Genomic DNA, 72089 nt, shown 5'->3' with positions numbered 1-72089 from the left:
TACAAAAATTAACAACAAAATTATTTAAATCACTACCAGTTTTGTTTTTTTTCACATGCTAGCTAACTAGCTTATGCATTACTTAGAAAACAAACTGGTTGCTGGGACTGAATGACAATATAATCTTATCTATAGACAGAACAAGTAGAAAACAATGAATAATACCACATTTTTAGGATACAAGTGCAATAACATCAGTGGACATTACAATAAATATATACAAATGAGAAAATCTCAAGCTCTCATAAATTTGTATAAATATCTTTGTGATCCGTTGAAATGGGCTTCCTCCCAGCCCAATGAGTAGACATACTTTTATAAGCCTTTACTGATTTCGCTTATAGTATATAAAATCATTTTCTAAATTTTTGAATTTCGCGCAAAGCTACACTAGGGCTATCTGCGCTAGTCATCCATAATTTAGCAGTGTAAGACAGTCATCATCATCCACCACCAACTCTTCGGTTACTGTTTTACCAACAAGTAGTGGGAGTGACTGTCACATTCTAATGCCCCCACAGCTGAAAAGGCGAGCATGTTTGTTGTGACGGGGATTCACACCCTCGAGCCTAGGATTACGAGTCGAGCACCTTAACCACCTGGCCATGTCGGGCCCAGTTGTAGTAGAATTAAAAAGTGTAAAATGTCATTTGTTGGTTGACACAGGGACTTGATCTTTTTTGCTAACCGCCCTTCGCTAGAATAGCGGCAAGTCTAAGGATATACAACGCTAAAATCAGGGGTTTGATTCCCCTCGATGGGCTCAGCAGATAGCCTGATGTGGCTTTCCTATAAGAAAACACACACACACTTCCCTGCTAAATGTAAAATGTTTGTATACAAATCCGACATTATTGACTATTGTTTGGAAGGAAGTTTTAATGAGTATTTTAATTTCCATAACAGGACATCCTGTTAAGATGCTAGATAAATATAGTGTTCGAATGAGAACAAGAGAGTTAAAGATATTATAGGACAGAATTTCTTAAGGACTTATGACAATGAAATATCCCTTATTTCTGGTAAGGTTCGCATGGAAACGGAAATTTTAAGTTTAGACGCACTTGAACCTTCGAGATTATGTGCTGATACCTTTCCGCTGTCTAAATCTAACAGTCAGAGCCTAGTGCTGTTACTAGCAACTCTAACGATCAACCCTCAAAATGCAAAAGCACTAATTTTCTAAAGCGTTACGATACACGACAAGGTTGGGAGGTAAGAAGAGGTGTTCAAATACAAATCCATTGAATAAGAATGCATATAAGAAGTTGTAAGTCCAGCAGAAGTAATAGTTGTGATAGTAATAACAAGGTAAAGAGTAGAATAAGTGATAACAGAGTAAAGTAAAGTAAGATAGAAAACAGCACTTTAAAACAAGGAAATAATAGTTCAAGCCCCTCAGATGACTCGACAGAGAAATCAACTCAGTGTTGAAGCTAATGTTCAGTGAGGAAATTTAATAAAACCCATTGAGTTAGAAGAAGCAGAAATTTATTTCGCTACTTCTGTTAGTAAAGCATCCGAGAGAGAGAATGTCTATAAAAATGTTGAATGTAAATGAAGAAAAAGTAATATTTCCTAAGCATATAATAGTAGGCAAGGCCACTAATAGAAAAACATTAGCTGCGGTAGGACAGCATAATGTCAGGAAAATTATGAAACAGGCACAGCAAAGAATGATAGATTGGGATTCTGTCTTAGGAAATGTAATAAAAGAGCATATCAAACAAGGTTTGATAACGTTGTTAAAAGAATATAGAGATATATTTGTTGGAAAGGTGACCAAAATGGTCGTACAAATAAAGTTAAACACAGAGTTGTGTTAAATGACAATGAACTTTAGCACAGAGACCTTTTAGTGTGTCAGAGAAGCACAAGGTTGAATTAAAGTAGTGTGTAAAAAAGATGTTTTAACAAGGAGTAATAGAAGACAGTAGTAGTCTTTATGCATCACCAGTTGTAATAGTTCCTAAGAAGGACGGAAAATTAAGGTTCTGTGTGAATTTTAGGAAAGTTAATAGAGTAACAGTGAAAGACATCCATTGTCTAACACTCGAGAGACGTTAAATAGGTAAGTACATTTCATCTATACAAAGTGGATACTGGCAGGTAAAAATAAAAGAAGAGGATAAAGATAAAACTACTCTTGTTTTACCTTCAGATAAATATCAGTTTAATAGAATGCCCTTTGGTTTATGTAATGCTCCTTCAACATTCCAGAGATTAATGGATGTTGCATTATCAGGGTTACAAGATTCAGAATGTTTCTGTTACGTAGATGATGTTATAGTGTTCGCTGCAAGTTTTAAAAAACATCTAGAAAAGCATGTATTTAATAACTTACACGAAGCAACTTAAAGGTTAAACCAAGTAAATGTCTGTTTTTGAAAAAAAGAAGTAGAATATCTAGGTCATTTGGTGATCGCAGACGGTGTTAAACCTGACCCTAAAACGTTAGAGGTCTGTAAGAATTATCCAGTACCAACAATAGTAAAAGGTATTCGTTCATTTCTAGGATTTGCGATTCATGCATTGAATGTGAAAGATGAAAGAAAAGTCTGCACTTTAAGAATGCCCCCTTACAACGAATGCCAAGTTTAACCATGCCTTTTCAATTAATAACTGTGGATATCTGGGTTCATTGCCCACGTCCTATGCAGGAAATAGATATGTTCTAGTAGTTGTATACTACGTAACTAGATTTCCAGAGGCAGTATGCTTGCCTGATCGAGAAAGCAGAAATGATCATTAAAGTATCTGTAAATAACATAATAGCTAGACGGTCTACCCCAGTATTTACTAAGAGATAGAGGTAGTGACTTCAGTTCTGAGTTTATGAAGGACGTTTGTAAGTTGTTAGGTGTTAATACGATTGAAACCACTGCTCTTCATCCAGCTGCTAACGGATTAATAGAAATATGCAATAGAATTTTATTAAGAAAGATCATAAAACTTTGGATGAGCAGGAACCTTCACTGTTGTTAGCATATGGAAGTGCTGAAAATGAGTGTACTCGGAAAAATCCATTCTTTTTATTACACGAAAGAGATGTAAGAGGTATGAACTCTTTAGAAAAGTGAATTACACAATAGATTATGATTACAAGGCAGAAATATTACAGCGAATGCAGTTACCATTTGAGTCAACTAATGAACAATTAACAAAAGCTGCTGAGCATAGAAACTAAACCTAATGACATAAAACCAGGGGATAAGGTATTGTTATATACCCCTATTGTTAAGAAAGGAGATACTAAAAAATGGCAGAATTATGGAGAAGTCCTTTTAGAGTTCTTAAAGAGTCCAGTTAACTTCGAGATTCAAGAGATCTATGGAAAGAGTACACAGTTGGTACATGTTGATAGATTAAAAAAGTAACAGGATATAAACTTTACCAGTGTAAATGTGTAGCTAATGAAACCAAGACAAATGATAAAGATGAGAATCTAGAAGTAAAAACTGATTATTCAAGTGATCTTGATTTATATCGTGATGATGGAGAAATAACTGAGACAGAGATAGAAACCCTAGAGTCAGAGGACACTAGTAACATATTAGGTGACGAGGTTATAACAAATACCCAATTAGTAATTTTGATAGTGACGTCAGTATCCCAGTACTTGAAGATAATGTTTCAAGTATTCCTTTTACGATGCAAGCTAATACAGTGACCCATAACTATAACCTTAGATCACGTGGTCCTTTACTGAATCAACTAGAAGTGAACCCTACACCTACAAGAAAACGAGTAAAGTTCAGTCCTCAAGTGATTGTACATAGATACAAAAATAATGTTAACGTAGTTAGTGGTAACCCTAACAAAGAAACATATAGTGCATTAGGAGCTTTTAGTAATATGACAAACTATTTACGTAGTTGTAATTAAAATTAAGTTGGATAAGATATATATGGGTATCGTTGTGTGTATTATATACAGGGTGTCCCAAAAATGTAAACACTTTGAATGATGGATTATAAATAAAATGTTTATTAAATATATCTAGGTTGTATAATTAAATTTAAGAAGAGAAGTGTAAAATGTTTTGAGCTATCGCCGGTTTTCGAACTGATGACCGTTCTGATCCAGGCACTGCTGATAACGCGGACAGATAGAATTTCATTTGATATTTGGGTGCATTCTCTTTCAGTTGCTGCTCTCAGATCATTGATTATTGCAGGTTTTGTGCTATAAATTTTATCTTTGACGTATCCCCATAAAAAAAAAGTCCAGAGGTGTGAGGTCTGGTGAATGGGGATTCAGCGCTACATCTTCGCCCAGTTCATTTGTTCGGCAAATTTTCTCCAAGATAGGCCCTCACATTACAATGGTTGTGAGGAGATGCTCCATCTTGCTGGAAATAAAACTCCTCACCTCGAAATTGCTCTCGAATACATGGCACGACAGATTCTTGCAGCAAGTTCAGATAAACGAGACCAGTGACTGTTTTCGACAAAGAATGGTCCAATTATGCCCAACGCTGATAATCCACACCTCACTGTAACCCCTGGTAAATTTACGTGGTGTTCAACCGTAACATGCAGGTTCTGAGGTGCTCAGTAGGTGCAGTTGTGGCGATTAACTGAGCCATTTAACATAAATGTGGCCTCATCGCTCCAGACAATCTTGTTTGGAAACTGTGCATCCTCTGCAGATTTTGCTAGGTACCACTCACAAAATTCAACTGTCTAGTCAGGACCATCTTCATTGAGGGCATAGACTTATGCCGGAATAAACCTTTTCCAATGAACACGTTTCAACAAGCGATGGACGCTCGATTTTGGGATTTCTGTCTCACGGGCTGTTTGCCAAACAGATTTTCTTGGAGATCGGTGGAGACTTTCCAACAGCTCTGCTTCTCGTGTGGTACTGGTGGACGACTGCGGTCTTCCAGAACGCCCTTTATGGACGTCTTGAACAGTTCCATTTGTTTTAAACTTACCTCTGATACGAGTAATGATGAGTCGCGTGTGGTGGATCTGGTTGAAACTCCCTTCTAAACCGTCTTTGCACTTCAGCTATGTTCTCACATTTTCAGTAACACTTTGAGATAAATTTCCTTTTTTTTCAAAGCTTAGTCTTGCTTCTGCCATTACTTCAAGTCAGTTGCACCTGTAAAAAAAGAAAGTTTGAGTGAGTTATAATCATTCAAAGTGTATATACATTTTTTGGGACACCCTGTATATATATGAAAAAAAAAAGAAAGTTTGAGTGAGTTACAATCACTCAAAGTGTGTGTGCATGTTTTTCGGACACCCTGTATGTTTATTAGACATTTATTTTTATGAATATTACTAGTAGACATATCTATAGGTTTTCCAGGATCATTGTGCTCTCCATAGTTGGAAATATTGCTAAACAGAATAAAAGTATTGTTCCAGTAGAGAATAAGATGAATATGATTTTTGTTGAAAAAAGAAATTTTACATTATCTGGAGATAAGTGGATGATTGTTGAAGACATACCCGTTTCCGCAGTATATTCGGTTGTTAGTTCGGTTACGAAAGGAACTCGTAACATTCCAAAAAAATCATTTGACATAAATACTCGTGCTAGTTTCGATGACAGGTTTGGGAAATATGACATCATATCATACGACAAATCATGGAACAGCTATTTGACGTTTAGTGAGAACCTTGCAAGAAGAATTGATTAAAAATTATGACATTAGTTAGACATCTTGTTGAGATAGAGGATATGTTACTAGAGTTGAAAGATATTTAAGAAAAAGTTTCGAATTCAGATCGAACTCGACAAAAATATGGTTTAATAAATGCAGATGGAAGTGTTTTGAAAGTTTTTTTTTTCTTTTTCGGAAGTGCAACAACAGACGATTTACGTAAGTTAAACGAGAAGGTAGAACATCAGAGACAGATATCTTGAGAAATTGTAAACGGGCAATTATAATGAATTTGCTAAATCGGATTCTTGAATTATATTATCATCAGTAGATTAGAAAAGTATCTAGAGCACTAATAAATATTACTAATGTCTTGATACATACCAGAGTAAAACATACAGAGCTTCATAAGGCAGGAACTGAAATGTTAGTTTTCAATTCTGGGATTTAGAATAACTTGCAGCAGTTATCGTTCTCGGTTGGAAATAGTAGGACTGAATTAGCTAAGTTAGTACAAGCATTGTATGTAGCTGCAGATAGGAAGTTGAGTTCATACTTTATATCTCCAAGTAAATTAGAGAGATTATCAGGCGAAACTGAAAGAAGGCTACTCCCACACTTAGAGTTTTTAATTCCTACGGTGGCAAAAAGATTTACATGTATTATACATGGACGATATAAAGACAGCTGCAGTGAGGGATACACTAAGAATGCTTAATTGTACAAGATCATAATCTTACCCTTAACATTAAACCACTCGCTAACTTTAACCATGGAAAATGAAAACCTATAGATTGTTCTTTTAAATGATCAACATAGTTATATGGAAATGACAGAAGAAAATATGTTGAGATTCATAGAAGGTTCCTATTTGAGTATGTAACCCTAATTCAGCAATATATTCAGTACCCATTACGACTTGTAATTACGTAATGTTTGGAGGAAGGAATTAAGGATATAATAGCTGAGATATGTAAAAAGAGAGTAATTCGCTCTAAGCTATTTTACTTTTATAAAACAAAGACCCCGAAAATATAGTTGTTTAATCTAAAAGATGAACTTATGTTATCGGTTGTATGCCTTAAAACAAACGTAGATCAGTTTGATTACCAGTCTAAAGTACTTAAATTAATGAACAGTGGATACCTTAGAATGGCTAAAAATTGTTTTGCTCACGGTTAAGGAATACCACGTGCGTTATGTGTAGTTATGGCATGTTTACGTAATACACCTGCCCATGACCGTAAAAGAAACAATGAGATGTAATTTGTGTGGACAGAGGGGCATAATAATTTTAAGAGCTCTACTAAGCTCTGTAACAACCGTCTACTTTTAGAAGTAAGATTAAGTATAAAGAAATCCCCTTAAATAAAATAATACCTGACTGGCAATAACTTAACTATTGAAAAATTTCAGTTAATTCAGTATAAAAATATAGGTTCAGATGTTAAAGAGCTGACAGACATATTAGAGGAAATTCTAGACTTGCCTCGTACGAGAACATGGTTAAGTATCAGAGACAAAATATAGACCATTTAAGGGCTACAGCAGAAAAAATTAGGTTAGATAATTGGAAGGTGACTAATTATGTGATGATAACATTGTGTTTAATAGTGGTACTATTAATAGAACGTAGACTGATGGCAAAATTCGAGCTAGTTTAACCAATCGATGAGGCTAGCTGAATTATAGATCGAAATTATTAAGCAACATTAATAGGATTATAGAAAAAAAATGTTCGAGAATTAAGATGTGAAAAGCTCGAGAATTCAGAAATGACTAGAACAAAGTTAGTTAGCTGGAGGTGATATTATCACACAAGACTTAGTGTGTGTGTGTTTTATAGCAAAGCCACAAAGGGCTATCTGCTCAGCCCACCGAGGGGAATCGAACCCCTGATTTTAGCGTTGTAAATCCGGAGACATACCGCTGTACTAGCGGGGGGCAAGACTTAGTGAATGACGTTAGAGGACAGAGAGAGAGAGAACCAACACTTCATGCCAAGATGTCATAGAAAACTGTATGAGAACTTAGATCATTAATACAAGAAAGCTTATCTTTAACAGCCCTTTTACATAGATAACGATCATCAGTAGACATTATCCTACCACAACAGATATCAAACTTGAAATGATAACCATAAGATAATTATAAAGAGCATACTTTGTAAACAAATTTTATTGGCTTTCCTCGTATAAATATTTTACAGCTGTGGTGACCAAGATATTGGACCATACTTTCATCATATGAAAAATTCGCATGAAAAAACAAGAAACTGTTACAAGGATTATTTTTCTCATTTGAATAGTGGTCTCAGTTTTGAAAAATTATCTGTGGTGTTAAAGTTGTTATTACTTGATATGTACGAATAATATTTATTTCTAAACACACTATGTGATACAAATAAAATAACAACATCACCTGATTCTTCCCAGTGCAGTTCCTCTCTCATAAGCTTATGGTAACCCGTCAAAATTAATATGCCTGTAAAATTTAAGAAACTTGCGTCATTAAGTGTAAATTTATGGAATTCGCATTGTCATAAACTTACCTGACTGTTTCTTCTATTATTCGATTTTGAATATCTTCATTAAAAAGCTTTATAAACATTTCACCATGGTAAAGTGAGCTTAACTCTGGTTAGCACTCAGTCAGCGATCTAATACCATTATTTTGTGGAAAGTTTTCAGAATTTTTCTTTTTTTTATTGCACTTTCTCTTAGTACTTAGTTTTCATGAGGTAAACCTGGTGATTCGTTATCACCACAACCTTTATCCATGCCATGTTTACAGACATCAACTCATCTAGAAATATTATGCGACATAATGTACTAACCAGCTGCTACATTCTTACTGTTTTCAAGCACATTATTCGCAATATCTTCGTCTGTTAACCAGCTGGTCTTCTGGTCAGAGAATCTTGACGGTATTTGCTTCATCTCTTTGAACTAGATCAATAACTTCTTGGAGTGTTTAGAATTTTTTTTAATCTTCTGGAAACAGGTTCATGTTCATTCATTCACTATATATTCATAAAATCAATTTAAAAATCAAAAACCGAACTCTTCTGGGGTACATTTTATATAGTAGCATGAAAAATTGTACTAACCGTAATTTAGCGAATATTAGGAAGATTAAATAGTGTAAACGATCAAATCATTTATAATGGCGAGAACTAAAGGAATTTTGATCAACTGGTACTAAATCTTGTAACTGTTCCATTTAGAAAGCAAGTTTACTTAACATATTTCTAGATTATTCATCAGATATTCTTATGAAACGTAGTTAATGTAAACGAATAATTATATATCTCAAGTTTATGGCGATAATCAATACAATTTCAATAAAAGTACTTACCAAAACTAAGTTGAATGAGAAAGCGCTACAGTATGTGAGATTTCAACAATATGTGAGGAATAGTTTCGTTAGGAGTTAACTCGCTGATTGTAAGAATTATTTTTATTACAAGTTACAGGTTTTACAGTGAAAAATAACATTTTTAGAACAGGTACGATAGTTCGATCACTTATGCGATCATTTACAGTCACACAAGCTTTAACGATAAATGACCCCCTAATATTAAAATATAAAAAAAATGTTTACTTTTAAAACATTCTCTACCGTTAAAATCTGTGTACTTAAGAATACCTGATCTAAAGATATTCGTTCTTATTGTAAACGCTGTAAGTTGTAACAAAATAATAATAATAAGCACTGAATAATGTTGTAATCAGTTATATAAGTATCAAGATTACACTTCACGGGAAAATTTTAACAACATGTTATATTTTAATGTTTTAACAGGATTGCACTACTTGGGAATATTGTAACATGTTGTATTTCATTGCTTTAACAAGGTTTAACATCTTGAGAAAACTGTAACAGCATGTTATCTTTTAATGTTTTAACAAGATTGTAATTATCGGGAAAATTGTTGCAAGTATGTAACAACATGTATCTCAAGACGGCTAGTATGGGTATTAAAATAAAGTATAGAACAACGTTTTGACCTTCTTAGGTCATCTTCAGGTCAACAAAGAGAGTTCGCAACCATCCGTTGCCGAGCGCATGTCTTAGGGACGAGAGTGTAAATGAGTAAGGGATTGTAGGGGGTTTGTTTGTTTGTTTTTGAAATTCACACAAAGCTACTCGAGGGCTATCTGTGCTAGCCGTCCCTAATTTAGAAGTGTAAGACTAGAGGGAAGGCAGCTAGTCATCACCACCCACCGCCAACTCTTGGGCTACTCTTTTACCAACGAATAGTGGGATTGACCGCACATTATAACGCCCCCACGGCTGGGAGGGCGAGCATGTTTTGCGCGACTCGGGCGCGAACCCGCGACCCTCAGATTACGAAGCGCACGCCTTAACGCGCTAGGCCATGCCAGGCCCGATTGTAGGGGGTATTGCAGGTGGATGTTAGGTTATTAATTAGTTTAGGTACAAAGGTATTCCTTTATATTGGTTTAATTTCGGTTTGATTTGTATAAGTAGAGCTTCTTTGATTTTGCATTTGTTTACATTTGTTTTTTTACTTAATATCTGGGTGTTTTCTATGGTTATGTTGTATTTATTTGATTTGCAGTGTTCAAAAACATGTGAAGGTGTTTTTTGTGTTCTTTGAATCTTGTTTCCATTTTTCTGCTTGTTTTTCCAATATAGAAATCGTGGCAGTTGTTGCAATGTATTTTGTAAATAATGTTAGTGTTGTGTTTGTCCGTGTAGGGGCCTGGCAATTCCAAAAACCAAAACCAAACCAACCTTGTCAGTGTAGTTTTTACATAGTATGAACTTTAGTCTTGTAGTTGGTTTTTGAATAAATTTGGTGTTTACTGGAATGTTGTTTTGTTATATGTTTTTCCAAATGTTGGTTACTTTTTTGTTGATATTGGGAGAATATAGTATGCAGCAGTGTAAAGTTTTGTAGTTTGTTGTTTCTTGGGACTTGTTATTGTTTGTTGTTGAATATAATGTGTTTGTATGTGTTTAACATTTCATGCAAGGTATCACTTCTATGATATTTGCTAAGTGTGAAAGTATTTTCTTATAATTATGTTTATTACAAAATTTTGTTTCCAACTGTAGATTGTATGATGTAACTCATCTATATAGATATGCTCCCCCTTTTAGTTGTGGGTGTATTATAACGTGGTGGCCAATTCCACGATTCGTTCGTAAAGAGTAGCCCAAGAGTTAACGATGAGTGGTAATGACTAGCTAGCTGCCTTCCCTTTAGTCTCTTCCTCCGCTGGTACAGCGGTAAGTCTGCGGATTTACAACGCTAAAATCAGCGGTTCGATTTCCCTCGGTGGACTTAGCAGATAAGACCGATGTGGCTTTGATATAAAAAAACACCCACACATTCCCTGTAGTCTGTCATTTGGAAATTAAGAAAGACCAGTCACTTTCAAGTAACTTTGCTAAGTTCCAAAATGTTTATTTGAGTTAACAAGTTTTTAAACATTAAAGTTTGCCCTTTTATTACAAAAATCAGTAAGATTAAAACATGCATAAGTCATTTCGATATTATATATGTTTTCACATTTAACATTAATATATAAGTGCTTCATTAATTTGCATTCCAATCGTAATAATAACCATTCGAGTTCCGTTACTTCGCACGAAATAAGACGTACGCCAGTTTCTGAGACTGACGCAATACGTGTTCTGCGAGTTAAAAAAACAACCTTCTTCCAGGATTTTCCTACTGACTAGTTCTTGTTACTCGGCCCCTGTTAGCTAGAACTTAGGGCGGGTTTAGGTAGACGATTTGTCTGCTGTTACGTGTTACAGATATTACGGTGTTCTCATTAAATTAATTTAAATCATACATAGGTTAATTTAGTATTAATAAGAGTTATTAAACAAAAAGATGGCAACATTGATACGAATTTTCACAATAGTGTGAAAAAGCTTAAATTAAAGAATTAATTTTATTGGCACCGGAAATGAACGCATAACTCACAGGAAATGATACAACTTCCTGTCACGTGCTTTGTTAGATAAATATGTTGAACAGATAAATGTACTTTTCACTTTTATTAGTGTTCTTGTGTAGAGTTCGTGATGGCGTCCCGAAAGACGATGGGGCAGATGTTGAACTTCGGTGGTGTTAAAACAATCAACATGATTTTTTTGTTACACTATAAAGTAACTTTTCTGTTTCTGTTACTGTGTGGATTAAATGCGTTTTTAATTGCTACTACTTTGAGGCCTATGACATGTGTTGGACATAATGAATTTTCGTTAGAGCATTTATCACAGTACTGTAGTGTTGAAGGAGTCAAAGTTTTAGTAAACACTTCAGATCCTGAATCGTTAGTGCCATATCACGGTGACAAGTGGTACGTGGCTACCCTCCTCATTCAGGCTGTGTTATTTTTGGTTCCGTATTTTCTCTGGATCAGCTGGGAAGACAGACGGCTGGAACGATTGATGGATACTTATAATTACTCCGAGACTGATAGAAGCATCTCTGTGAAAAAACTTGGGGTCTATTTACGGGACATTTTGGGCTCCGGAGGATCTCACCATTTCTATTTTTATATATATTTTCTCTGTGAACTACTCAACCATGTTGTGTCATTGTCTCAGCTTATTGTTGTCAGTGATTTAATTGGGGGAATTACTTCAGCTATTCAAGATACCACTAGCTTTGTGACCGAAGAGGATGAGGAAAAAGACCCTATATCAGCATTAATAAGGTCAACACCTTTCCCTAGGGCAGGAAAATGTGTTATACATAAGTATAGCCCATCTGGTAGTGTGATGAGATATGATAACTTGTGTTTTTTACCGGCAAATGTCAGGATTCAAGAAATATTTATAGTTGTTTATGTGTGGTTTTTCATTCTAACAATATTGTCGTTCCTGGTTCTCCTCTACCGCCTCATGACTATACTTATACCACCTTTTCGGTTGGCAATTTTGCAGTTCAATGTTCCTAGACTACCGTGGTTTCAGGCTTCTGTTGTTAATCGTACTATAAGCGATTGGTACCTGATACGGAGATTGTTTCAAAACATGGCTGAAGATGATTTCAGAGACCTGCTCAAAAACTTAGCGCCAGAAACTGTAGAGGAAACTACGAGTTCTCTGAGTGAGCTGCACCAATATCCAGATCTTCGTAATGTTTGAAACGTGAGAAATATTCTTGGACTATATCAATATCCAAACCTGATAAAGTATGAAGCAGAAGGTACATATACTGAAAGTGTCAGAACCACACCATATCATCCATGTAACTTTAAAAATCTGTGGAACGTCTTAAGGGTAGATATAAATATGTGTGTGTATATATATATATATGCTTATATACTAGATATGTTGCTTCAGACTTGAGGTCTGTAAATGTGTTTATCCACTACTTTTATATAGTTTTTTATTTGAGGGATTGTGCCTGTAATTCTTTATTGAAATAAATTAATTTTACCGATAACACGAGCCTACAGTGGTTCTACTGTCTTAATTTTTACATGTTCTGCAATAATTTTCGTATGCTGAATCCAAAAATGATATCCATTTTTCTCCATGCACAGATTTTTCACAAAACGTATGTATTTTTACATAAGTGAATCATTTTCATTGAAATCGGGTCACATTTTATTATGTTTAAAATGTTTACAACCACTGGCTATAGATTTCTCTAGACGAGGGGTCATCAAACGTTTTTCACAGGGGGCCAGATTACTTGGGGAATGAGAAGCGCGGGCCGCATGATCATTATGTTCAATACTCATAAGCTAGAACGAAAGCTCTCTGTAAAAGACTTAACACTAAGTTTAGGATGCCACATTAGCCATGTGGGAGTAGCATGCAACACACACATATAATAAAACACAAACAGAAATACAACCAACATTTTTATTTACCAAAAGGTTATCAAAGAAGGTGACATTAGCAAAACAATTGTCACATCGCACATGCTGAGTACATATCTGAATTTCACTAAGCCGCAAAAAAGTTAATGAGATTTATGAAATTGGCATTTGGCTTTCAAAATATCTTCAATGTTTGGTTTTGAATTGCTGGATCCAATTATTAGAATTGCTTTCAAATGTTCATCAGTCAACCTTGATCGATGTACCGACTTCACATACTTTATTTTTGAAAAAAGCTTGTTCACAGACATAAGTTGTTCCGAACACTGATGCCATACCAAATGCGAACTGCTTCAGCTTTGGAAAATCATCTTCAGGTATGCAGCTGTAAAATTCAATAAGTTGCCCCTCTCTGTGTTTTGCTTTCAACAAGTCATTTCTTTGCAAAGCGATGACCTCCAGCTAAAGTTCCACTGGCACGTCATCAATTACACAATCAAAAGGATTCTGAAAAAGGAGAATGTCACTTTAGATTCTGTCGAGATCCAAAATTCTCTCTAAAAATGCTTATTTAAATCACCAATAATCTTTTTTTGAAACTCCAGGTTGACATCTTCTGTGATTCCAGCATGAAACTCATTGAAACACTGAAAATGAGAGGTTTCCTCCTTCCATTGCTTCAAACAATGACAGCTTTCTCCGAAATTCTTTAATGATTCTATAGAGATCACAGACAAGGTTATTCTTCCCCTGAAGTTTCAAGTTCAATTCATTCATGTGGGATGTGATGTCAACCAAAATTAACAACTTTGACAACCAGGTTGGATCCGACAGACGTGGATCGGCTCTATATTTCTCGATGAGAAATATATCTATTTCTCTTCTCAGCTTGTAAAAACGAGACAAGACTTTACCACAGCTGAGCCACCTCACCGCCGTGTGATAAGGCAAGTCACAGAAATCCGAATCAATTTCTTCAAGTGGCGATGATTAAGTGCATGACCCTGAATGAAGTTCACTGGAGAAATGACTGGTTTTAGTACACAAGAAATATCTAAGTCTTTTCCACAGAGTGCCTGCTGATGTATGATACAGTGTATGAACAGAGCGCTTGGGAGTTGAAGATCCTTCAACTGTTTTCTGATCAGCCCCACCAGACTCTTCTTTACTCCAGCCATGTTTTTTCCCCCATATACTGTTACACCTCTAAGCTGGCTCCACTGAAGGTTATAGTCTTGCAAAGTTTTATGCACTTCCATGAAAATGTCTTCAGGACACAGCTCATTTGCTGCTTCCATCATACACTCTTTGATGAAGTTGCCGTCAGTAAAAGGTTTTCCTCGCTTGTACGAGTGACAGATTCATTTTCAGCAAACATTCTGGTGAAGAGATTCTTTTGAGATTCAAAAACACGTTTCATGGATTCAAATTTCTCAGAACGGAACTTTCCTGAAAATTTCAAATATGTTGATAGATGTTTTGTTTCATAGTGACGCCGAAGATTGTACTCTTTCAAAACGGCAACACTTTCGGTGCATATCACACAAGCAGCTTTCTGGTTTTTTGTTTCCACAAAGAAGTACTTTTCTCCCCATTCTTCATTGAAAGCACAACACTTTTCTTCTTTTAAAAGCAGCCATAACGATGGATGAAAAAACAGGATCTGAAAATGAAAAACACAGAACGCTGTGAGAAAAGTGTTGTACTGGTCCAAGAACGCACAAACAAAATATATTGAAACGTACGTTTGCCACGACACTTACCTAAGAACGAGTTACGAAAAGCGCATAACCTGACTACTAAGAGAAATGTGCTTTCTGAAGCGGTAACCCTAGGCCGCTGAATTTGCAAGACGAGTCGATAGGACGAGGGTTAAATCTGTACTTGTTTTCGAAATCCTAATGCTTTCTCGTTATGAATAAACGGGCAGCAAGGACGAAAGAAGAATTTTCCTATTGATTAAAAATGCGCGTGACACCTTGTTTCATTTAATCATAACGTCTTGTGTTTACCAGCTTAAAGCGACCATCGGTGTGATTTATTTAGGTATGACAGTCGGACATTTGATGAAATGTCACTTTTTATTTTCAAGCGGCTAACTGCTGGCGGGCCGAATTAAATGACCTCGAGGGCCGTAGTTTGGTGAACCCTGCTCTAGACTAACCGCGACGTGAGAGTCTTATCGAAGAAGGTCGAAACGTTGTTCGCTCTTCTATGAAAAATATTTTCTCAACCCAAACGAGCCGTTTTTGCAAATATATTTCTCTACAAGTGGATTTTCTCGACATCACTGATTTCTGATTAATATTTGCTTGTGCGTGCATTTTGAGATTTTTTTCATTTTTTATTTTCAACATTATATATTCGTCATTATGGCAACAATAAGCTATGTAAGTTACCGAAACATATTTATTATATTTCTTGTAAAGCTGATCAACATTAAATGTTTTTTTTTAATTCCCGATGTGTGAAAAATTCATACTTGATAAAACAAAAGGAAATTATTTTCGAAATCTGTGTAGCAGAACTTGGAAATTTCCGTTATTAAAACCAAGATAGCTTTTATGAGGTTTAAATTCCCAGACTTGAGTAATTAGCCATTGCGTGCGTCAGACACCACGCTAGTACAGCGGTAAGTTTACGGATTTACAACGCTACAATCAGAGGTTTGATTCCCCTCGGTTGGCTTTGCTATAAGAAAACACACACGCTTGCGTCAATTTTAATTTCACAATGTTTCAGCAAACTAGAAGGATCCAATCAACAGGTGTTATCTTTTGGGCGGTTAAGTATTGGGGTAACTTCTAACCAAATACATTTTCTCAAAATCTTCTTATAACTGATAAAATTTCAATATATTTTCCTTGTTATAAAATATTTGCTAATCAATGTTATTACAGGTTATTGTAGCTGTGTGTAAATACTAAAGGTGTGGCGATACAGCTATACGATACAAATATCGTCTCGTGAAACTGTAACTGGATTGTATCGATACACGTCACGAAACGACACGCTACGATTTATGTATCTTTGCGAAATTTGGAAATCTTTCAGTAAACATTAAAAGTGTTTTGTAAGAAATAAACATCATAATATATAATAAAGTACTTTTTCTAAAAATTAAATATTCAATAATTTTTTTGTTCTTTTGAAGTTAAGCACAAAGCTGCAATTGGTTGTCTGTGCTCTGCCCAGAGTATAGAAACCTTACAAGTCCGCAGGTATTCAATAAAGAAAGATGATTTTGTTTGGGAATTTCGCACAAAGCTACTCGAGGGCTATCTGTGCTAGCCGTCCCTAATTTAGCAGTGTAAGACTAGAGGGAAGGCAGCTAGTCATCACCACCCACCGCCAACTCTTGGGCTACTCTTTTACCAACGAATAGTGGAATTGACCGTAAATTATACACCCCCACGGCTGGGAGGGCGAGCATGTTTGGTGTGACAGGAATTCCAACCCGCGACCCTCGGATTACGAGTCGCACGCCTTACGCGCTAGGCCATGCCGGGCCAAAGAAAGATGAGTATTGCGTACTACATGTCTTCATTCTTTTATCAAAGACATTAGATGCAAAGTAACAAAACAAATTAATCATAACAAAATAAATATACAGATGTTAACATCTTTTTCTAAATTTCTTTTCCCATCTGCCATTTAGTTAACTAAACGTGAAAATTTGTAAAAGCACTGTGAAGTGTGAAGTATGTAAATAAAAAAAAATATTAGTTATGAAGATAATAAATTACAGACAAGACTGTCAAACTTTGTAACAAATCGTTATTGGTTTGTTTGGAATTAAGCAAAAAGCTACAGAATGGGCTCTCTGTGCACTGCCCACCAAGCGATGCGAGTCCACAGACATACCGCTGTACCAGAGAGGGCGCAACAAATCGTTGGTGAAACCTTTATATCTGAATACGTATTGTATGAAATACTATGACGAGATACGCACCCACTAGTAAATACAGTTTATAATAGTAACTTACAACACAGGCCGTAATACTCTATTGGCAATTTTAATGCTTGAAATCTAAACACTAACATATAGTTTTTTACATTGTTTAGTGAGTGTTTATTTTACGCCGTTAATGTTGTTGTTGTTTTTGAATTAAGCACAAAGCTACACAATGGGCTATCTGTGCTCTACCTACCACGGGTATCGAAACCCGGGTTTTAGCGGTGTAAGTCCGCAGACATGCCGCTGAGCCACTGGGGGGGCACACCGTTAATATTATTGTATTATAGTAATCAATATATTATATTTATAAATCACGAAAAGTAAGTTAAGGTTGCCAAATATGCTAAAATAGCATATCGCCAAGCGATAATAAAAAATACAGCGTGATAGTATTTCCTGCGACATTTGAAATAAAGTTTCTGACTGTCTTTTCTTGGAATAATGAAGAACAGGAAAAAATGCGCTAGGAAGTAAATAGAGGTGTACTGACGCTTCTCTGTGCTGATGAAATTTAACACAATTTTTCAACTGGAATGCAACTTTGCTTCGAAAAATACATTAACTATTAACAAATCAAAATAATACCATTCCGTTTTCCGGTTCCATTTATTTTGTGCCTGGCATGACCAAGTGGTTAGATACTTGACTTGCAATCCGGGAGTTGCGAATTTCAATCCCCCTCCCACCAAACATGCTCGCCCTTTCAGCCTTGGAGGCGTTATAATGTGAGAGCCAATTGTACTATTCGTTAATAAAAGAGTAGCCTTTAGTCTTACGCCACTAAAGTAGGGACGGCTAGAGTAGACAGTCTTCGAGTAGCTTTGCGTTAAATTCCATACAAACCAGTATACTTACATTGTACATCTATGTTAGGGCAGTAACGTGTACAGACAGAGTAGATTTAACCTCATCTGTTACGCCCAAGAGATTCTTAGTGATAAAAAATTCAATAAGTGTTAAAAGATATACTTGACTCTTCATTTTAGTCTTTCGCTGCGAATTATTAAAAAAAACTAAGTAAATGGAACCCAGAGAGTTGTAGGGCTATAAATTTAAAAAAACATGTTTATAACAGTTTTTAGAACCAACTCTTTAGTTCTACATTTTAAACATGTTTCTAAGACCAACTAAGTAGGAATAAAAGAGGATCAGTTTCTTATGGCTTTTTTATCCTATGTGTAATAGAGACAACCTACAGTCTCAGTAATCTCCCATAACACCCCTCTCCCCGAAAAACCTGTCTTTCAATGCTTGAAAATTATCTCTCTTTTTTTTTTAATGATGTGTACAGTAGGTTTTCAGGCAAGACTTCTTTCTGCCAACTCTTAGTCCCAAACGGTCAGGATTGACAAACTTACTATGTATAAAAATTCTCTCTTATCACAAGCACTAAGCAGTGTTATACACAAAACTAACCCGTATGTGCCAGTGATTAATATTAAGAATGCTATTCAACCAGAAATACAACTTAGAGTAGTTGTTTTAATTGGAACATAAAAATCCAAAACAATTGACTACTGCAACTGTGGACGTAATGTTTACGGTTTCCGACATAGATATACCAAACTTGCTATAAAAACAGCATCAGTTTTACATTCCTAAGAGAAAAAATACACGAGCAGATCTTTGTCTAAAGATGCCCTCTGGTGATTCAACTACAAGCCTGAGGACTTATAACGATGTGAATAGGGTTTCGATACGTGTGGTGGAAAGAACAAGGTAATATTTTGTATAACTTAACAACTAACAAATTATCTGAATATTTAGACGAAGTGAAGTAATAGTGCTTTGAAAATTTAATCCTCTGATATGTATTTGTAGTTCACAAATAATTCTTTCGTTATGGAATGCATCTAAAGTGAGTGGTTTCTTTGCATTCTTTCTAAAAAGCTACAGCACTTTCAAATTTTCTTAGATAGTAACAATTTTTATCACTTTCATTTATTTATCATTAAATTATCACTACTAACAAAGGAAGAAGTTTAATCTATTTACAGACAGCTAGTGATTCACATATAAGCTTGACAGTTTAATACAGTAAAAATAAAGGTTCGTTCAATATCCACGTAGGGCGCAAACTGCATCCAAATTTCGTGAAATAACTGTATGTTATTTTAATGTCTTCTTCGGGATCATTTCTTATTTGTTTAGTAGGGGGTTATAATCCATCGACTGCTGCCCAAAATTCATCGAAATCATCTCCCTTTTTTTTGCAGAATAGTCACCATTTCATTTACTTTATTCACACAGCAGGATGTGTCAAATATCCTATTCTGTAAAACATCAAATATAACATTTGTATATGAAAAAATACTGGCAAATATATTCAACAAGAAATTGAACTCAAAATCTTTGAGATTGGATGAAAGTACTTGAGCACATGTAAAGGTTTCTATATACCAGTTGCCAAAATTCTCAACAATAGTTTAATATAAGTCAACGAGTTTTTCCTTGTATGCCAAGAGAGTTTCAACAAGACAGTGATTATAATTCCAACGAGTGGGGGCAATTTTCGGGAATTTTTCTTCAGTTCTGTATCTAAAAGGCGAACAAACTTTGTTGATTTTGCAAATAAACAAAGAAAACGATTTAAGTTTTGAAAATAATCTGCCACACTCCTTGATATTTTCATAGATTGCGACAACACCAAGTTCAATCTATGTGCCATATAATGAATGAAAAGAGCTTTTGGACACTTACTCCTAACTTTCTTTTGAAGCCCATTCAGTTCATTTGACATCGCACTTGCTCCGTCATAGGTTTGTGCAACAAATTTTGACCCAATATTTAATTCACTGACTAAATTATATACTATCTTGGATACACCTACAGCTGTTCGATTTAGAGTTACATTTATAAACCACAGAAATCCATCGCAAACCTCACCATCTTTAGTCACATATCACACAATAAAAAGTTGATAAATGGTTCTTGCATCAATAGTTTCATCTAAGATAAGAGTCACAAAGGGAGGATTTGTTATTTTGCTTTTAATTTTATTCAACAGTATTTCTCCTACACAATTAATGAGGTCATTCTGGATTCTATATGACAGGCCATTAAAAAAAACACTACTTCTCTAAATGGGATTTGGCCTGGCATGGCCAAGCGCGTAAGGCATGCGACTCGTAATCCGAGGGTCGCGGGTTCGCGCCCGCGTCGCGCTAAACATGCTCGCCCTCCCAGCCGTGGGGGGTGTATAATGTTATGGTCAATCCCACTATTCGTTGGTAAAATAGTAGCCCAAGAGTTGGCGGTGGGTGGTGATGACTAGCTGCCTTCCCTCTAGTCTTACACTGCTAAATTAGGGACGGCTAGCACAGATAGCCCTCGAGTAGCTTTGTGCGAAATTCCAAAACAATAAATGGGATTTCAGTAATGGAACATATTTCTTGCATAAATTTACCAATTCCACATAACTTCCTCGGTTAGCAAACTCTAGTTATTCATTATGACCTCTAAATGCTAATTCTTGTTCATCCCAATTGCATACTACGTCGATTAATTTTTTAAAACATCTCTATTCCTCTTCACCTTTTCATTGTGCACGTACACATTTATGTTGGCTATTTAGTTGGAGTTCAATCCGTGATTTTCGAAACCTATCTAGGCTTAGAGTTGAAAATATATTACTGGAGGAATCTTCATGTCTTTTAATTGTTTTATGCATATTATTTAAACAATCAAATCAACTTAAGTTCCATGTTCCAAATTCACTGCTAAATAATAAATATGGCCAGCAGAAAAGCTTTTGCTAGTTAGGATAAGCAGCTGAATGAGTTAACCAAGATGTGCTTTCATATTGGTTAACACTGAATTTTTTAATACACTGCTGTGTTCTTCCAGTCAGGCTTAGAGCACAGCCATTTCTGATTACGCTTTTTTATCACTAAAGTTCTTATGTATCAAACTTGTTCCCTAAAACAACTTTCAATAATACAGTCACAATTTTTTCTATTACCTTGAGAATTCATATTCAGATACGAAGGGTGACATTTTACAAAAATATGCATACAAAATATTGTAATATTGTTTAATACAATGCCAAAAGAACTTGCACATCTCGTGATATCAGTGGTAATAAATAGCCACAAGCGCGATATACAAGTCATGAAAAAAAAGCTTAATTTGTTTATTGCACATTTTAACTTATAAAATAGTAATTACGAAACGCTAACTTATTTATAAATTATTTATTTCTCATAAATTTTTAGTGATTCAAATAATTTAATATATAGATTATAAACTGTCAAAAAGTTCCATTTTGCAAGCATTTTGAAGTATGATAAACTGGTAATTGCTTCTTTTATGCCATAAAGAGGCCAGTATAACATTCAAGATGTTTTTTTTAATACAAGTATGAATTTGAAATTTTTTATTCAGAAAATTATTCATGTGAGAAGCATTTTATAGTTTAAAGAATATGTTATCTAACAAAAATGTTTTAGTTAGAAATAAAACTTTTTCTAGTAGGAACAAAAAACTAAAATAAACTCAAAAAACGAAGAATTTTACGAGTTGTAGCCCAGATATTTCCCTATAATGCTTTCGTCCGTACAAGGTGATTACTGATTATATACGGTATATTAGAGTACTTCCGTATTAATCAGTTGTAAATTCATAATGTCATATTTAGCTGATACTTAAAAATTAATTGTTTAAATATGTGGAAGCAAACAACATCAGAGTGTAGTTCTGATACACTTCTTGCCACCAAACAAATTATTTCGACCGTGAGTGGGTATCATGTGGTTTACTGATTTGAATATTCAAAATTGTTTAAATATAACGTGCTCAAAAATCTGATCATTTTTTTAAAAAACTTTTTACTAATATCTCATTTTAGACTATTGTTGTTATTAAACATTCGTATGTGAAAGGGAGTATAATCAGTATCAGAACTTTTGATCGAAACATACTAGCGACAAAGACTGAAATTTATCCAATAATATAATATACTTACTTCAAAGAGGATACCAAAACTACACTTCCAAGTGAGGCATAACCAGTGATTTGTCTGAAAACAATTCCACATTTTGACTTGTATTAAAAAGAAGTTTATAAAATTATCCTAAAATTGTATTAAGTTTACCACCTGGTAACAAGCTCTAACATCCCGTTTTTATTTCAAAAAGGCGTAAAACAATTTTAAAACTTGTAGTTATTATTATTTTACACTTTTAAACAAAACAATAAAGTCGGAACTAGTTTGTTTAGCTTTTGAAGTTATATCGATTTACTATTCTTATCGAGACATAATATAATATCTAAAGTAACTTTTCCGTCAACTAGCTGAGTGTGTCACGAACATTTATTTAATTGTTCTTTATTGAAAGTTACTAGAGGGCGAAAATAATTACAAACAAGCAAACCGAAACAGATACCATGGTAACAGAGCCACGATCGATAATCAGCATGATGCAAGCTCGCTGGAAAAGGTGCAAGTGTTAGAGCTGATGAAATGTATTTAACCGTTGTGTAATACAAAAAAAAAACAAAAAAAAAAACCGTCTCATAATGCACAAAATACACATTTTGGTTTATCCAATGAGATACTTTTGTCTTGTGCAATTCTGAGTTAACGTTATCAGATATGTAAAGCAAACTAAAACATTAAAAGACTCAGGAAGACAAGACTTGTTTTAACCACTGTTTTGTTATCACAACAAAAGTCTTTTTCTGGTTTTAAGCAGCTATGTGCCTACAAAACTTCGTTGTATTTCAAATAATCCGAAAGTCTTATATATTTTATAAGTTATCAAGCATAATGTCAGTAACGTAAGTTACAAATGTATATGTTAATTTATGGTACCTAAAATTATTTTAAAAGTAATAAATATATTTGTAACTTTGCAAATCAAAGTTGAATTTTTTAAAGGTTTATAAAGTTCTGTGGATCAAATTAATTCTTGAAATCTAAGGTAAGTGATCTTGTGTAGCGTTGTTTTCCTTTTTTTTGGCCTTATAATAATAGCCTAAGTTTTATGATGGCAACTGTATCTAGAGAATTAGTCCTTCAAGTTCAACTAAAAGAAATTACCACTGCTAAAGAGTGCAGTGTTTCTTTCCACAAGAAATACTTATACTTTTATAATGTGTTACTTATAGTTTTCCCAGTTTGTTTTATTACAGGTACTATTTTTACTGAAAAAATGGTTATATGACACTTCATATGATTATCGTTTGAGGTTTCATTGCTTGAAGCTTGCTCTTAGATAATTTTTCTGCTTCTGAAGCTAACTTATATCATTCCATGTCAATCTTGTGATCTTAGAAAATCGTGTGTTTTAACAACAATATATTTTAGTTTTTCTCACACCTTTAAATGGAGAATATTTATATCACCATTTTTTTACTACTTACAGTTAGTTATAATTTTCACACTGTATTTCATTCATATATTTGACATGCAATAAATGTTACAAGAAAACTTTTTAATTCTAGTTTGTCTGTTGATAGTATTTCAACAACAGTTGTAGCTCAATGTTGATGTATTTTGCTTATGAGAATATATAGAAATGCTCTTGTCATTTTTTACCTACAAGAGATAAGGTATTGTTGGAAACCTCAGTGGGTCTGTTACAAATCAAACATTAAAAGCTATAGTTGTATTGTGAAATTTCTTTATGCTTACTGGCATAAAATGTTGTATGCATTGTAAAATTCAACATTAAACTCTACATATTGTAATATACTATACATATTGCCATTAAAAGTTAAAGAAATCTGCATAAGAAAGCATTAGTTTTAATATTTTGTGAAACTAATGGCCCATTAAAGCTAGGAGATGCAGTGTTGAACTTGAAGCAGATGTATTATAGATTACAAGATGATTTATTTAGTGATTATCAAATTAAAACTTCCATTTCTGCCATAAAGAGTAAATATGAGAAGGATGGTATAAATGCCTAGTGTGGTATCATCATGTCATATTTTCATTGTTGTTTAGTTTTCTTGTTTTATAAGTTGTTCCCAGCATCATTTATTGAGATCTATTAAAATCATTCTAAATCATGGGTTTCAGGATTGAATTTTCTTTTGAATATTGTAGACACATTACTAAAAGATACTGAGTTGGCTCATATGGTAAGTGTTAAAATATTGACCAATGTTTGCCTTTGAGTAACAGTAATCAAGTTACTTACTTAAAATGTAAAATAAAATAGCCCCATTTTTACATTTTAAAATATTATGTGGTAATGTTTTACTAGTTTTGTGATTACTTTTTATATTCAACTGTTTTTCCTTTTTTTGATTTGTGTCACAATAATGTTTTACAGGTTTTTTTCATGGAGTCTTTTTTAGGTCTTTTTGGCCCCTCTAACCATGGCTTCGATACTCCTTTAGCTAGTGATCTAATACCTGATAGTTTACCACCTGAAGCAACAGAGGGAAATGTAGAGTACAAATTGAAGCTTGTTAATCCTTCTCAGAGTCGTTTAGAGCACTTGGTTACACAGATGAAATGGAGGTTACGAGAAGGTGAAATTAATGTATTTTATCTGTTGGGTGTTTCTACATGGTGCTGTGTTCTGGTGATTTTATTTCATACATTTTAAGAAGATTATGCTTGTATAATTATAAACAAAATATGTGTGTATCTGTAATTTGAATATTATACATTAGCCAAGTACTTCAGTTATATTCACCTGTTATATTAAATTACTTTGTTAGTTTGCCTTTTTGTATGACATCTGGTCAAAATTAACATGTTATGAAAGGCAATTACTGGGATGCTTGAAATTAACAATTACATTAGTATATGCCACAGTAATGTTAGTATTTCATTTTCAAGGGATAAAAAGAAGTCATCTGACCTATCTAGGTAATCTTATTTTCTATACCACTCTATCCCAAACCACATATAGAAACTTCTTTTTATATATACAACTCTGATGTCTAGAATATTCATTCAGTCTTCTCTTAACCCTCTGTGCAAGGGTGGAGGTCAATGTTTGTATGTATCAACTTTGTGCAGAGTGTCTTTCAACATGGTAATACACATTTAATGTCAGAGTTATCAGTTTTTTGTGCTACTCTACATTTATGATTTTACAACAGTTTTTGTTAGAATAGAGAAAATACGAAACATGTAAAAAAAACTTTAAGTATGCAGTATTAAGGTTATATAGGTTGTGCAAATACAATTTGCAGACTATGTGATGGACAGAAGTATTTTTATTATTAACATGGGCATCACTTTGCACTTTTGTTTGTCAGAGTCTGAGTCCATCTGAGTTCATCATTTCATAGACATACCTTTAGCATACAAACTTTGGTAACATGTGTAAAACAGAAACTGTAGTGAAAAATAATCTTATTTTACTAAGTTTCAATCAGATGTAACTTTTTAAAGTTACATAATCAATTGCAAGTCTAAATGCATACATAAGTTTTTCAAAGGTTTCATTTTTGAATATATGATAACCTATGTAGTCACTGATTTTTTTTTTTCAGTATTAAAGACAAAGCTTTATTACACATAAATCATTTTAATTATTCAGCAAAGTCCTGAAGTACAAATACTATTTAAAATATTTTACAGAAATGATAATGAGGATTTGAAAACAAAAATTATAACTTGACAATGTGGGTTCAATAACAAATTTGTATTTTACATTGTTGTTATTGTTTATGTGTGTGTGTTTATTTGGAAAGACTTTTGTGGTTGTTCTCTTGAGAATGTGAAATCTCATTAATAAACTATTAACATGTTTACTTGGTATTACTCTGTAATGTGGACATAGTTCAGTTAGAGAGAAATGCATCTATATGTCTTAAATAGTTTTATAATTTGTTATGTATTTATAAAAATAATTTTCTCAACTAGGACAAGGTGAAGCAATCTATGAGATTGGTGTAGGTGATGGTGGTGCATTGGTTGGTCTATGTGAACTGGAGATGGATGCTTCAATGAAGACTCTTTGTCTTATGGCTAATAAACTGGGGGCAAGCACTACCATTCTTCGTGAGCAAATGATCACCAGTGAAAGTAACCTTACTTCTAGAAAAGTTACAGAGGTATTCAATATTTTAGTTCATGTAACCTAGTTTTCTGAAAATACAAAAAATACAATAAACAGAAAAGCAACAAATCATTTGAAGGAAGGACAAGAAATGTATCCTGATTCTGCCCATTGTTAACTTGCTAAGTGAAGAAACACCTCAATCATAAGAGTGCTTCTCCACTCTGACTGTTATAGTAGCATCCCTCCTTTCTGAACTTGATGCTTTTTAGATTAAAAAACTATGTAACCTTAATTTTGTAAGTGAATTATACACACAGTACTTTCCAGTACTCTGAAGGTTAAAACAGTTGCTATCTTCTAGCCAACAGTAATGAACATAATTCTAAGTCTGCTGTTGGGTCAAACAAACAAAATGTTCTTTTCTATTTCATATCAGATAAACTAGCTACTACTAATAAGACACCATGGTAAATATTATAAAAAAAACAATAAATTTTCTTTGATTTTGACATAAACCAAGCACACTCAACATACTGTTGTTTTAAATTGATACTTACAATAATAAATGATTATTGGTTAAATTGTGCATTAGTTTTATTAATCAAGGACTGTACTTTATATGTGGTGTTTATGTGTGTATTTAATTTGCAGAGGGACGAAAATATAGGGAGTAACTGAGGAGGATAAAAAGGATTCCAAATTTGGCAAAATTAGTGAATCAAATTTCTAATTTTAAAATCAAGAATTTCATAAATTAGATCACGTTCCTTTGGGCAACAGTAGAATGTGTACTCACTTTCTAGAGTAATTATGAACAATAACTTGAGAATAAAAGTAAATGATAGTGTGTAATACTATGTCAACCATTTTATATCAGCCATATATAGTGCCAAGAAGGCCATTTGCCCAATACTAGCTCTTGTCAATGTGAACTGTAGTAAGTTGGTTAATTGTAATTTTTATAAATGTTATGCAATTCTCAACAGATCAGAAGTTGTGTAAAGATTTTATTAATATTATATAATTATTTTTTTATATAATGTATTACTAGTTATTATTTTCTTAATGTAACGTCAATAATCAGAAGAATTGGCAAACCAGGGTTTTTTTATTGATCTTGAAGAAGGTCAAATGACTACAGCATCAATAAAAGACTTCATTAGTATTTGTTACTATAAACCTTGGACTTAAAGTAAAGATGAATGTATAGTAACATGTCAACTGTACTGTATTTGCTACATCCATTGCCAATAAGGGCTTAAGCTGTGCTAAGTGGAAATATTCAAACAAGTTATGTATTATAAACTTGTAATTGTATAAATAATTGAATTGTGGTACTTATAATGAATATGTTCTTATGTTATTAAAATTTTATTTGTACTGCTGAATAAAGGTACAGAAATATAGCTTGACTAATAGCCAGTAGAAAAGAAAGATGCACACACACACTTTGATATAGTCAAGATAGGTGCTCCCAAACAATATCTTTGTCATGAGGGACACTTCAGATATATTTCAGAGGAAAACATAGATTTTACTCTTTGAGAATTTTTTCAACAAATGGCAAAACATGTGCAAACTGACAGACATACCTTTTAAAAATAATATAGTTACTTTCCTTTTTTATTCTTGGGTTAAATGACCTTTGTGTTTATGTGTATTTATATATAAGTTTTGTTATGAGTAAGTATGTTCATATTATTATTGGCTGAATTCAGTTACTGTTATAACTTAGATAAAAAAGAAAATGGTCTAAGTGAAATCAAATCAAATAATCATTTTCATGGACAGGTGCTAATTAGAAAGGTTCCTGATGACCAACAAAGCGTAGAAATTAGAGTAGCTGTCCTGGGTAACACAGATGTTGGAAAAAGTACACTGTTGGGTATACTTACTCAAGGTGATATGGACAGTGGTCATGGCAGTGCCCGTTTAAATGTATTTCGACATTTACATGAGGTGCGAACAGGACGTACCTCCAGTATCAGCTGTGAAATTCTAGGATTCGATTCAAGTGGCCGTCCACTTACTTACAACACTTTTTATACAGCTGAAGAAATTTATGACCATGCAACTAAACTTATCAACTTTATTGACCTAGCAGGACACCAAAAATACATGAGAGTAACTATATGTGGACTTACAGGTAACTCAGTAAATAATATAGGTTTTTTTTTAAGTTATTAGTTTGTCATTACACTTTCCTTAATTAATATTTTCATTCTTTTTTTACTGAATTTTTTGTATTATAGCATGAAAAATTAATGAAAAGCATTTGGTTTGATCCTTTTCAAAATTGTTCTTTATTTAATTTGGTTTGATCTGAATATGAAACACTAGATAACAATAGAAAAACGAAAGTAAAAAAGTATTGAATAGAAACCTTGATAAAGTGTAAAAAGCCAAAATTTCATCACTGATTACATGATAGTAATTTTTTATTTTTATTCTTTTTTTATATTTTATACTAACTGGTCACTCTTTGAAGACTCCCTGCATCTTCATAGAACATTATATTTGTTTGCAAATCAAAAATATACTTATTTAATTATGTACCACGTCATTGCTCTCTCTCTTGATATGTATGTATAATGTATATTATAGCATTAAACATATCATGGTTAATTCTCAAGACAAAGGGTAAGTAATGAGGAATTGCTGTGGATGTCCATTTCAGAAGTGTTGTTGTAAAAGTCTTTCTGTCTGACTGTTTATTGGCATAGAGATACATTTGTCACTAGAAAAACTGTGTTGTCAACTGCTGGGGAGAGGTCAAGGGAACAAACAATGTTTTACTTACTTTTAAAGTGCAACAGATGTCAGACTTGTTCCATGTGGCCCAGGCTTTTTAAGATTGGTCAAGACTTGATTATCTGCTATTATAACTTATGAAAGACACTACAACATCAGATCTTAAAACCATTTATCCTAGATGCAATTAAGAAGGAATAATTTCAGTCACGCTTAAAGTATTAACTTTGGATATTAAATTACTAGAAATGTCTGATGTTATAAGAATCAATCACCTTTTAGCATTTTCTGTAGTGATAGTATATTAAAAATATAGAGAAAAACGTAGCAGACTTTAATAAATAACTTTAGTGGCCAGAAAGTTGATGATATCTCATTTGACTTATGAGTTTTGGATGAGTTTGAATATCACATTTGTTACTATAAACCTTTGGCTTCAAATATGAACCAGTTGCAGACTATTCTTTTCAATGAATGAGCTTTTTCAAACAAAACACAGTTTGGAGACTGTGTTATGCTAAGTTCAGGCTTATTATCAGAGTAAAAAGTGGTCCACTTTGATATTAGGTGATGGTCTTAATAAAGTGGTAAGTCAGAGTGTTATTTAGTGAATATTTTCGAACATAATTATACCTGTCTTTGTAAGCTTATATTTTTGTGAGAAGTTTTCACTTAAAACATTTGGTCACACAGAAAAATATTAGCAGATCGACTCATAAACAATAAATTGGAAAAAGTCAGCTAAATTTAAAAAAACATCAGTCTTAAGGATGGATGGTTCTAAATATGTAGTCTGAGTATCTCTTCTGAAGGCTATTAGACAAGAGAAACAATTGGTACCACCCACTTGTTTACAGCTAAAGAACAGTGCAAATCACATGGTTATAATCATAGTTAAAGAATCTCAGGATTTGGTAAAAAAAATGATTTTATCCTTTCAGTGGTGAATATTTTTTAACAGAATTCGTATGAGATCCCTAGTGTGGTGTCAGTAGTCAGTTTTACTAATAATTTTATAATGTGTGTGCCATTAAAACCATTCAGATTGGAGTGTTCATGATGTAAGCACTGGATACAGATCTCAAAGTTAGTTGGAAGAGGGGTATGTAGTACAATGCTATAACAAAACAGTTTACATACTTAACACTGAATTTCAGGTTAGTAAAATAAAATTGTCAATACACATTGCTAACTAATTCTGTGTTACACAGGTGTCTGACATTTGATGTAACTACCAGCTCCTTACTTTGTTGATTAAAGCATTTAAGACATCATTAGACCTGTAACATTTTCTAGAAATTGTAACATGACAAATGTGGTGAAGTAAATTTGATACTTTTTCTTTGGAGCAGGGGGTCATGAGCATCAAGGTACTTGCCAATGAAATGAAGTTTAGCTATCTTCCACTAGCAACATGAGACACATTGTGTAGCTATATCACTGTTGCACTAATTTTTTTTTCAGTTAGTATTTAATCTAGTCACTTACATGAAGGAATTTCTTAGATTTTAAGTAATGATATACTCAGAATTTCTTCTCATGTTCTTGATGTTCATGCTCTTTAGAGTAGGATTTACAGTTGTGTTCTTTGTCTTATTGGTTTCTTGAGTGGTTTTGTACCTTAGATGTTTCTTATTGCTTTATGTTTAATCAAATTCTATAGTTTTGCAGGTTTTCTCAATTTTATGTACTTTATAGAGTTTACACATTTCTTGGTTATTTTAGTCATGTATACTTTCTCTAAGTATGTTTAGTAGTTTTATGTGATAATATAGGAAACAATATCTTCATAAGCACTTATACACATTTACACTCATTCCAACACTGAATCCCAACCATCCAGGAAGATAACTAGCATCCAAATATTTAACAACTTTGTTGGATTAGATACAACAGTGTACTTTGTTAAGAGTCAAATATTTTCTCTCACTGTTATAAAGTACCTTAGACAATTCTTGTTATAACCACTGTACTGTAAAAAAGTTGGCAAATTCTACCCAACACCACTGTGTTCTCAGAGCTGGAATTTGAATAGGATACATATACTTATTGACTTATTAGATTGGCCTGAACTTTCTACAAAGTCATAATATAAACATTTTATAATACTTCAGACAGTTGTTATTGAAATCATTATACTGCCCTACTGTGTTTTCAAACAAGGGAAAGTTCTGGGAATTGAACAGCAAGATCTTATTTGATATTGACAGTGTCAAACTAAGTGAGCAGCTGCAATTTATTGCTTTATAGTTGGCAGGTTTCTATTTCAGCTGCTAACAGTAGATAAATATAGGGAATAGGTGTGAAAAGAAATTATTAGGAGTTTTGCTTTGGAACTTGGTGACCCATAGTGATAAAAGACAGAGAGTACTATTAATTTTGTTTCATCTAGTTTCTAATTCAGCTCCTAACAATAAAATTACTACAGAAAATAAGTGTGAAAAGGTGAGAACTATAAACTCTTTGAAACTTTACAATCAATATAACAATATTATATATTTTACTTTTCAAATTGCAACCATTATTTTGTTATACAACCTAGAGTATCATGTATAATGTTACAGTAGAGGCGATAAAAGATAAAGTTTTAATGAAAAGAGTATTTGATATTTAATTATGAGGTTATTTATTTGCCATTTGTTTTCCTTATTTATTCTCATAAAAGTAACTCAAATAATAAAAATAGAAACTTATTAGGTAATATAATGAAAGAAAAACAATCATCTTCATAGGATATACTAGCAAGCAGCTTGTACATTATTTTATTCAATACAATAATGGGATATGCATCTGTAATTTTCAACTTGTGTTGGGTTATTTCTAATCAGACATGGTGCAAATATAAAAAAAAAAAAAATTAACATAACTAAATGTATACTGTTATGAGAATTAAGTTATTTAGAATAAATATTTAAGTCTTCCTATCATGATATACAGCAATTCTAGAACAAAAGAAAGGGTAATTTAGATTTATTTCCTAATGTTTATGATGACTATTAGGTTGGTCAAATCAACTAACACTATGTAGAGCTAAGGTTTAGCTAAGGCTAAAATATCAGATAAAGTTTTATTTAAAAAATGCTTGATGGTTATTTAGGATAATATAGAATTACGTAAAAGAAATTTGACAACTTTTAGACAAAGAAAAGTATTTTTAACCTTAAGATCAGAATTACTTTGCATGTTGGATAATCAGTATTCTGAAAGAAATAACTTCATGAGAAAACGTTTGATTAAAAAATTTTAATATTTAATTAAAAACTTGATATTATTTGTATAAAAGCACTGTGATGTTTACCAACAACCTGCAAAAATTTGTGAAGATGCATGTACATTATAAAAAGTGATAGTATAATTACTCTCATGGATACGTTCATGGTCATGATCTGGGTATATTCCACTCTGCCTGTATTTGTAGGATTAATGTTTCTTTTATCCTTTACTTATGCAAGACCCTTTTTTTGCCCAGATGGACCACACTTGGCATAATTTGACGTATTCCAAGTTAATTCCCCTGGATGTTTTTTGCCAAGGTGAACTGCACTTGGCTTCTTCATATGCATTTCACAGTCTTTCAGCCTTAGCTACTTAAATTATTTCATTTTCTCTGCCATCATGCCATGACTTACTATCACCCTGGCCTGCTACATATGTGGATGAAGTATGATATGTTTTTTGGCAGTGAGCTGGTTATGAAAATCTTCAAGATCACATTCATGTCTGTAATTTTTTCCTTCATCCTGCACATCCATGACAATTCTCTTGAAAATAATTTTTGCCTGGAGGTGGAGCTGCACTTGTTGATATCAATATCTTATACATAGAATTTCTACTGGATGTTTTGCTCAGATGGATCTCACTTGACATACCCTAATGTAACCCAAGGAACTACCCTTAGCACATACTTAAACAAGCCCACTCTTGCATTCACAGTAGATTTGCTATGTTTGTTAAAGCCATGCTGTTTTAAGTAATGGTTCTACAGCACTTTTCTACAGATTTGAAGCTATATCTCACTTTTCTTAAAGCATTGATGTCTGCCAGTTAAGTTCCTTCCTCTTTTTGTTCTTGTGTTTATTACTGGATGAAGAGTATACCTGTTCCAGAAGTATTATTATACCACACAGGTGTGCTTTCTTTTCATATTCTTGCACACCTGTTTTTTCATTTCATTTGTTTTCTGCTTGATTGGATATTGATGCACCTTCATCAGCCCCTCTAACTTGGGTGGGAGAGGTAAGACTATTTTGGAAGTTAACATTTTTTTATGTTGAAAATGTATTTATGAGAGGTACTAACCTCACTTTATCCATTACACCCCTTCATCCCCCCTGATATACCAGTGTTTCTGAGTTGTCCTCATCAATTTTTGGAAATAAGTGTTACTATGGAAGAGTAGAGGGAGCTAGCTGTACTTGAATAGAAAGTGCAGTTTGATTGGTGGAGGGTGGTAGTCACATGATCAGTATGTTCTGAAATGGCACAAAACTGATGGGGTATAAAAACACTGGTGCTCTCTTAACAAAAAAGTTTAGCAGCACTTAGATGACACTCCAAGACTGAGGTAGCTTTAGGCGAGAGAAGGTGAGTACCTATCAGAAATGCTTTTATGTGTAAGAAAATGTGAACATATCTGAATGACTTTGTTAGAAAAAGAAGGATAATGGGTAGAAGGTAGTGCACAAAGTGAACTATCTTTATTGATTTATAAACAAAGTGGTTGTATTTATTGTAAAACAGGAGACAGTCATTTTTACTGCATTCTCTTTCAAACTGCTTAATTTTCAAGATTGTGTACCAAATTGTTTCAATTCAGTATTCCTCACTTTACATGGAATGCTGCATATACGAAAAGAGATTGTTGCTACCATACTCATTCAAAATGAGGCCATAACCATTGAAGTACACTGTCAAAGTCTTCACAACATGCAGTATTACATCAGAATTTCAATGAGCAGGACAAGTATTATTTCTTGGAAAATAACAAAGGAATAATAAAGCCAGCTAGAATGCAATGAAGTTAGTGGCTTTCTTGAGTATGTGATATATGAAATCCCTGTATACAGAATAGAGAATAAATTTATAATAATAAATTAATAAAAAAAATAAAAAATGTATTGTATATTTAAATACTACAATTGTATAAATGATTTACATTTGCAAAGATATTTAATGTCCAGAATGTATGCAACAGATGAAAGACAAGTATTGTAATTTTACACCACCTCTAGCACATGTGGAGGTAGTGTCATTACAACAATTTTGTAAAAGACTGAGTAAAGTCTTTGCATTTAAAAATGTTATGTTATTTATAACCAGACTTACCCTTTGTCTTAGCTTAAATGGTTATTTATATAACTATTATAGATAGATTCAAGTAATGATTAGCCAGTTGTGACCAGTATTATTGAGAGTTAGTGTCTCACTACTGTAGATAGACTAATTTAATAATTAGTCAGCTATGACTAGTATTGTTCAAAGCTATGTGCGCAACTGCTGTAGATAAATTTAAGTGATGATTAGCCAGCTGTGACTTATGTTATTTAAAGATATGTATCTAACTACTACATATAGATTCAAGTAATGATTAATCAGCTATGACCAATGTTCTTTAGAGTTATGTTTCTAAAATATTACAGGTTCAGTTCAAGTAATGCTTAGCCAGCTATGACTAGTGTTATTTAGAGTTACGTACCTAACTCCTACAGATAGTTCCGATACAGCAATTTCCTCTTCTTACAAAATTAGTTTCCCATTTTGTGCTGCCCTCTATAAGTAGACTTTTAATAATGCATTCTCACCATCAAATCTGTCACCTCACCTTTTCTTTTCCTTTGTTTCTCACTTTGGTCATCATTTGGAGGAGATTCTGCAGTCAGACATTTGTCCCTTTGAATGGATACCTTCATGTGGATGTTGGTACACTGAAGACTGGTTTTGGTTATTGAGTGTACCAATCAACATAAGTCGTCACATGGGTTTGGGGTTGTCAGTATTTCTTCTCTCTGTGTTGTGAGTTATGAAGGGTATATGTGGGTTCTTTCTGTCTCTTTCTGGGTATTCCCTCATTTTCTCTTGCAACATGACCAAGCTCATATTCACAGGAGTTGATTGTATGCATCAGATACCAGATGCTACATTCCTAGATCTCTGGCTCAATGACACTCATGTGCCATGCCCTGGAGTCAGTCATTTCCTCACACCTCCTATTTTAAAGCCTAAGGGGAAGGTGATATGATCCTCATTCTCCTCTTGCATGGATATTGGTACACAGTGAGGAGGTTTAGAATGTAGTTGATTTATTGTGTCTTAGTCATTCTTCACTATGGAACACATCTTCCTTTACCTGCTTTACTTTTGTGAGATTGAATTAGTTATTAATCTGGGTTTGATCATTTTCCTGACTTATCATCTCCCACTTGTATGTGCTCCCATCTTTTTCTTTCATGTTTGTTTATAATGGTTCATAGCAAGAAGTTGCCTGATTCAGAAGTGGTGTGGTACTCCTTCTCAGGTCCTCCAATTTGTTTCTTTCATAAACAGAGGTACCCTTTGGGTGCCTCTGTTCTTCCCTTGAACTAGTTTTTCCTCCATATCGTTGTGGTATTCTAGCTAATCATTTGAGTGGAGGGAAGTACCATGTCAGAAGTTATAATTTTTCTAAATTGAAAATGTATTTCTGACAGGTACTTCCCTCTGTTTACACTTCCAACCCTCCTCCTCACAGTCTTCCTGTGCTTATGTCTTCTGCTTAACTTTGAATTAATGGTCCAGCTGTGATGCATAGAGGTAGTCATGTGCATCACATGATGGTAGTGCTCTCCTATTGGTAGAGAGATGATGCATGTTGATTTGCATGAGAGGTATGTAGGAATCTCTGATTCCAATAAAGGGGATGCAAAAGGCTTGTAGCATGTGATATTAAAAACGTTTGTATATAGAAGGCAGCATTAAACAGAAAAAGTTAATCTTGTGAGTAAATTGGAAGTACCTGTCAGAAATACATTTGTGGTTTACGAAGTTATAACGTTAAAAGTAATGATTATTATTGTTATTAAGAGTTATGTGTCTAATCACTACAGACGATTCAAGTATATATAATGATTTGTCTGGTTTGGCCTGTGATATTCAGAGTTGAATTTTAACTTCTACAGAGAGTTTTGTGTAATGGTTAGTCAGCTATGACCAGTGTTACTTAGCATTATGTATGTAACTACTATAGATAGGTTCAAGTGATAATTAGCCAATTATTACTAGTACCATGTATTTGACTACTACAGAGATTTAAGTTATGAATACCTAGATATATCAATTTGACAGGACATTCTCCCCATTTTGCTCTACTGGTGGTCAGTGCAGTAACAGGTGTTGCAGGAACAACAAAAGAGCACTTAGGACTTGCTTTGGCCTTAGGTATACCCATTGTTGTTGTAATCAATAAAGTGGACTTGGCTAGCACATACATGCTTCAACAAACACGATATCAAGTAGAAGATCTTCTCAAAGGTCCAGGATGTAAAAAGGTGTGCTAATCTTGACATTTTTATCATTCAGTATTTTTCTTGTCTGGTTGGGAAAGGATTATGAATTTGGTTTTGATTTTTTGCCATAAGGTTATTAATATTTTTTTGCTATTATGTGTTATTATGTGTGATTTACCAAAATCACTGGTAAAGAAGAAATGATTAAACCTAAAAATTTTTACTCAAATGTGTTAAAGAACATTACTGTAATTAGTGATTGAAAGAAAATTATTCACTGAGTGGAAATAGAAGGAAAAGATTAGTGATTACATATATTTGAATAAAAATTTAAACTGTTGAAGTAGGTTTAGATTTTTCCCTAGTTTTCAGGTTTTACTTAGGAATGATGTGATTCTTTTATTTTGCTTTACATACTGAAGATGGAATTTGTAGATTTCTGAAACATATATCTGTGTCTCCTCCTGTTATAAATAGTGTTGTTTATCTTAAGTGTCATTATCCTTTATATTGTGAAACTTCATTTTCCTCTGAACACATTGGTTGATGGTGTTTATTTAGTAATTTTCACAAGGAGTAACAGCATGTAACTTCATGTGGTTAAGTGAACCAAATGAAAAACACAGACCGATCAATAGAAATCTTTTTTACATTTAAAATTAACAGAAGAAACAAACACACACAAAAAAAAAAGAGTATAATGCATGTAAAGTGACAGCAACAAAACATCTTAGTTTCCTTCCTCTTGGACATGAAAAAAAGAGAAGTTGGGAAAATAGAATATATAAGATAGAAACTGGTCTTTGTAATTTAAAGTGATGGTACCAAAATTTGTGCAATTAGCTGTGAAAGGTGTGGTTGGTTAGGTCCACGGTGTTCAACATGTTTGTCACTTCTCGCTATTGACCTGTGGCAAATTGATGCTTTACTTCTATCATATATTTTTTAAACATAGTTAATTCTATCAGTAAAAAAATGAAAACATTATTGTATATTTTTCTACCCCTCTATATCTTTAAAAACACAGTTAATTTGTTTTTGTTATGTGGTGAAAATGTTAACACATTCTCCACAACAATCTTGGCAGTTATGAAAAAACTGTTGGACATCACTGAATTAGATGTTGGTCATTAACACCAGGTGGGTTATTAGCCTGATGAAATCAAAACCTTTTTCATCTTAACTACAGCATTCATAGTCAACCTGGAATGAAGTATCATGTAGAAATATTATAACTGAGTATTATTATGCTGGAAATGAAAGTCCACACTTAACTGTTGTTGTTTTTTTCTGTTATATATTGTTTGATCTGAGCCCTGACTAAATGAATTATGTTAAATCTTTGTTGAGCTGGTCAGGTGATTCAGTTCTATTATATACAAATGTATTGTTATATTATTTGGTCAGAATTGAAGTTAAGTATTAAAAAAGGGTTCAGGTATCATTTTTGCTGAGGTAATTAGTTGGCTCTGTTCTTTAATTTACTTGTATATTGTTTAATCAGAACAACCATTTGACTGAGATAGTCAGCTGGTTTGGTTCTTTAACTGTGAATGTTTTATTTGATCAGAATAATAATTTGATTGAAGTAATCATCTAGCTCCATTCTTTAACCTACAGAGGTATTATTTAGTCAGAATTACAATTAGATGAAAGAAAGGGAATTTGAGTACAGTTTTTGCTGAGCTAGTCAGTTGGTACATTCTTTAATTTACACATATATTGTTTAATCAGAACCACCATTTGACTGACGTAGTCAACTGGTTCAGTTCTTTGATCTACAGGTATACTGTTTGATCAGAATAATGATTTGATTGTCGTAGTCAGCTGGTTCAGCTCTTTGATCTACAAGTGTATTGTTTGATCAGAATTACAATTAAATTAAAAAAAAAAAAGAGTTCATGTAGCATTTTGGCTAATCAGCTGGCTCAGTTCTTTAATTTACACATGTGTTATCTGGTTCGTTTCTTTAATCTACAGGTGAGGTACAAGTGTGATGATTGTGGATCTTTCACTTCTTGATAATATAATATAAGTTCCAGTAACTAAACTGTAATAACACTACATGTAAAATTGGTAATGTTTTATGTTTATATATTTCTAGAAATTTAAAAAGCTGTTTTGAACCAAAAACTAGTTATTTGTTAAACACTTTAAAATACTCCTTGTACTTTAAAACATTAACTTTAATCCAGTTAGGGAGTTTAATTATTATAGGCTAAGCTAATGCTGCATTCAGAAGTTTCAATGATGGAAACTTGTTACCAAAGCTAGTTAGCTAAAGCAACTAATAAAGGCTTTATGTGCTAACATATAGTTGTGTTTTTTACTTTTAATATACAGTAACATAATATACCTGACTAAAAGATTATTATAACACTACACATTAAAACTGTTTGCTTTTTAAGCTTTGAGAAATAAAAGCAAGATAATAACAACTTAAAATATTTATTAAGTTAACAATATATGAAGCCTTAAAAGTGGTAAAGAAATTTCTATTTCTGAAACACACCATCCCCTGATACTTATAGCTGTTCTTCAACCTTCAGTTTTTTTTATTTTACTTACCTAAGCATTGGTTTCACTTGCTCTAGTCTTTTATACCCCACTTAAATGCCCTTGATGATGGTTGTCACTTGATATTATCTACCTGCATCAAGTTGTCTTCATCCTGGTACTGTATATAAGCATCTCACTCAGATAATGTAATTATTTTTTCTTGAAAAGCATTTGGTAATGACTTTCTTTGACATAGTGCTGTGCTTGGTTGCATTATTGATTGTGATTTTAGCATCACCTTGTGGATTTCCATACAATATAATTTTGTAACCAGAAATTAAAAAAAAGAGTTTTTGGACATGAATTCAGCACTCAGTTACATGAGGGGATAACTGTGCTTTGTCATGTTTCTAAGCTTTCCCCACGTCTAGTTGAAGATTAATTGGGTCCTTTGCTGACTTCCACAATAGTCAAAATGTTAGCTTTTGCTTTCTCCTTGGGCTCCTGGCTTATTTTTGTTGGGACTTATTGGGAAAAGATTCCTTGTTGGAGGACCTCGTCTTCCTGCTCTTACACTCAGTGAGTTATGGAAGGTCTCTTTTCTCCCTCCATTATTATTTGCAGATGTTCCAAAGGCTTTGGAATCTAGAATCGCTATTGCCATTTACATTTTTCTTTGTCATTCTTGGCTTTGAACTTTCTTTGGTTCCAGTTAATGGTCTGGAAGTGTCTGCTCATTGCATATCCCAACCTCTGCCTTCAGTTCCTCAATCTGTTGGAACTTGCAACATGTATTTCCATGTATTCTTTTCTAAGGCAGACTGGTACCAATGACATTGGTTACTGTCATATACCAGTAGGGTCTATGTGTGCACAGTTACATAATTTTCTGGAAGTCTAGACTTCCTTCACTACAGATCCACGAGTTCTCCAGGTTTTAGCATAGGAGTTGGTCATTCAGTTTACATCTCCACCTCCCTTATTCTACCAACCTGTGACATTTCCACCTCCATCAGATCTACAGAGTGTGGCTCTTCATTGCCAAGCTGTAGAGAGTTGTTGATCAAAAGGATAGCAAAGAAAGTCAATCCCCTTATTGCAGGACTTTTTTTCCTGTGTCTTTTTTGTTACAAAAAAGATGGGAGATTGTCATTGAATCAATGATTTTTTCTCATTTCAACCAATTCTTAGATTTTTCTTGATTTATCATGGAGTTCTTTCTTAGCCTACAATGGCATTTTTCACCAGGTCTCCGAATGACTAAATTCAATGTTGCCAACATTACATTTCTGTAGCCAAGTCATCCTACTAGTTCCTATGTTTTATGTGACAATTAGATTCTGCAGTTCAGAGCTTTGCCTTTTGGCCCAGTATCTGCACAATATGTCTTCTACAGAGTGGTTGGAGCTTTTTCTCATTACCTTTGTTATTTTAGCCTGCACACACATCATTATATAGACAATTGGTTATTTCTAGCACCACCTCATCAGATTGCAGAACAGCAGACCCAGCTTCTGCTTTCAGATGCTGGGTTTCTTATTGGGATAGCATAATCCATTCTATTGCTAACTCAATATATTGTCAATCTGGGGTTCTTTTTTAATATGTACTTGAATTAGGCTCAGTTGATCCCTATCTGGCTACAGGCTGTGGAGGAAGCAGTTACTCTTGCTAATATCTCCTTTATCTATTATACTGGTAGCTCTTTCTGGTTTAGGAGTGTATCCCATGAATCTCTTATGATCAATGAGGTACGACCTCCAATCCAATGGATCATCTAATCTCCTTACTCAGAAGCAGCATATTAAATCTTAATCTGTGGTTGATCGGAACCACACTGTCTTTGGTGTTCATTTCCCACCCACTCATCCTGATGCTCCTCTTGTCATGGGTACCTCACTTAAGGCATGGAGAGCATATATCAGTGGTCAGGAATTTCATGGTCTGTGAATGGGCAGTGAATCTTATCTCCACAATGATATTTGAGAACTCCTTAGTGTTCAATGGGCAATGATTCATAGTTTGCTTCTCCTGCAAGGGAAGATAATCATGATTTATTCTAATGATTTAAGAGTGATGTCTTATATTTCTTGTCAAAGGACACATGTTCTTGGGACCTTTTTTTTTTTAAGAATTTGGATGTTCTTTACTGTACTCACTCCCATCTTATAAGCATTCTGGCTTGCCATGTTCCAGGAGTAATGAATTTTAATATTGGATCACCTGTCTTAGTTCAACCACATTCTCCTAACAGAATGGTAGCTATATCATGAGGGTTTCTAGTGTATTTGCTCAAGGTTCAGGTCTCCAATGATCAATACATTTACCACTCTTTGAAACTCTCAGCTAAAAGCATTTTGGTCCCTGGTACCATATCCTCAGCCTTCGGCAGTAGATGCCTTCAGTTCATATTGGTTGAGATTGTACTGCTATACTTTTCTCCCAGTTTGACCTTGCCCATATTTCTGGCTATGATTTGACTCTCATGAGAGCTGCTCATAACTGTAGATTAGCCAATCCAGTCATGGTTTCCTTTTGTATAGTATTTTCAATATGGTCCATCTCTTCCTCTTTGGTTATCTCCATTGAGGCAGCCTGGATTTAACATTCTACAACCAAACGTTCCTAAGCTTAAACTCCATGTATGGAAGTTATGCAGTCCTTTGCATGGCATCAGAACTTAACTTCTAAAGTTGCTTTGTATGTGTTTCAGTTTATTCATAGGCCCACAGTGGCCATTTATCAACTGAAATGATAATTACAGCCAATGATGTCTCACTAGGAAATTGAATGCACTTTATCTAAACATGCCAAACATTTTTGACCAGGGGGCTAGCTTCATCTACTGTTGCTGTATATAAGGCAGTTTTATTAACTACTTTCTGTTATTCTAAACATTGGAAAGTTTTTGGCTCTCTAGTGCTATCTAGCCTTGTCCAATCATTTAGAGTCTTTCCTCCCAAATGGCCTTATTACTCAACTGGCACATTAGGTTGGTATTATATCCTTTGTGTTGACATCCATTCGAGCCTTTAGTCTCATGTACCATGTATCACCTTTAAAGGATATTTTTGTTGCTGCTGTCATGTGAACATTGTGGTCATAGTAGTTTGCACTACATATGCACAGGACTCTTTAACACTCCACATCTCTCATATTATAACAGAGAAGTTTTTGTTCCTTCTAATACTCTTCCAGCCAGGAAAAGGGGATAAATCCTTATCATTAATTCTCACCTCTACAACTGATCAGACACTAATCATTTATATACTGTCAGAGCCCTAGGTCACTTCTTTTGAGATGATGGAACTTGACTCTTTATTTTCCTTTCCTTCCTTCAGTTTCCTGATATTTATCTCTTCTTTTGGCATCCCTTGGGGATCCTGTCCCTATCATAACATTTTGTTTACCCCTAATAACTTTAAAAATTCCTTACTGTTACTTTTTATGTTTTCAGTCAAATTTTTTCCAAAGATCCTTTAGGATGTCCTTATTTCCTCTTTCACCAACTTTGGAGATTTTCTGTAATCTCCTATAATACCAGTCAATTTTAATTTCTTAAATTTGTGATGATTTTCTTTAATTTTATTTCATATACCCTTTGTGAGCCAACCTGGCTTTTCATTTGCAGCTACCCCTTTCTTTTTGTAAGGAATATATTTGTTTGGAATGTTAAAAAAATGTTCTTAAAAATGTTCTACATTTGCTTGGTACCTCCGAACAACATAGCTACCCAATTAGCAACAGGTAATTCTTGTTGCATCTCTTCAAAATTTGTTTTTTGAAATTTGGAATCAAAATATCATTATTCCTGGTTTCCACATGCAGCAAAATATCAAACCTAGTACAACACTGGCCACTTGTACCTAAGTGTTTACAAGTTTCCACCCTCTCAACCATTCCTATATTAAAAGTTCACAATAAATCTAAATAGCATTGTTTCTAGTAGGTTCCTTGACCAATTGGTGAAGAAATCCATCTTGCTCCTTTCTCTTCTCAAGGTTTGACTCTAGCATTTCCTAATCAATATGTCTGAAATTAAAATAACCCATAATTATGATTTCATTAACAGCTGAAATCTTAATCTCATTGTAAAGTTTATCACTAATTTCATCAATTTTACCTGGCACTCTGTAACAAATTCCTACTAAGAGCATTTTCTCTCAAGATCCACAGATAGAAACCCAAATCCTTAATATTCTCAACTTCAAGAGGATTTTACTAGCACTTTACATATAAGTGTTATGTGTTACAGTAGCTCCCAGACAAGTCTCTGATTCATTATATTAGATATGCTGCATCATATTACCAGTTCAGATAACCAAAAATTTGAATTTGAATTTAGAAGTTAATTAAATGTTAAAATGTATAAAATTTATGATATTTGTCAACAAGATTGAGATATACAATTTTCTTTCTTAACACAAATATATTTTAATATACAAATATAAAAACAATAAAGTTTGTAATAACAGTCATTACAAATATTGGTTTATATACAAGAGTTTTACAAACTATATTGTGCTTTCTGTTTGGTCTAGAACTGAATATTTTATTGACAGTCTAGGTCTACAACAAGCAAGCTAATTCCGAATTGATGTTGTTACACCTCGCTTAAACTTGCTAACTTGGTTGGTTTCATGTTGCTGACTTTTTAAAGATGAAGATATTTAATGTCCTCATGGAAATACTAATCTCCAAAGTTAATTCACTGAAGTTTAATGGTTTGTAATGTTTGAAATCTATAAATTCTTTTGGCCAAATTTTGTAGCTTTCTGATTAATAAATTTTAATCACAATTATAGCTTCAGAGGCTTATATAGTATGCTGGTTGTAGCTGACAAATAATAATAACTGTATCTTGGTACATTAGTTTATGTAGTTTAAAGTGAGATTCTTGAAAGTTCGACAATTTTCAAAAACATGTAAACCACATATTGTTGGTTCTTGCTCTTGAGAATCTTCTACAAATTTAAAGAACAGGTGGAACTTGCACAATACACGTCCAACAATATACGTCACATGCATCAGACTAAAACAAACATGTTTTAAAATATATGCATACAGTAAATCCATTATAAGAGCCATTCTTCCCCTCTCTGTCCCTATTAAATAACTTATAACTATGAATTTCAAAGAAATGTCTGTCCTCAAAGTCATCTACATTTAACCATGTTTCAGTTATCCCCATCATATCAAAATCTTACATTTTTACTAATCCTTGAAGTCAACTATTTTTATTTCTCATACTTCTAGCATTACAATAGTAACAATAAAGTCTATTCTTATAACTATTTTTATACTGATTGTCTATGCTAAACTTTTTTAATTAAAACTAAGTTTTTATTAATTTAATTTATCTTTGCTCTCACCAATATCTAGTCCAAGTTTAAAATTTTCATTACAGCTGTGTTTATAGTCCTTGCAAACATGCCAGACCCCTTCCTACTTAGGTGTAAACCATTCATTCCAGTAAGTTCCCTCTTCCCAGTGAACTGATTCCACAAGTCTAACCTGCTTACCCCTACATATTAATTTCAGCTTAGCAGTTAGTGATCCACTCAAAATTTTATCTCTACATTTAATTCTTGTCAATATCTCTGACATGATTAATTTATGGCATTTAACTTTAAATGCTTTTATCAACCTCTTGTACTTATTAATTAGCTCCTCTGACTTACTCTTCATTATATTTTTTGTTCTGTCAATTGTGTATTTCACTTGCACCCCAGGGTAGCATAATCTAAATCTGTTTTTTCCCTATTTAACCCACAGACTATTCTGTCTACATTCTGTGTCAAGGAATCATCTATAACTATAACATCTCTAAGTTCATAATCCATATCTTTGTCTTTTCTTTTTGCTTTTCCTTCTTTCAATAATTCCTTGTCTACAGGAATTAAGCTCCAGGTAAAGAGCATACCTGTTCAGGACGTAGTGCAGTTCCCCCACTTGAGTATCTCTTTTTTTCTTGCTACACCCCTGATCCATGCAGACACTTTCTGTATGGATAATTCTCTCACCAACCCCTTCACCTTCTCAATGTGGGATTCTAGCTGTAAGTGTCAGTGGATGGTAAGTATGTTTTCAAGTTAACATTTTCCTAAGTTGAAAATGTATTTCAAATTGTACTTACCTCTACTGACACTCTCCCATTCTTCCTTCCCACTAAGAGACAGTGTTAGTGACTGGGATGGTGTAAGTCTTGAAAAAGTGATTACATTATCTTATTGAGGTACTTTCATATATATATTACCAGGATAGAGGGGTACATTGGCATAGGTGGAAGACATCAAGAAACAAATATTGCCAAGGGAATTTAAGTGCAGTATAAAAGACTGGAGCAAGCAAGATGAATGCTCAGATGGGCAAACTTGAAAACCTGAAGTTTGAGGAATAGCTATTAGCTTCAGCAAAGGTAAGTTCTATTGGAAATACATTTTCTATTTAGGAAAATTTTAACATTTATTTCAAGCTTTTAAAAGTTATATCAAGCAAGCTAACATTAACCATTTGTATTCTGTTAGGTCTGCTTCTTTGTGGAATGTGTTGATGATGCTTATAGCACAGTGCAGATGATGATATCTGGGAATGTTGCTCCTGTGTTTACTGTCTCTTGTGTCAGTGGAACTGGAATAAACCTTTTATATGCCTTTCTAAATGTCATACCTCCAAGTATAAGTGTAAAAGAAAAAGAAAAGCTTATAAAGTTACCAAATGAATTTCAAGTAAGTTGTATTTTATTTATTGTGTTGAAAAATTGCTAATTCTAGTTAAAGAGTTATTATGCTTTGATTTTGTCATATGATTACTTCCTCTTATATTACATTTGAAAAGTCCAATAATAAGAAAATATCTTAGGAAAAAACAAGAACAACAGATTTAGAATTTTAAATGATGAATAAAAAGTAATACAGAAATGAAGCCACCAACAAGTGGGGGAAACAATGCAATATAAAAAATGAAGGTAATTGAAATCGTCTTTTTCTGACGTATAATAATAATAATAATGCTAAAAAAGCATGATTCGTTTTATGGCACTGTGAAAGTGAGAAATCACTGAAAATTATATTTATATAATCATTTATACTAATTTGGGTTAAATAATAAAAGAAGAAGTAAAATTAGTAAGATTGGTTTAAAAAAAAAGAAAAGTTAAGCAACATTAAATTAGGCTTACCATACGTCCCAGTTGACACTGAATTGTTTCAGAATGTCCTAGTTTTTGATGAAAAGGCATAAACTCCAAACAGGATAAATGGAAAATGTTAAAATCTGTATAGAGCCCTGACTTGGTGTTGGCAAAAAATAATTTTTAAGTTTTCATTTTATTAGTTGATGGGTAGAAGAGGGAGCCATAATGCTGTAACATGCAAACTTTCAAAGGTATTGCATCAGATAAAATTCAGAGGCAGCTGATACCTTACATATACAAGTAAAATGATTCATCAGTGGGCTGCTATTGGGGGTACACGCATAACAACAGCTGTAGAAGTGGCAAGCAGCAGCATATGCAAAGCTTTCTTTGAGCAAGTGTTTGTGCTTTTTGATTGCTTTATTTATTACAGTATTTATTAAATTAGTCATGTGGTACATGCTGAATTATTTTCGTTCTTTTATTTTAGATATTAATCCTAGTCATAATATCCAAAGCTGGTAAAAGAAAGTGCACATTTAACAGTGAATTGCAAAAAGAATATCCATTATTGAAAAACATTTGTGGCAAGGAGGACAGAATCAAATGTTTGCAGTGTTCATCTGAGTTATCTGTTTTACATGGTGGCTGCTCAGACATAAAATACCATTTAAAAAGTGCTAAACATGCAGCTAGTCTTTCAGTAGCTGCTCAAAGTTCAAGAGTTGATTTGTTCTTCAAAAAACTGTGCTTAAACAGAGTGACTTATTAATAGCTGCCAAAGAAGCAACTTCAAGAGTTGATTTGTTCTTCAAAAAACTATGCTTAAAGAGAGTGACTTATTAATAGCTGCCAAAGAAGCAACCTTTGCTTGTCACAGTGCTGTCTGTAACATAAGCTTTGAAACAGCTAATTTTTCTTACAAATTGATAGCAAAGTTATTTGAACCAAAGTTCAGTTCTGCCAGAACGAAGAATGAGACTATTATTTTGAATACAATTGTTCCTTTAGCAGCAGAGGAATTGAAGAGAAACTTAATGGAGGTCAGTGATGAATAACATTTGGTCTCAAGAAAGAGATCTATTGAATGAACCAACAGTAAAAGGACTGTTACATTGTAAACTCAATATTGACTTGAGTTGCAGTGAGTTCTTTGAAAAAGGAAAATAATAATAAAGATTTTTTGAAGAAAGTTCAGTCAAGTGAAAAATATGAATGGTCACAAAAAAAGGGTTCAGTGAAAAATTAATGAAATTTTGATATTCCTTGTCTGCTGAATTTAAATAAATGTTAGATATATAAACTACCAGTATTCCTTTTTTTGTGGCAGCATTAAAGCTTAAGGGGAGTTAGGTTATGAAAGCACTTCTTTATTACACGAGTGCTGATACTTATAATAAAAATTGAAAACTTCCCCAATATGAGGCTTAGAAATTATGGTAAGCCTAATCTTACTGAATGTAATGGCACTTTAGGCATAGCTATAAATCAACATACTGGTAACTCATAAAACGTTATAGTACATTATTTTCTTAAATAAATACAACCTAAAGATTAGTTTATTGTGTCCTCATTTTGTAAGGGTTAATTCATTAGTTTAAATTTAGCTTTAGTTATAAGTAAGTTATAATATTAATCAAGCTAAATACATTGCATTGTTAAAAATACATATACATAAAAAACTAGTTTGTTGTCAGTTTTAACAAAGTGCTGTTTTTTAGTTTGGTACAATTAAAAATTAAACTTAATTACTTTAGTGTGAAGCCAAAGTAGTGATAAAAAATAATAAAATAATTGGTTCTTAAATGTTAGGCTTAACAGTAACAGTGTTCACAATAGTCTACTGGTATTTGGTATTGAATATTTATTTCCAGGTTATAAGTACAATGGTTAGGACTAGTGTAGTAATTAAGTATTCTTAGTTTGTTAGGTATACTGAGTGTAATGAGTTGGTTTTATTTAGGAACTTGGAACTAGTTTTTTTTTTAAGGAAGTGAGTAGTGAAGATGTGCAATATTTATGTAAATTTTGTAGTTTGGAGAAGTTGGTAGATCTCCTAATTAAAATAGAGGCAATATATAAATAGAAGTGTAGATTGTGGGAAATGGCAGCAGGATTTTAAGAGGAGCTCAAGCTTATATATGCAAAGAATACATCAACTGACAGTGACTTTCTGGAAGTTAGAAAGAGGACTAAAAGTAATGGATTTAATTGCAATGAGCCTATTCTGTTGAGCAACAGACTTCAGCCCTTAGCATCTGCAGATGAGGAACTATTAGAGGGAAGGAAAACAAAAGGGACAGAGAAGAATATCGATAATAAACTTAAAGAGATTATAGTTATAGGTGGTTCCTTGGTAAGGTATAATGATCTGTGGGATAAATAGGGAGAAAAGAATTATTATGCTACTCAGGGGCAAAGGTGGAGGATATAATTGACAGAGCAGAAAATATAATAAAAGGGACTAGTAGAGATGCAGTTTTTGTTGTGCATGTAAGGGATAATGATATAGGAAAAACATGGTCAGAGGAGCTAATTAATAATTATATGGGGTTGGTGAAAACATTTAAAGAAAAAGGGCATAACTTAATTTTGTTTGGGATACTGCTCAGAGATAATGGTGGGGATTGAAGTTATAAGCAGGTCACTAGAATTAAATGCTAGGTTTAGGTTAGTATGTAAGGATGAGCAGATTGGCTGGTTGGACTTGTGGGATCAGTTCAGTTGAAGAAGAAAGATTTTTTAAATGAATGATTTTCACTTAGATAGGATAGGGGTTATTTTCTTTGCTAGGGCTATTAAGTCAGTCATAAGGGAAGTTTTAAACTAGTGCTAGACAGTTTGTGAGAGCCAGGATAAACTAAATGCAAAAAGAATAAGCAGTAGAAAAAGGTTTAGTATAGGAAATGAGTGTAGAAGTAGTTATGAGGGTAAGCATAATTGTTACTACTGTAAAGCTGGAAGTATAAAATATAAAATAGATAACTTTAGAGCACTGGTAGGAATGGAGAATTTATTTTGATATAATGGGAATAATTAAAACATTATTAAATATAGATGATTTTGATAAGAGAAAAACTTTGAAATATAGAGTTACAGTTTATATAATAGGGATAGAGTATTAAAGAGGGGGGGGAGAGAAGTATGAGTTACATCTTGATGAAGTTGAGGATGTGAAATATATCAGCAAGGAGATTGAATACATTTGGGTTTATATTAGTGGATATAAAGGAAAAGACTTTTGTTTGGAATTTTTTACAGCCCACCAAATGATACTGATATAATCAGTGAGAAATTTTACAATGAGATTAATATTTCAGATATTAATATTTATACTTACAATTTGTGAAGTCATAAATGTGGGCAATTTTAATTTAAGGCATATGGATTGATAAATGCCATAGTCAAACTGTGAGGGTGAAAGATTTTTGTAAACTTTTCAAGATGGCTTTCTTCACCAATTAGTCAATAATATATCAAAAACAATGTCATTTTAGATTTACTGCTAACTTCAAATATAAAAGTGATCAAAGGAGTGGAAATTAGAGAACACATGGCCACAAGTAATCATAACTCTATTAGGTTCAATGTTTTGCTGCATACAGATGTCAGGAATAATGATATTTTGGCTACAAATTTCAAGAAAACAAGTTTTGAAGGGATGTAACAAAAATTATCTGTTGTGAATTGAGCAACTGAGTTATTTGGAGCCACCAAACAAATGTGATTACTTTTTAAAGAAAACTTTTTCAGTATTCAAGGTAAACATTCTTTATAAAAAGAAAAGGGTGGCTGGCTGCAAATAGAAAAATAAGGTTGGCTCACAAAGAGTTTAAGAGGTAAAATTAAAGAAAAGCATCATAAATCTGAGAAATTTCAATTGACTAGTATGAATGGAGATTTAGAAGATTACAGAAAATCAAGAAAGTTGGTAAAACAGGAAATTGGGTCATTGAAAAGGATGCATTAGAAAAGTTTAGCTGAAAATATAAAAATTAACAATAAGGAATTTTTAAAGACATTAAGGGTAAACAAAATTTTAGGAACCTTGAGGGATGGTAAAGAAAAGCTAGTATCTGATGTTTATGAGATAATTGGGTTATTAAACTTGGCTTTTTCTTCAGTTTTTACTAATGCAAGTTTAAGCAGTACCCCACATCTTAAACAGTTTATAGATGGAAACATGATGACTGCATTAGTTCTGAGCTTGTTAAGAAACAGTAAGGAAGTTTAAAGAATGATAAATCCCCTGGGCCAAATAATATTTCCTAAAGGGTTTTGAATAAGGTTAAGAATATGATATGTGACCTTTGCATTTTTTTACATTACTTAAATTTTCTGATGATATTCAGGTCTTGGTGTTGCTGGCTCTTATGATTCTTCTGTTACTTTTCAAAAGGCTTTTCATTTAGTGACTAAAAAGCACATGAATTGTAATTTTAATAATAAGTATAATACATATAAGACATTATAATTAAGATGAAAATAATCTTAATAATAGTATGAAAGAAAGTGATCTTGGTGTTATGATTGATCAATCTCTTAAGCCATCCAAGCAGTGTGCCATTGCTAGAGGTAGAGCAAATAGGATTTTAGGTTGTATCTACAGAAATATTAAATACAAGTCAAGAGAGGTTTTAATATCAGTGTATAGGTTATTGGTTAGATCACTTTTGGAGTACTATGTTCAGGCTTGGAGTCTTCACATTTGGAAGGACATTAAGTCATTGGAAAGGGTTCAGGAAAGGATTGCTGATATGGTCCCTGAGATGAAGGAGTTGTCATGTGAGAAGTTAAAATCCCTTAAATTGTTTTCTCTTGAAAAAAAAAGTTTGACAGAATCTAATTGATGAATTTAAAATTGTAAAGAGAATTGACAGTGTTGATGCATCATCCTTTTTTCATATTTAACAGTAAGAATACTAGGACTATGAGATATAAGTATAAGTTTTAACCAGGTAGGAGTCATCTTCAGATAAGACAGTTTCATTTTTCCAATGGAGTAATTACCTTTGGAATGGGTAGCCTTCAGATGTTGTAAAAGCAGCAAATTTATGTAAGTTTAAGAGGAAGCTTGACAAGTACATGATAAATTTATTTATTAATAGTGTTAGTTTAGTTTAGAGGATGGGATGGCTGAAATGAACCAATACATTCCATGTTGTTCTAAAATATTATGTTAAATACAATTAATCATTATGTTCAATGGATAACTGGAAAAAATGTGATTTTTTTTAGCAAATACTATAAGATTAGAATTATTTTAAATAATTCTTCTGTTACAGGTCTAATATGTTTTATTATTAACAAGGATACATATTTTTTGTTTGAAGATTACCTGATTATCTAAGTGAAGCTACAAGTAAAGCTACAATTAAACACTTTGTGTGAAATGTCTTTGCACAAGTTAACATTTGAATTTGTCTTTTACTCGAAATTTACTTTTTAAGCTCCTGTTTACATTTTTGCTAAAAACAGATGTTTTTGTTTTTTCTTTTAGATTGATGAAACTTTCATACTGTCAGATGTTGGACTTGTTGTGGGAGGTCTCGCAACTCAGGGCATTATAAAAGAAGGTGACAGTATTTCTGTGGGTCCGTTAGAGGATGGCTCTTTCTTTCCTGTAAAGATTACCTCCATTTACAGGCATAAAACACCTTGCAGAGTTGTGCAAGCTGGTGAAAGTGCAACCCTTGCACTAGCTGGATGTCAGAACATGAACATCAGGAAGGGAATGGTCCTGGCTGACTTCAATTCCCATCCTCCAGTGTGTCAATTTTTTGAGGCTCAGATCAACCTTTTTATATCACACAGGACAGATAATGGCAGGCTTTCAGACAACAGTACACATCGAAAATGTCAGACAGACTGCCACTTTAGTTAAAATCATGGGAAAAAAGAGCTTAGCAACTAACGAAAAGGGCACAGTTATATTCAGGTTTGTTAAGCAACCAGAATGTGTACGACCAGGTGCCCAGTTGTTGTTCCGTGAAGGTCGCACCAAAGGGATTGGGCAAGTAACTCAAGTCTTTCAATTTAAGGATATGTTTTTGATGAATTAGTAAGTTGTAAATGAGCCGTAAAGTTTATAGTAACTTTTAAAATGCATACATTGTCATTTGAGACATTTTTTATTGGATTTTACTTGATTGTTTTGAATGTTAATTTTTACCAAAAAAAACACATTGAGAAGATTATTTATACCAAGTAGTATGGTGAATGTTTTAATTTATTACATTGAAATATTTTATATTTTAAAAAAAATTGCATTTTGATGGTATTGTTGAAATTATATGAAAGAATAATTGAGACTAATCACTGATATCTCCAAGAGATGAAAAAAAAATTTAATACTGAAGGTTTGACTACTCATGCCAAAATGCAGAGGTTTTCAAAATGTTAATGTTATGTGTTAATGATCATCACATTGTACAATTACATAAAAAAAAAAAAACATTTTTATGCTCAGTTGGGCTGTTTTATTATATAGATTTTAGGTCAGGTTTTTTATTTATTTTCTGAAAAAAAAACTCAAAGTAATTTTTTACTTTGGTGGGATAAATTTTAAATAATATATGTACATTTTGTTACATGTACAGAAAGAATTTAGCCTTTGTCAATTGCTATTATGAAGATTTTAGTTTTTTACAAAAAAAATTTTCTGTTTTAAAATATAACCAGTTGATTTTACTGCACACATTCTAAAGTAACTACTTTATTGTGCTTTGAAAATGGTAGTTATTTTGTCTGAAGATGCCATAAGTAAATTTTGTAGGTAAGGTTTTCAATCTTTATGAAACGTGCAAGATTTCAATAAATGCCATAATATGACTTCAAATGCACAGCCTTATGGTATTACTAAATTGTCTCCTCATTTCTAAGGATAATGTTTTAAGAGGTATATTTAATTGTTATTCCAAGTTAGAATATGTAATTGTTAAACATAAATTCTGGAATTCAAGAAATGTATCTAAGATTAAGTTACATTTCTTTGTAAGCAGAACTTGTTACAATAAAAGTTTCTTAATTTAGTTAAAATGAAACATTTCTTTTAATCCAATCATAAAAATACCTAGTGATGATTTTATGAGTGTTTGTGAAAAAAATATTTTGAACACAATCAGCAGTAGAGATATGTATGTCAGTTACATTCCTTGTGAAACAAATGTCTGGGATTCAGTTGGCAGTAAAGTTCTATATGAAAGGTAAACTTCCTTATGGAACAAATGCCTTGGGTCAAATTAATGGTAAAGATCTGTATGGAAGTTAAAATTATTTGTATTTTACAAACAGTTCTTGTTTTACAAAGGATGACTACACATTAAAAAATAAAATGTTTGAATACTTCAAAACAATAATCATAATAATGAAGTATTTTATTAAAATAATAAAAAGGAAATGAAAAAGCATACTTTATAAAGTTATTAGTTGTATTATTTTCACACAAATTTGATGCAAAAATTAATGTCTATGTATTTATAAATAATTCACATATACTTTCCTTTTATTGTTTTGCAAGTTTATATCCCATGTGTGAACATGCTCAACCTATCAAACCTACTGACATAACAATGTTTTGGTGAGTCTAATTATTAACAGTTAAAGAACAGCCCAAGAGTTGGCAATGGATTGTATTGACTAACTAACTGTCTTCCCTCTAGTCTGTCACTTCAAAATTAGGAATGGCTATTGCTGATGGTCCTTGAATAGCTTTGTGGGAAATTCATGAAACAAGTATTTCGTCTTTTGATAAAGTGTATCAATTAATAACTTTGTTTTAATTTTGCCTAATGTAAATGCATGACATTTTGGCCATCTAATGTTTTGGTTACAATAAACCTGAGCCACAGAACCCAGGGTGAATGTAGACTTAGATGAAATAACAGTAAAGTTTAAGCTGAAGGAATAACAGAAAGTTCACAACAAATAATACTCATGTATCTAACACACTATAGCCAGTAAAGAGAAAGTTAAAAACAATGAACACTACTGCAGTGTTGTATTAAGCTAAAATATACTATCATTGATGCAGTGTTATAGTAAGCCAAAACATGAACATCAACACAGCACTGTATCAAGCTGAAACTAAAACTGGCAATTTTGTATTAAGCTAAAACACATGAATGCTAATTCAGTGTTATGCTATGCTAAGATACATGAACATTGTGGTGTAGTGTTATTTACAGCATCAGACAAAATTATAAAAGTACAATGATAAATTTCAGGATCAAAAGTCAAACAGTTTTGCAGATAATAACAATTAATATTCATTTTTTATCAAGTGAAATACTTAGTACAGATGCTCCTCAGACACATCCATAGTTAACTAAAATCACAAGCTTCATCTAGTTAACCCTGTAAATATCCAGCAATACAGTGGGTTGACTACATTATATTAAAAGATTTATTATAAAGCGAATATAAAGTCATAGTAAAATGATATATATAAGAACTACTACTGATTGCTTTTTAGAAAGGTATGTAACAATCCTTTTCAACACAAAATATTTATACACAGAGTTAATAAAGATGTGTTCAATTTTGGGATATTGAATTTCTCGGATGGGAATATTCTGTGTACTTGGTGACACTGGAACATAGAAATACGAATAAACTGGACTGTTCAGAAAGAAACTTGCAACAAATCATATCCTAACCATTACCTTGAAACATGTGAGAGTCCACAAACACAAAGGGTAGTTGCAAAAGCTGTCCACTTGTTTCAGGAAACATTATGCAACACAACCAAGCAAGACCTCTGTCTGAAAGAGTGACGCAAGTCACTGTACACTGTTTCAATAATGTGTCTGTTCAACCACTGAATACTGTGCAATGGGACTATTAAAATAGGTGTTCTTTGTACCTTAGGTAAATTTATGGAAAGCTAACAGGGAAGAGTGATGTGTTTCAAGTATGGCATCCATATGATGAAGTCTTCTGCTGTGAAATATATAGCAAGAGTATTGCCAGGATGCATATAGTCATCAGATAGTGCATGACTGGACATGGTAACATGAGTGTAGCAACATGGTGAGACTCCACAATACTTTTAATATAATGCATCTAACCTTTGCATATACATAAGGTTTAAAGCTTAGTATGTTTTAAAGCTTATATTATTTATTCTCTTTTGATACCACAATAAGATACTGAAAAATGCTCTTAATCATTTGCAGGTTAGAGAAATTGATGACTGTCAAAAAAGGGGAAAAAAACAAGAGAATAGTTTTCTCACTTCAATGTGCATTTATACACAGAGAGAGAAAGAGAATGTTTACAATTCAATATAATATTAAGCAATGGTAATAAAAGGACAATTAACCTATCTTAAAGATCTATAAAGTACTCTGATGTTCTTTAATGAACCCTCACAGTGGCAGATCATCTGAACCTTTTCATTATAGTTTAGACATGCATATTGATATGGAATCAATAACATAGGAAAGTAATAATATATTTGTTTGAAAGAAAAAAATTCAACTGATAACTTTAAAAGTACAGTTTTATCAAGCTTGAAAATGAAGCAAGTTAATAATTTGATGTAACAATGTTATAATAAACTGAAGAGAACAACATTTACAGTGTTTTGGGTACATCATATTTCACTTCACAAGGACAATCAGGTTACCTACGTGAAGTTTGAGAGATAACACTTCTTTGTGTGTTATTAACACAACTTGTTTCTTCATTTATTTATATAAAGGTTGGTAATATCCTTCAGAAGCTTGAGAGCTAACACTTTTTAAACAGTTTATTATTAATACAGTCTATCTCATGATTTATCTAGTTCAAGTTTGAAAGCATCTTCCAGAAGTTTCAAAAAATAACCCCAGCATGTTGGTAACACAATCTATCTCTTGATTTAACATTTTATTCTAACTATTTTAATGTGCTTGATAAGTTTTATATTAACTAAATTATTTTCAAAAATTGAAGACTGAAAGTAATCATAATGGCTATACCAGTCGATGTAGGTTTATGATGTTTACTTTGTAATGATTAATAATGCAAGAATCTCAAAAAGTAGTAGTTGACTTGAACAAGTTGAGAAATTTTCAGCCTGTTTATGATATGGTTATCAAAGACTACTAAATATAATCTTTCTGTTTTCTACAATTGCTCTTTATGCATACATGAGTATTGTATCTTACAGCGACATAAGTTGGTCACATCTGGTGTTAAATTTGACCCTTTGGCTATTCATCAGTTTGTTCAAACACTTTAAAATCCATACTATATCCATTCCATCACTTTGTTTACACATTTTAAAATTAGATCCAAAGCCACCTGCCTCCCAGTGGTTCAGCAGTACGTTTCAGGGTTTACAGTGCAAAAAAATCAAGTGATGTTACTTGCAGTGGACAAAGTACAGATAGCCCATCAGGTAGTTTTTTGCTCAATAACAAAAAATCCAAAACTACTAGTCAGCTTGTTGACACATCGTAAAAGTCGACTGTATGACTGGCCCATCAATTTATTCTTATATTTTAATCTTAGTCTCTTGTTCACTTTGTTCACAGAATTTAAGATTCAATGCCACAGTTCTTCTATAAGCTTCCTCACAAATTTTTAAATTCGGTTCTTTGATTGTCCAATAATTTTGTCTTCATACATTTAAAAATTCAATCTATGACTTTCTTTTAGTTTATTCAAGTGTTAAAATACATGATTTGGTAACAAATTAAACATTTTAAACCAATATACCCTCTATAACTACTTGAACTTTAAAGCTGAAAGAGAACACGTTTCAAGAGGTTTATCTCACCTTATGTCCTTACGCGATGGAACATATTTATATTTAAGGGGGTGGAGTGTAACACACATATGAAAAGAGCACCTTGTTTATCATATTAACTGTGACCTTTGAATATAAAACTATAACAATGAACCTCCATGATGGATAGTTATATACAAGTCTATTTGCCATTCAAAGGAGTATTTCGTTACCGGGTCAAAATTAGGCGACGTGATCTCAGTTGCACCCTATCTTTATTTATAGTATCTAATATCCGAAGTAACTAAAGTAGTTGTTTAGTGGTTGGCTATGTTATTTACTTAAAATGTTAAGATGCTTATTACTGTTTTAAGTTACAGTGAATATTTTGAAAGGTTATGTCACCCCAATTGATAACTGAATGAGCACAATGTATAGTCTAGGCAAATTATGACTGAAAAGGGGAACAAACTGCAATAAAATTTATTTTACCATAGTGTAATTCTTTAAGGCCTCCTGAACAACATACTAAACGTCCTAAGAGCTACAGGCAAGAGAAATTTGCCTAATTTGCATAAAATCACTGTTGTGATATATTTGCTTCTAGGTGACAAGTTTTGGCAACTTAAGATTCTAAAATGTTGTTTTTAGACATGGAAAATGACATGAAAACTATTAGAATATGATTGGATGAGAGGTTCAGTAGCATAATTTTAATATGCTTCCAGCATCGTGCATTATATGATAAGTGATACAATGAGCTCTGTCTAACTTTTCACTTAGATAATGGATGAGTAGTGGTTGTTTATTTTGTTGTTCAAGAGATACTTCTTCTTTGACTAGATTATCATTCTCCCTGTAAAGTTCATCGTTACATCTGCAAAAGAACCTGTTCTTCTCAGGTGTGTGACATCTTTTATTGAGTGGCCCTCTTTATAACTATCAAAGATGATGGCAGCCTTTCCATGTTTCTGTGTCACATACCTAATGCACACATCACTCATACTGTCATGTGTTGAGTCTTTTAGCCAATAAAGACAATGATGCTAAGCATTATCATGAAATATATATTGGATATTTTCCATTGGCTGTTCTCACTCAGGCTTTACTGCCTTCCATAAAGCATCAACAAGGTATGTCTTGTTTGACTAAATGGAGAGAAAGAGGAAGACTCAAATAGTGTTGATGGGTGACCACATAGTTCATACCTAAACAGTGAAATTAGGTTTTGCCAACATTCTCCAACAGGTATAAGTCTCTGGAATAAAAGTTAGGATCTACTTGCTCAGTCTCACGTAGGATCTTGACAGCTTATCTGGAACCAAGAGTAATTGCTTGATCAGCTTTCCAGAATGTGAATTCATCCACTCTTTTCCCAACAAATGAACTCGAGAATCTGTGTGCCTATCTCCTCTGCCCTGTTAACATTAACCCCTTCCTGAGTTGTCATACTATTTGCAATCTTAAAGAGTGGGACAAACATATTTCTGTGTCGTAGATATGTTATTAATGCGAGGGTCACTGATATTTCTAGCCTGTTTGTACATAGATTTATGGTACTAGCAATAACTGTTATATACAATACTATACATGTTTCATTGTCTTATCTGCAGTAAAGAGCAGACGTTTTAGTTCTTGAGCCTCGGAAAGCTTTTCATTGATGAACTTTTGTGTGCTCCAATCTAAATCGATTTCCTGACTAGGAAACTGATAGGTAACACCAGAATTGTAACATCACCTGGCATTTGTGTATTTCTACAATCATATAATCTTAAAATGAACAACATGGAAGAAATTATCTTGGTATTTTGATAACGTACCTTTGCTTATACACTTTTGTAGCTCAGTGGTTAGCACGCTGGACTGAGAAATTGGCGATCCATTATTTACGCGCCATTAGCGTATAAAAACTGTAATCAGTCGTACAAGAGTAGCCCAAGAGTTTGAGATGTGCGCTGGTCACTGGCAGCTTTTACTTTCTAGTCTTTCAGTTGCCAGTTTTGAGACACAAAGAGACAAAGCTTACAACTTAATATGTGCAAGTTCCTCTTTTTAAAACCAAACAGTGGAAAGTGAGAAAGTGTGTGTTGATATTATTATGTAATTTTTAGTGGAGGTGTAAATGAAAGTTCTCAAGACGTTCCGTCTTACTATAAACAAGTTCTAACAGAATTAAAATATGAATTTTGACACGGTTGTGCTATTCTGTAAAACTTCTAAACCTATGAGATGGAACGTAATGTATAGAATATTTTGTCAAATCACACGTAATGTGGTACAAGTGCGTCATCGTTAAAAATAACTAACTAAATAAATAAACGATACACATTCGAATACATTAAGTTCGTTGTTTATTACTGTTATCCATCGGGGCAGCGTGGCTCAGTGATTTTGGACTTTTAACTCGGATTATAGAAATTGTGATATTGGTTCACGTCAAACTGTTTTATCTTTCAGCAAAACACCTTATTCACCTTATTCCAGTCTGCCCTGCTGTATGGTGAGTACCATATGTTAGCTGGGATTAATCTACAACGAACTAGCATCCTGTCCATGGAGAAATGTTTCACCTTTCTCATTTCATGAACGAAAGCATTAACTTAATGTAATTTCAAGGCAAAGAGTTTACTTTGAACATTTCCATTTATTTAAAGTTCTTGTATTTCGGATAAATATGCTATAATGGAGCTTGCAAATTTACTTTTTTTTCAAAATTTAAATCTCTAACATGTTTTTGTTTTAACGTCAGTGTACTGTTGATATAAAACGTAAGGTGTCACTTAAATCATATATTTTCATTCACTAGTGGCTCAAGTAATTAGTCATTGTAACACATGCTGAACTTAAAAGATAAACACATTTGTTATCTGATCTTGTTTACAGTGATTTTGACAAACATATTTCTCTTAAGGAATATTTCATTTTTACATCCTTTTGTCTTTATTTCCCACACCAAATGATAAAAAGGGACACGTTAGAGATGTTTATGGGCCTGCAGTGGCTTATTAATAAAAATTTTTAAGCTGTAGATGAATAGCAAGGATCATGATATATATTTCAGAATGTTTCACACTTTCATCTGTTCAGACGTTAACATCATATCTACCCAACAAGTGGCTAATGTTACTGATTAGTAGTTGAATTTCCTGCGCTTAGTTCTTCTAGATTGGGAACAATTATGCTTGAAGCTCAGAAGAAATGTGATTTTAAAAATGAATGTTTCACATATACGAACCCTATAGCTATAAAGGGTCAAATACCTGTTCCTTCTCCTTTTTCTGTGGAACATAAGGGCGTAGTAGGTATTTGGGAGTTTATTTCCCCTAGGAAAATCGGAGATCAGACCATTTCTCTTCCCTCCACTCACAGAGTAGGTGCGTAAAGTTTTTGTTTTTTTTGTAATTAACACAAAGTTACGCGATAAGCTATCTGTGTTCTGTGAACCGCGAGTGTTGAAACTTGAATTTTAGTGATGTAAGCTGTGAGACTTACTGCTTAGCCGTCGAAGAGTACAGAGCGAGAGGTAAATAATTATATAAAAATACAAAGTAAATAACAATAAATAAAAGAATTTAAAAAAAAATTAATATCAATAACGTATGTTTTCTTATAGCAAAGTCACATCGGACCATCTGCTCAGCCTACTAAGAGGAATTGAACCGGTGATTTTAGGGTTGTAAATCCGTAGACATACCGTTGTACTAGTAGGGGGGCGATATTAATTATAGATAAAATGAAATGAAATAAAATAATAAATAAAGAGGAACGGTAAATGCCACGCCTAAGTAAAACTGATGAACATTTCTGGAACAGAGAAAGACAATGGAAATTCTAACTGCCGACAAATCAAGGCACTAAAGATACATAAACCGAATGTCTGAATTTGATTTCATGTCGAATACTCTGAGAAAAACCCACTTTCACTGGGCAATCTGTCCTTCTAAATCCACGTTTCTTTTTCTTTTTTTGTTCTTGTTTTTTGAATTTTGTACAAAGCTACTCGATGGCTATCTGTGCTAGCCGTCCCTAATTTAGCAGTGTAAGACTAGAGGGAAGGCAGCTAGTCATCACCACCCACCGCCAATTCTTGGGCTACTATTTTACCAACGAATAGTGGGATTGACCGTAACATTATAACGCCCCCACGGCTGAAAGGGCGGGCATGTTTGGCGCGACCGGGATGCGAACCCGCGACCCTCAGATTACGTACGCTTGGTCATGCCGGGTCGCCCCGTTTCGTAAAAGGCGAATTACCAAACATGACCCTAATTTACTATAGCTGGAGTTTTAATAAACAACGTCGTTTTTTTACGTTATATTCAAGGATTGATTTCTTTCAAAATTTTTGTTAATCGAGAGTTCTAAAACGTGATAATTAACACACACAAAAATGTATCTAACCTTAAAAGTTCTTTATATTTCTAATATTATACATTGGTTCCTACGCTGATTTCATAAAATGCCTGTTACGTTTAGAGCTGTGTTGTCCATTAATATATATGTAAAAACGGCTAGTATGGATAGAGAAAGCTTTTTTGTAGAGGAGCGAACAACGTTTCGACCTTCAAACAACATAAAAGACACCAACACGACAAACCCATTGACTAACCTCACAATTAACAGATCCGACCGACAGTTAAACACAGACGAGATACATCTACTTTACAAAGGACTCAACTTTGCAGTAGAACCTAGGTACATTTCAACCTTAGAAATTAAAACATGTTTAGAAGACCTAGCCAGGAGACTTGTGGTACTTTCCACAAAAAATAAAACAAGAAAACAATCAAAAACAAACAACAGAAAGAAGACAACTTCGACAAATCTGTTTATATCCAACAGCCAAACTTCCCAGAAAAAAAATTAACAATTTATATTTTCCAGAAACACCTAAAAACAACATCTTAAACGATTTTTTCAAAGAATTTTCTCACAACACCATCAACATAATTTCACAAAACAGAAAACTAAAAAACAACCTTACAAAAAGAGACATTAATTCCATTAAAAACCTAAAACAATACAAAAATGTTAAAATTCTAAAAGCAGATAAAGAAAACGCTATAGTCATAATGAACACGAATGAATACATCCAAAAAATGAAGAACATCCTATCAGACACTAACAAATTTAAACCAATACACACAAATCTAATAAAGACACACAAATTGCTACTAAACAAAATACTACTACAGATGAAAAACCCAACACAATTTCACAAACACTTTATTCCTACCTACGCAAAACCGATTCACGTACACCACAAATATACGGCATCCCCAAACCTCATAATCCAGACTGTCCACTACGACCAATAATGTTCACATATGAATCGTTTAATTACAATCTTGGTAAATACATAGCATGGGCATTCTACAAATATGTAACATCGGCTAGATCAGTCATCAAAGACTTTTTATTTCAAATCTAACCTTAATCAACTTAATCATAAAGCCTTAATGACCAGTTTCAATGTCATACCCCTCTTTACAAAAGTCCCAACCGCTGAAGCATGCAAGATAGCCTTAGAACTATACATATCCGAGACCCTAATACATCAACAGACATTCCCAGCAACCAATTAGCAACCCTCATAGAATTCACCACGATAAAGACAAAGTTCATGTTCAACAACCACAACTATATACAAACAAATGGTCTAAGCATGGGCAATCTAGTATCACCAGTTCTAGCCAATATTTTTATGACACAAGTTGAAACACAAGCTATTAACACAGTATTACATCCACAACTATACTGGACAGATATGTAGATGACACGGTTGCGGGATTCACATCTACAGAACATTAACTCTATACATCCCAACATTAACTTCACATGTGAACAGGAAGAAAGCAATCAAATATCATTTCTTAACCTCAAAAGTACAAGAACCGATACACAATTTAAAACAGGAATCCAATGAAAAATCACACATACTGGACTATACATTCCAAAAACTCAACATACTAAGAAAAAAAATAAACACAGCCATAAAACTATGTTCACCAGATAAAATTAATGATGAATTAGACAAAATAAAACAATACTTCATCAACATCAATAAGTTTCCTCCACAAACCGTAGAAAACATTATACGAACACACCCAGACAAAAAGCAAAATCAACTAACAAAAGTAAATATACTTCACGATTTAAAAAATCACGAAACCACATACTGCTGCACACCATATATTCCCGGCATCAGCAGAAAAATAACCAACATTTGGCAAAAACTAGTAACAAAATATAACATTCCATTTAATACCAAATTTATTCAGAAACCAGGCACAAAACTAAGGTCTGTACTATATAAAAACTACACTGACAAATACAACACCAACATTACTTATAAGATACAATGTGATAACTGCCACAACTTCTATATTGGAGAAACAAGTAGAAAAATGGAAACCAGATTCAAAGAACACAAAAAGTCACCTTGCCACTTTTTTGAACACTCCAACTTAAATAAACACCACATAACCATAGAAAACACCCAAATAATAAAGAAAGAAACAAACATAAACAAACGCAAAATTAAAGAAGCCTTACTTATACAACAACTCAAGCCCAAAATAAACCAATACAAAGGAACACCTTTATACCTGTATTAATAAATATAATTCAACATCTAAGCACGCCCTCTACATTCCTACACTCAGTTACGCAACCGAACTTCAAACCTGTGGTCAGCTATCGATCAGTTACCTATTTCTTTCTTCGTGAGCCTAACGATGACCGAAGAAGGTCGAAACGTTGTTTTCTCCTCTACATAAAGCTTTCTTTATTCATGCCAGTCGTTTCTATATGTATTTATATTTTTTCTCTACAAGTGGGTTTTCTCGTCATCACGGATTATTGTGTCGTTTATTATATAGCCACGTGCCATTTTAAAATGCGTCATCAAATTTCGTACTTGTAAAACGTGATTGAAAAACAACCCGATTTTAACGTATGCTGAGAAAAAAATAACAAGCGAACGAATAATGGCTTTCAGTTACATGAGCTTAATGTTCTGATAATTTGTTTTTATCCATCTTTAGTGTTTGTTTGAAATTAGTCGCAAAGCTGCACAATGGGCTATCTGTGCTCTGACCAAAGTTGGTTGGTTTTTGGAATTTCGCACAAAGCTACTCGAGGGCTATCTGTACTAGCCGTCCCTAATTTAGCAGTGTAAGACTAGAGGGAAGGCAGCTAGTCATCACCACCCATCGCCAACTCTTGGGCTACTCGTTTACCAACGAAAAGTGGGATTGACCGTCACATTATAACGCCCCCACGGCTGGGAGGGCGAGCATGTTTGGCGCGACGCGGGCGCGAACCCGCGACCCTCGGATTACGAGTCGCACGCCTTACGCGCTTGGCCAGAGATCAAATTTTATGTATGGATTGTTTCAATAGAATGTCTACCAACTATGTACTAAACAGATTAAATCTAGTGCATACCATACCAAATTGCAAGGTGCTCTTGAGAGTCCATTCTACCTTGAAAAATACAATGTAGACTTACTGTCTCGATAATGAGAAGGATTGGGATGAAGGAGTTAATTTATTATTATTTGCTGTTTGTTGGTATGTTGAGGAGTTGTCAGGGTTTAACCTGTTCGAGTTGGCATTTGGCCATTCAGTGCAAGGTTTTTGGAAGTTGCTGCAGGAACAATGGTTGGAAAATGACATCAAAGAAATTACTTACTGGATTACTATTCCAAGTTTCAGTCCAGACCGTTATGTGTTTGTGAATTGGCTTGAGAAAGTTTGAAGTAATTCCAAATTAGTATGAAAAATGTTTATGAATGCAAGGCTGAAGAGTGTAAGTTATGTTTTGGTGACATGGTCTTTGTATTTTCACCCCACTATGGGACATCCACTCAGAACTAGGTACCATGGCCCATATGAAATTGTTTGGAAAGTGAATGATATTGACTATGTTGTAAAAATACTTCATCGTTGAAAGACTAACCAGCTGTGTTTTATCAATATGTTGAAGTCCTGTCACCTCCGAGATGTATCTGAAAATGTTTTAGCCATTGAGTGTTCTCCTGGTACTGATGAAAGTTTCTTGGACTCAGACATGCATAAATTTTAAAATAATGGAGATTAATGCAATATCAAGCTGAGTAATTATGACTTTCTGGCCAATCTTGATTCAAAACTTAGTCACTTGCCTCCTGAAGAGAAAATTCAACTTGTTGGTTTATTAATTGGATATAAATGTATATATGAATGTTCGTAATCAAACCAACATAACTGTTCATAATGTAAATACTGGTAACACTTCTCCTGTGAAACGACATTTGTATTGTGCAAATCCAATCAAGGCTCATAAAATGAATAAAAATATCTTACATGGTGGAAAATGGCATTATAGAACCCAGTAAAAGTGACTGGTCTTCACCTTGTGGACTGGTCCCTAAATGTAATATTTGGCTAGATCCTGTACAGACTTTCGCAAAATAAATGCTTTGACAAAGACAGTTTAATATTGGTGGTTTGCTAAAGTTAGCACACTGTAAAACTCTGAAATTATAACTGTGAAAAATGCTTATCAGGCGGGAATGTACAGGTATTCGACCAGGGATGTTAATAGATTTCAAACATCATAAACTGTTTAACTTCAGACGTTAGTATTTCTCAGAAGACATTGGATATTTTTATCGGTGAGAAACTTATGTGTACTCACTGAAGCTGTTAATTACCTAACCATTAAGTGAACTACACCGACAATATCAACTCGGAATTCATTCCCTCATCGTAAACCGTCGATAAACTATTCAATTTCAGTCCAGATACAATATACGGTATTAGTTTCTCTATTATATTAATAAGCAATTGCATACCGTCTTGGGATTGTGTTGGATTCGTGTATTGAGCTATAACGTCAACAATTATTGTTTTTATTATATTTGCAATAATATTTTCGTGTTTTGTTGTTGTTTTTTCTCGTTTGTTATTTATGTTTTTGGTTGTGCTTTGTTTGGGCATGGGAATGGTGCTAGTGTTTCTGCGTGTTTTTGAGTTTTTAGTTGTTTGAATATTAGGTTTATTTGCATTGATTTTTGTATTTACGGATTTTGTTTATTTTTCGTATTGTTGCGTGTGATACTACATCTTGTACTTGTTGATATGTATGCATATTTTCTTCCAGAATTAATGATTGTATATTATTTGTAGTTTGTGGTTGTCGGGTTTGATTGTTTGTTGTGTAACTTGCTTTACATATCTTTTTGCCTAGTAGAGGCTTTCTAATTAACTGAATGTTCTTTCCCACTGTTATAGCATTTTGGCTTATCCTTTATACAGTTTGGATTTATCTGTCGTGTTTATAGCATAATCAAATGTTTGATGTGAGGAACTTTCCTTAACAAAGTCAAATGAACTAGTACTTGGTTTTTGCTGGAGTTTGTGGATTGCAGAATCCGTAGTCTCAGTTACGTTTTCCAAATCCCCGAACGAAGTTGGTGAAGTGGACTTACGTTTCGTGTTCAACATTTCAAGCCCATAGGTATGAGAGAGTTGACAGGGTTTATTTCTGCATATACAAGTATTTTACTCTCATTAATTCTATTATTAGAGCCACCTACATTTGACTTACTCTTCGTAATTTTAGTGAAAGGCTTTGTTGTAATGCTCTTGGTAGGCCATAATCGTTCTTTTCAAATTTCATAATGTCGTTAGTTGGTTTCCTTCCCTCCGTGGAGGGGTCGACAACTATCTGGGCGATTGTGTTACAGTTAAATTTTGTCGGGATTTGTTTGCGAATGATGAGTGTCTGCAGAAATCCACAGCTGATTCCTTTGTGTAAATAGGTCGTTGTGCCGCCCTTTTATCAAAGTGAGGTATGCTGAAGGAGTTCAAGGGGTGAGCAAGCCTGTATGGGAGGGTACTAACTTAACAGTTTGGTGTGTTCTTGAGGAGAAAAGTAAGATTTATTCTCACCAATCAACAAACCAAGTTCTTTCTATTTACGCTAGTGTTAAGCCTGCTCGTATTTGGCACGATTTTAATTATCCAATGAAAATGCCGATTGGTTTTAAGATTAAAAGTTTTATTTTATTTATGTCCTATCCATATCTGTTTTCTCTATGTAAATAAATGGTCATTTTATTTAATTAATTGCCTTAATAGTTTGTTGAATCCGTTGTGCGGTATGAGTACCTTTCTTGACTTTGGTTATAACGCTCCTCCACCTATACAAGTATATTGCTCTCGAGTAAACATGGCTTCGGATGGTAGCGTTATAATGATGTAGTACTGTAAATCCTTTAACTGTATCTCGTGAATTAATTAGAAGGTGAGTGAACTTTTTAGTGTAACTTAAAAAAATTGTATTTGAACTAAATGACAATGTGAATAATAAATTAACGATAAACAAAACCACTAAAAAAGTTGAATTTGCTATCTCGCAGGGTCACTAATTATTATTTAGTAGTAATAGTACCGCAGAATAAACATCTATCTGACGTTAAGTTTCAAATCTTAAATATTCTGAAATGGAAATGTTTGATTTTATTTTAGGCCTAACGCTAATATTACGTGATGCATAATAGTGCTAATATTACACTAGAACTTGCAATTGTTAAATGCTTAAGCTGTAATTAGTTAAACTCACAGCAACACAGAAATTTGTCGAGTAATTACTAAATTAGGTACTTGTTTTTTTTTGTAATTGGAGCGTTCGCGAACTTTCTACTGGATTTTAAGCGTCAGTATCTGACGTCTTTGCTTTCGAGTTTCGTTTCAGTATCTGGCCTCTTCCAATGTCATTTACTTAGGAGTTCGGACATTGGTGTTAGAATAGCACAATTTACATGTATGTTATTAGTAGATACAATTTATTTGGTAAACCATAGATATTTGGTCAGTAAAAGTTATGGTGAAAATATTTTCACCAATAATTTGGCCAGTTTGACATATAATACTGATATTTGTGATCGATATACTGTCGAGAAGAAACAAGCTCGATGTCGGAATAGTGAGTAACAGGAAACTACCCTTAAACTAAGCTAAAGTTTGCAGATGAAATATGTTATACAGTGAAGATTAATAATTTCACAATATACATTTCTTTGGAGTTACTTGAGCTTCAGTTTAATGCACTAACCAAGTACACATACATATGAGAGGATGTGGTGTCACAACAGTAGTATATATTAGAAAAGAGACAAATGTCGATAGTAAGTTGCTGAATTTTAAGTAGATAAATATTCCAACAATAAAGGAAAAACCTCAGAATATATTACATTGTAGAAAAAGTAAGTACTCACACATTTTGTAGTTTGCAGAATTGGGAGAACTCCTCAACCTGTACTGTAATATTTTCATAAACTGCATTTTAACTATTCAGCTGTACTGGGAGTTGTATGTCTTCTCAAAATGACATAAAGCAAAAAAAAAAAAAAAAAAAAAATTCTGGTAATTTGTTTATGAACCGTCTAATGTTTAGAGGATTGGAGCATACTATTTCAGAACAATAAGAGGTCTGTTATTCCATTGTGGATGTCCTGTCCACTAAACTAAATATTTAAAGACACCTTTTATTGAAATATTTGTTGAGCCTTTAATTGAATTTAGTCTGTCCACATCTTTTGGCAATCCATTCCAAAGGCCAACTGCCTGTTAGAAAAATAACTGTTTTTAGCTAAAGATAACTTGTATCCTTCAAAAAATATTTATCACCCTTGTTATATCATTCTTACCAAGGTCACTCCCATCAAATTATACATGAAAATTTAGATTATGAAAACTAATTATGTTGCCTTACATTTATTATAATTGAAAGCAATCTGTCATTTATTTATCCAGCTTATCAAGTGATCCAAATTGTTTTGTAAAGGAGCAGCATCCTCTTCACAACAAGCAACACCTTAGTTCTTATCATCAAGATTTTTTAATAATTTATTGATCATTCCTTCATCTATGCTATTAAAGGACCAACAAAAACATATTGACAAATGGCTTAGATACCCACTTCAATACCCTTAATGGAAATATCTGTTCAAGTAACTCATCTTTTGCAGCTTGCAAAAGGTTAAATGTTAATGCAAGTGATTATAGTAAAGGTATTTAAATACTACTTTTGCAGGTTCATGTATGTATTTGGGGTCAATAACTGACAATTGGTAATGTTAAAGAAAAGGGGTTGTTGGAGAAGTGTAAGAATAGTTTAATCATATCTTTGAAAGCTTAACTTTAGTGTAACATAGCATAATTTCACTTAACAAAACATAAAACCTTAATAAAGCTCATTTATATTAATGGTTTGTTTTATATAAAATGTAAACATTTTTTGTGAGTCCTTGTATTGAAGTCAGATTTCAAGCAGCTTGGTATTGGTGTTAAAATATGTAAGAGTATGTGCATGTTTTGTAAATTCTCTTCAATGTTAATTTCATTAGCAGTCTACTTGGATCATTCAGTGAGTTGAGAAAATGAATGGTAGATGGGTTTTAATTATGATAAATGCAAGATATTTCATGTGGGTTATCATAATTTGAATTATAAGTATAATTTGGATGGGAATAACCTTAACAGTGTCATTGAAAGAAAAGGATCTTGGTGTAATGGTTGATAAGTTTCAGAAGCCATTCAAGCATTTCATTGTTGCTAATGGCAGAGTAAATAGGATTTTAGGTTGTATCTAAAGAAATATTTAATGCAACTCTAAAGAGGTTATAAAGGAAAGACATTGACTTGATAGAAAAGATTCAAATGAGGGTTACTAAACTGGTACCTGGGATGGAAGGGTTGTTGTATAAGGAGATATTAAGATCTATAGAATTGTTTTCTCTTGAAAAAGAGAAAATTTAAGTGTTTAAGATTGTAAAAGGAATAGATAATGTTGATGTATCAACATTTTTCATAATTAAATGAGAATTATAGAACTAGGGGACACGTAGATTTAGGCAAGGTAGAACTTGCAATGAAGATCTATGTAAATAACTTGCTTTTATTAGAAGTCAATGATAATTTTATATATGATGAACAGGTTAAAACAGTTTCCTATTTGTATTGTGGCTATGGATAAACTTGACCAAAAATGATTCATAAGAAGAGTGAACACCATCTTGCATATTGTTGGCTACCATCTGAAACATCTTACCAAATTTGGAAGGAAAACTGGAAGTATCGTACTTCTCGACGACAAAGAGAGTTTCAGCATGAACCTTTTGATTGGAATGGACAGAACTGTGATTGCGATGACTTTGAAGAGAGTAATTCCCCTTTACCTCCATCTCGACTGCAGTTGAAACATCTTCAGTTGCTGGAACAAGCTGAATGTAAGTGACTGTTCATGACAGATGAAAATAGAATTAAGCACTTTCAAACCACATTTGTAAATTTGAGTCAGAGTAGATCACAAGTATCATTTGTTGATGTTTTTATATGCATGTATATTTATACAAAAACAGTTGATATTTATAGACTTTCAGTATTTACTACTGAAGTAAACTTTTACATTATTGTATCTGTGTAAGCAGGGTGCTCATGTTAATATTATAAACTGTATTTGGATTACTAATGTTAAAATTGTGGGTTAATTTACTTTTATAATTCTTTAGTACTAAAAAAATCTGAGAAATAAAAGTTAATTAAAGGAGATTAATTTTTAATTGTTATAATAATAAATTTTAGTTTTGTAGTAGCTACTACTAGCTATCAGTTTTTTGCCCTTCATTTCATCTAAGTTCTTCATCCACATTTGAATGCATTTTGATATTATCCTGACATTTCTTTCATCTTTAGGTGAAGGATGTAATAAACTACTTTTCTGTGACAAGGGTGTTCAGACTTCTGAATCATGTGGTCAGCTTTTCTTCCCAGAAAAGGGTGTTCAAACCAGTCTCAGTAACTTCGAGCATTTGGAAGATACACAGGAACAACCAAAGCATAAGGAATTAATTCATCAGGCATCCTCAGGTACATTAGACACTAGTCTTCATAGCAATTTGGTAGCAGTAATGTATTTATTTTTATTTGCTAATCATGAAGTTATTTTCCGAGAAACAGAATTTCTATTATAACTTTTTTGTTATCAATTTGCTGCTGTATATTTATTTTAGTGCCTACACTTGTTTTTGTTTAGTTTTCTTTTTTTTTCATGTGACATATATTGTTGGCTGCACAAGTGCTGACTGTTCTTGAAATTTGTAGAAAATTCTTGAAAGTGAGAATCAACTGTAATTTTTTTTATGAAAACACACTAAATCATTGTTGAAGCATCAAGAAAATCATACTATTTTTATATAAAAACTGATGTGCAGAGAGACATAGGAGTATTATTGTTGGACAATTACAGTCAGTGTACTATAGGCCTCAGAAGTTGTAATTGTAATTAATGCCTATTGGTTGGAAGACTGCAGAATTGGACCAGGAACAATTATAGATTTTGAACATTTCAAACCATTCGATTTCAGTGAATTACTTCATACATTATTATTTTTATGAAGTATTAAATATTTACCTTGTGAACTTGTAACCAGTGTGAGGCCAACCGAACTAGCAAATTTAAGTGAGATGCAACAGTATCAACTCATAATTAATTTGTTCATTGTGGTCCTGGATCACTGATAAAATATTCAGTCTAGAGCAGATATAAGACTCAGTATTGTGTGTAAGTTTGTAAAACTGTCGTATATAAATCATTATTTGTAATAATTGGTATTATACTTTTTTTTTTGTATAGTAAAATATATTTATGTTAAAAAATTTTGGAAAATTTTGTTTATCAATCTTGTTGGCAAATACCATAACTTTGATACATATTAATATTTAATCAACTTGTAGATTTAAATTTTGGTTATTTCAAATAGTAATACATTAACTTGCACAACACAATAAATCAGAGACTCATCTGTAATAAATTATAATACATAATACTTATCTTCAGCAGTTATGTCATCATATCTGGCACGTTTGTGAGATGTGTCACATGAAAACTTTGTGATTTATGTATTATAGAAAATACATGTAAATATTGTGTGGTTTTTACAATGACATGTTTGTGAGCCTTGCATTACCTTTAAGTTTTGTGACACATGGTATGTTTGTTATGCATGGTGGTGTGTCGTATAAATTAATATATGGACAAGATATCATTATGTCCTTGTAGACTATATTTGCACACCCACCTGTGAGAAAAGTA

General features: G+C 33.2%; 2 protein-coding genes and 1 pseudogene across 6 annotated transcripts in view; all 3 read left to right on the top strand.

The window, feature by feature from the left end:
* Nucleotides 1-11643: 11643 nt before the first annotated feature.
* Nucleotides 11644-13055, top strand: LOC143248978 (innexin shaking-B-like). The gene has a single exon (XM_076498057.1). The coding sequence runs from the start codon at nucleotides 11684-11686 to the stop codon at nucleotides 12752-12754; it is 1071 nt and encodes a 356-aa protein (XP_076354172.1). The 5' UTR covers nucleotides 11644-11683; the 3' UTR covers nucleotides 12755-13055.
* Nucleotides 13056-22944: 9889 nt separating this feature from the next.
* Nucleotides 22945-53270, top strand: LOC143248977 (GTP-binding protein 2-like; annotated as a pseudogene). Its single transcript, XR_013027310.1, has 7 exons — nucleotides 22945-23316; nucleotides 24676-24877; nucleotides 26226-26416; nucleotides 28156-28510; nucleotides 36436-36638; nucleotides 45623-45823; nucleotides 51731-53270. The product of XR_013027310.1 is annotated as a GTP-binding protein 2-like (transcript).
* Nucleotides 53271-66325: 13055 nt separating this feature from the next.
* The window catches only part of LOC143248976 (uncharacterized), an 11121-nt gene continuing 5357 nt past the window's right edge, over nucleotides 66326-72089 (top strand). Inside the window, exons 1-3 of one of the 4 annotated variants that reach the window (XM_076498055.1) lie at nucleotides 66326-66449; nucleotides 69933-70224; nucleotides 70691-70864. In XM_076498055.1, coding sequence (XP_076354170.1) covers nucleotides 69984-70224; nucleotides 70691-70864 — 415 coding nt within the window. In that variant the 5' untranslated portion in view covers nucleotides 66326-66449; nucleotides 69933-69983. Of the gene's footprint in view, nucleotides 66450-66541; nucleotides 66867-67014; nucleotides 67239-69932; nucleotides 70225-70690; nucleotides 70865-72089 lie in introns of those variants that run through there. The other 3 variants (XM_076498053.1, XM_076498056.1, XM_076498054.1) reach the window with 3 other exon arrangements.

The sequence above is a fragment of the Tachypleus tridentatus genome, chromosome 4 (assembly GCF_004210375.1).
Source record: "Tachypleus tridentatus isolate NWPU-2018 chromosome 4, ASM421037v1, whole genome shotgun sequence".
In the NCBI taxonomy this organism is placed as follows: Eukaryota; Metazoa; Arthropoda; class Merostomata; order Xiphosura; family Limulidae; genus Tachypleus; species Tachypleus tridentatus.
The sequence above is the reverse complement of the archived record's forward strand: the minus strand, read 5'-3'. Positions and strand labels throughout refer to the sequence as shown.

Excerpts from the sequence above, each read along its gene's own strand:
- LOC143248978 (XM_076498057.1), top strand. The coding sequence starts at position 11,684 with ATGGCGTCCCGAAAGACGATGGGGCAGATGTTGAACTTCGGTGGTGTT.